This window comes from Mus musculus, chromosome 2 (genome assembly GCF_000001635.26).
Source record: "Mus musculus strain C57BL/6J chromosome 2, GRCm38.p6 C57BL/6J".
Taxonomy (NCBI): domain Eukaryota; kingdom Metazoa; phylum Chordata; class Mammalia; order Rodentia; family Muridae; genus Mus; species Mus musculus.
Window position 1 is genome coordinate 36,813,934 of NC_000068.7, and position 72,089 is coordinate 36,886,022.

The 72,089-nt window shown below is 38.4% G+C and overlaps 3 protein-coding genes and 1 pseudogene across 3 annotated transcripts; 3 read left to right on the forward strand and 1 right to left on the reverse strand.

Moving 5' to 3' along the window:
• On the forward strand, positions 30,525-31,193 carry Olfr349-ps1 (olfactory receptor 349, pseudogene 1; annotated as a pseudogene).
• On the forward strand, positions 36,115-37,053 carry Olfr350 (olfactory receptor 350). Its single transcript, NM_146627.1, has one exon. It carries the CDS (start codon positions 36,115-36,117, stop codon positions 37,051-37,053), a length of 939 nt encoding a protein of 312 aa, NP_666838.1.
• Positions 37,054-45,480: 8,427 nt separating this feature from the next.
• Olfr351 (olfactory receptor 351) lies at positions 45,481-46,413 on the reverse strand. Its single transcript, NM_146942.1, has one exon. It carries the CDS (start codon positions 46,411-46,413, stop codon positions 45,481-45,483), a length of 933 nt encoding a protein of 310 aa, NP_667153.1.
• A 9,221-nt stretch (positions 46,414-55,634) lies between these two features.
• Olfr352 (olfactory receptor 352) lies at positions 55,635-56,582 on the forward strand. The gene has a single exon (NM_146940.1). The coding sequence runs from the start codon at positions 55,635-55,637 to the stop codon at positions 56,580-56,582; it is 948 nt and encodes a 315-aa protein (NP_667151.1).
• The last annotated feature ends 15,507 nt before the right edge of the window (positions 56,583-72,089 follow it).

Below are 72,089 nucleotides of genomic sequence, written 5' to 3' on the forward strand. Positions count from 1 at the left end.
ATAAATATAAAAACCTATGCTTTTAAAGAAGAAAATGGTTTATGATAGTGTACAAAGGAACATTATTATACTACAGTTATAAGAAACAAACAAAGGTAAATGCAAAGGTAAACCAGAAAAGCAGTGGAGGGGAAGAGGAAGCCTAAGTCCATACAGGCTTATAATAAAGAATTTGCAATGGATATAAATGTTGTTATAGGTCAGTGTGGAAATAAAGAATGAACTCCTCTATAAGAGGTTCTGAAGCAGTTTTCTATCCACACAGCATATAGACAGTATTTTTTATATCATACCATACAAAAGTCCCCCATAGGTTAAAAGATTAACTAGAAAAGCAACATTTCAGAGATCTAGAGGCCCTTCCAATACTTTGTTAACTGGATTCAAAAGTAGCCTGGTTCCCTATGTTATGACCAAATGAAAAGAAGAGTATATTTATGAACCAACATAGTTCAGTCAATTTGTGTCAAAGAATAAGTCCCAATGATGGCAGTAATCAACTGGGTCTATATGCCATTTGGAAGCAGAGTCAGAGTATATATGAACACTACTACTTAGTCTCCCAGAAACATGTGAGTGCCATAGTCTGTCACTTTGTCCTAAAGGCTAAAGACTTTCTGCACAGATTCTCACATCTAGAGCCCAATCTTAACTAACTGTAGAAAACAATGCAGCACTCTTTCTGTTTCTTTCAGTTCTTCAGAGGAGTCTGTTTTCTGCCTGAAGGAAACATGCAAAACCATTCCCTGTGTAGTGTAATTTCCATTGCAGTCTTGAGACTTCCATTTCCCAGTCCCAAACACCACCTTCAGTAGGATGTTGTTATGCAAAATTCTTTTAGCAACATTAAAAAAAGATTTTAAAACTCCAAGTGAAGATTAAGTTTAAAGCAAATATTGCTTGGAGAGAAGCAGGCTTATAATCACATTGATTCTGAGATGGAATAGATGAGGATAGGAGTGGGTGACACGGATGGAAGAACAATGGAACTGCTTTCCTCAATGTAAGCAAAGTAAAGAGGGAGGCAGAGGTTACAGGCAGAAAGAAAGCAGAGGCTACAGACAGTAAGGACAGATTTACCATCGTAGTTTGGCTCAGATGATTGCCACAGAATTGAGCTGTAGAGGTGCTGCACTGGTGATAAAATACAACAAACACTTTACACTAATTTCTATTAAAGTCCTATTCACTTGTTTCAGAAAGAACACTGGGACTTTCTTCTTGCATGATATAACAGCAAGAGTAGTGAACCTATGATTCAATTCCAGGACTGTTTATATTCTTGCATCAAAAGCCTTCAGCAATCACATTCACAAGTAAGACCATAATTGCCACCTGATAACACTAAAGAATTGCAGGAAATGTTCAGAAAATTTAAGATTCAGCCACAAATCTGTGATTTCAAGAAGTATGCCTTGATGATGATATTAATAGTACTAATAAATTAGGTTAGCAACCATTCATTAATTATATAACCTGTTGCTTAGTATAGACCAGCTTCTATGACATAGTTTCCGTCATAGCTTAACATGACTACAAAAAATATGTGAGAACCAGAGAGATAGCTCAAAGGGTAAAAGCACTGGGGCTGCTCTTCCAGAGGACCTGGATTTGAATCCCAGCAGCCACATGAATGTTCACAACTGTCTGTAACCCTACTTTCATTGTATCCAACACCTCTTTAGGCACAAGGTAGGCAAATGGTACATAAATATGAATGCAGGCAAAGCATATATAAATAAAATTTAAATTTTAAAATACACATTTTTAGCTTAACCAATTGGAAAATAAGGCTAAGAGAGTATATGTAATTTAAATAAGACCATGTACCATGGAAAAGACTAAATGGCATTTAATCCAAAATTTGTTTAATTAAAAAATCCATGCTCCCAAACATTATGCTTGATCCCTTCTATAATAGCATACACTGATAGAATAGAGATTTCTTTTTAATAAGGCCATTTAATGCATTTTATAAATCTTTATTAAGACCATTGAGGTAATCAGAGAGTTTAAGATATCTACTACTTGACTGATAAATTTAGATGACTGATAGCTGAAATTTCCTGGTATCGAGACCAAAGGAGATAAAATTCTGGTCAATCAAAAAACATTTCTATTAATTTTTATTTGTATCTGTACATCTGTTTGTATGTATGTCACACAGTCACAGTGACTATGAGAATCAGAAGAGGGTGCTTGGTCCTCTGAAGCTGGAGTTACAGATAGCTGTGAGCCACCTCATGTGGGTACTGCAAGCCAAATTCAAGTCATCAGGAAAATTATCAAGAGCTCTTAACTCCTGAATCACCCCTACAACCTCATGGCAAGTTTTCTTAATGAGCTATCTAGTTTCTATTAATAAGTTTAAGACCAATATAAATTCACTGGAAGTAGTATGTAGTCACTAAAGTAAATATGTGAAAAGTTATGGTAAAATATGTCACAAATAACTATATATCAATATATTTTAACTATGCAAAAATGCAGATTATTAATTATTGATGTTCTTACAACTGGGATGCAGATCAAATATTTAATAACAAGTGGAAAAAGGTAAAATGTTATGACAGAAAAATATTAACTTCAAAGAATCATTATGATAACTGAGGTTGCTTGAGAGTAAGAACATTCTTCTTATTTGAATATATTAAACATATACAATATTTTATAACTGATCATTAACACAACCACATATAATTTAAATTTAGCTGGAATTACTGATGATTATGATCTAAAACACTGATCTATCTTTTTAACCCAAACTTCTTCCACAGGTCTTTTTGACCAGTAATAGATAACATACACACACACACACACACACACACACACACACACACACACACACACACTGCTGTAACGTCCTTGGGTAGAACCTTACAAATATTGCCCTTACCAAGCTCAGTGATAGATAATCAAATGTTGCCAGTTCCATGATTTTTTTTATTTGTTCTTCAAAAGACTTAGAGCCAGAGTGGACAGAGAAGTCATAATATCATGCCTAACATGAGAAAGAGGCACACACTCTTTTTACCAGCTCCAAGCCAGTAACAGTATTCCTCTTTTACAGTCAGTTTGTGAACCCAGGAGAGCACTGACTCAGTTTCTGGTAAGAGACAATTAGGGAGCAATCACTGTGTTATTTTTAATATTCCCTGTGGACACGAACATTTTCTAGATACAAAGAAAGCCAGCCTCTTTGGGAATATAGATGTGTATTTAATCATTTACAGATTAATTTACTTATTAATTTTTTATAACTATTTGCTTATTTACCCATACCCATCATAACAATTCTTGAGGTCAATATTTGTCCAGATTTTACTGAGCTTGAGAATGGTTCATAAAACTCTCAAGTGAGTTTTCAAATACAGACACATCAACTTCAGAGTGAAAGGGTAGATACTTTTATAACACAGTAACTTCCCTTTAACCTTGGGCTCTATAGCATGAGAGATCATCCTTCCTTCCTTCAATCTGGAACTGGGAGAAGAGCTGCTACTAGTTGGTAGTTGGTCACAAACACTTGCCAAATGACAGAATTTTTTTCTTACTAGAGAAACATTTGAATAAATGTAAATACATTTTTCTCTTTTTTGCTTTCAGTTGTTAACATGTTTTAAAGATGCATATATTTTATTCTTAGGAATGAATATATAAGTATGCATATTGAGAAGTACATGCTTAATTTTTCTCCATAATTTATATTTTATTCATAAATTATCCCAATCACAGCTCCCCTCCCTCTTCTCCTCCCAGCCCCACTCTTGCTAATCCCTCCCCCCCATTGTCCCATTCACTTCTCAGAGAAGTAGAAGCCCCTCTTGGGTGTCATTGAACCCTGGAATATCTACCTGCTGTCCCACTGAGGTCAAACCAAGCAGTTCAGGTAGGGGAAGGAGATCCAATGGCACACAACAGAGTCAGATACATCCCCAGCTCCAATTGTTAGGAGACCCACATGAAAATCAAGCTGCACATCTGCTACAAAGGTATGGGGCTTAGGTCCAGACTCTGAAGGCTCTTTGGTTGGTAGTGGTTCAGTCCCTATGAGCCCACATGGGGCCAGGTGAGTTGACTCCTTAGGTCTTCTTGTGGTTTCCTTGACAACTCCAGCTGGCTCTTCCACAAGACTCCTTCAACTCTGCCTGATATTTGTCTATGGGTCTCTGCATCTGTTTCTATCTGCTACTGGATGAACCCTGTAGGAAATACTTATGCTAGATTTCTGTCTGCAAGCATAGGACAGTGTTGGGGCTGGCCTGCGGCTCTCATGTCCGGGTTTGAGCCTGGAAGGCATCTTGGAGCTGAAAGAAAAGGAATCTAGGCGGAAGAGAGAAAGACATGGAACCAAGACAGGATTCTGATCAAGGCTCAATGTTTAATGTTTAATAAGGAGGGAAGTCCATCCCCAGTTATGCCAAGTTTCTTGTGAAGTGGTCAGAACAGTCTTTTAGCAGAAACTCACAAAATTCACAGTTTGGTGTTAACTCCAGAAAATCTTGGAGAACCAGTTCAGCCTCATGCAGGCTGCAGGCAGTGTTACATCAAAGGAGAGGGATGAGAAGCAGCACAGCAGGTGGCTCTGCCTCAGTGGTGGATGGTCTAAACCAGCTTGTCTAGGCTGAAGGAGGTTACAGGACAGTTTCATTAATAGTGTCAGGTTTTTACTCTCTCTCATAGGATGGGTCTTAAAGTTGGTCTAGACACTGGTTGAATGTTGCCTCAGACCCTGTTCCATCCTTACTAACGCACATCTTATAGGAAAGACAAATTTGGAGATTTTGTGTAAGTAAGGTTAATATTCCCCTCCTTCCATTTGAAGACCTACCTGGCTACAGGAGGTGGCCACTTCAGTCTCTTTATCCCATGCTGGTAGGAATATCAGCTAGGGTCACACATATAGATTCCACATGACCAGGTGGTTCATAAACATTTGTAATGGGATCTGATGCCCTCTTCTTTTCTGGCGTGTCTGAGTACAGCTACAGTGTATTCATATAAATAAATATTTTTTAAAGGGTTCTCTCTCTCTCTCTCTCTCTCTCTCTCTCTCTCTCTCTCTCTCTCCTCTCTCTCTCTCTCTCTCTCTCTCTCTCTCTCTCTCTCTCTCTCTCTCTCTCCCCTCTCTCTCTCTCCCTCCCTTTCTCTCAACTCCCATCCCCATGTCCTAAATAAACTCTATATGTAAAAACAGAAGTCCTGCCTGACTGCAGGAGGTGGCCACTTTAGTCTCTATATCTCATGCTGGTAGAAATCTCAGTTAGGGTCACCCACATGGGCATCATATAGCATCTCTCATCCCAGGTCTCCAGATGGTCTGAGAGATGCCCCCAAGCAACATCCATTTTCACTCTCAGGCCTCCCATGACCCCCTCCTGCCATGCCTAACACCCATCCTAACATCAGGAGGGCCTCATCCTTTCCCCCACCCAGTTCCCTCTCTTTAACCACATCTTAGGATATTCTTTTTCTCCTTCTGAGTGCAATTCACTCATCCTCCCTTGAGACCTCATTATTACTCAGTTTCTTTGGGCTTATGGGTTATATCATGGTTATCCTGAACTTTATGCCTAATGTCGAATTATAAGGGATACATCTTGGAACTGAAAGAAAAGAGGGAATCTATGAGGGTAAAGAGAGAAATGGAGTCAAGACTGTATTCTGATCAAGACTCAACTTTAATGTTGGCAAACATGCTTTATAAAGAAGAGGGGAGGCTCATTCCCAGTCATGCAAAGTTCCTTTGAAGTTGTCAGATCAGCCTTTTAGTAGGAACCCGCGAAAATCACAGTTCGAAGCTAACTCCGGAAGATCTTGGAGAACTGGGTTCGGCTTCAGGCTGGTAGCAGGTAGTGGCATATCGAAGGAGAGTGATAAGAAGCAGCACAGCAGGTGGCTTCGCCTAAGTGGCAGATGGTCACAGCCAGCCTTGCTAGACTGGAAGGAGGTAACATTTCCCCCCTTTAAATAATATTAAACAAAACTGGACTGAGGCATAAAATTTATCTATGCTCTAAAGTTCTGCCTTAGAGTTATGGTGGCTGGCGGCTCTGCCTGTCTTAGGATCCCAGATCCTCATGAACTTTCCAATTCTGTCATAGGAGGCTATGTGCAGCTAGTTTGTGTAATAATTCACACAAACATGGCTCTGTGGTGTATTATCAACAGCCACAGCCTTTTGGCATGTATCCCTCTCTTAGATTGTTATGATTCCGTGATGTGGTTGCGCGTCACTGACTGTCAGGCTCTCATAGCACACCATATTCCCAAATCAGACCAAAGCCACAATATGTACTAGAATGCTTCTTGATGGACAATAATAATAACTGCCACCTGTGTTGTTGGAAGTTAGATTTTACTCCTGTGGCAGTCAGGCTGAATGGCATTAACTGACCTGCTTGAAAAACAAAGGTGGGACAGTGAAAAGCAACAGTATAAAAGCTGCTTTGAAGAAGTCCATGTACTCCATTCAGCTGCAAATTAGCAATGACTAAGTTCAGGTTCTGAGCTCCCGGTGTGGGGGAGCTGGCTTTGAGAATTAGCAGAAAGGCCAGAGATTCTCTGGAAGTGGAGGCTGAGCTCCAAATTAACTTTGCTAAATAATTAAGAATTTTAGCTATCTACAATAGGAATCTCTAATATTGGAATTATTACTAGACCAGTCTAAGATTGAGTTAGAATAACTGGTCACATTGAAGAAAAGAGAAAAATCATTATGACTATATTATGTGACTAATCTTTCTACGTCAGAATATACAGTCTCTGATGTTCTTTTTGCCATAAAGTTAAAAAGCTTGAAGCAAGGCATTTTCACTTGTCGAAACTGGAAAAACGGCAAGCAAGGGTGGGTCTAAAACATGTACCCAATTTAGCTTCCTTGTCACGTCAGTCAGGGCACTGAGCCAACTCACCTCCCAGCTTGTCACACGAATTAGCCATCATGCTTCTTCAGCATTCTGTGGAGAGAACCTATGTTTTTCCCTTTCCTAATAAGGTAGCTGTTCAGGATCAAACCATATGCCAATAAGTAGATCCTTATAAGATACTATAAGGCATTTATTAAATTCTTTGATATCCAAATTTCAAAATTCTAAAATAAAAATATGATTTAATTAATGTGCATGGGAATGCACTAAATAATATGCACGGGGATATAATTTCTTCCTTCTTTGTCTTTAAGAATCTAGAGTTTTAAAGTTATACAATACCTTGTCCTTGAGAAATAATAATTTGTTGACAAAACATCTCAAATACTTGACTGTCATAGTCAGTATTCATGTAACATGGGCAGTGACTAACAGCACTTTCAATTGTTTCTCTTAAAGAGTGGTTGTAACTAGAAAGCTTGAAAAGTTATTAATAGTCACATGTGCCTAAATTATTTATTTATTAACTTAGAAATAAGTGTATTATTTGCAGCAATTTATTAAGTGTAAGTCCTCAAGTATTAACACTATTATGTGGAAACAAGTAGTAACTGAGGACGCTAATAGCAAAGAAATTGACATGCACAATTTCCAAGAATATTAAAATATTATCTTAATCATAACTGTTTTGAATATATAAAGAACGAGATCATATATCCAATCTATCTTATATGTAGGACCTATAGATTGCCTGAGATATAAATCTAGCATGGCATTGCTTTAAGATGTCCAGGCAATCCAGAACAATTTATTAAATGTCTAAAAACAGCCTTCTTAAGAGGACAGCATTTTTTTCTATGAGTTGTATATGCATAAGCAATTGCAAATTTGAGAATTAATAGCATCTGAAGGATGAACAATCTTAAGCAATTGTGAGCTCTGAGATATAATATTGACTATTAATATACGAATTAAGGTTTGATGGTTCAGCATTTTAAAACACCATCCACAGCACACAACTTAATTATCTGTGCTGAAGCAGAGGGAAGCTCAAAAGAATAAGCGTGTGATCTAATTCACATCTACTTATTTCCCATAGAAGGGTTGTTTTTAAACACAATAATTGGGATGCATGCATGAATTTATAGAAGATACAGAAGCATGCATAAAAACAATTTTTAACTTATCTTTGGGATATTGATTGTCAATTTTATTTAAAATGATGGTATGCAATAGATCAATTATTAATATTCTGTAATAACAAAATTAAATGCTGATTGGAACAAAGAACAGACACTTTGTCAGGTTCCTAAGACACAATTTTTGTTATAAGTTTTCCAAAATACACGAATATATCTTACAATCCTTTATTAGCACCACAGTAGTTTTAATAGGTTTTTGAAACTGCTTTGAGGTGAATGCTACCTCGGCCCTGCCCACTGCCTTGTCGCAGCTCTGCAGTCTCGGGCCTGAAAAGGACCCTGGATTTTAACCCTCTGTTGAGCCCTATATCTCTGAAGTGGAGGCCATGACTTCGGGCACTGCAGTTACCACCTCTCCCAAGGAAATGTGTTCGCACGCTAAGCAGGATCGGAGCCCTGTGCACCACCTCTATGTCAAGTGGCAGCTCCACGGCCCTGACACTGGTGGTGGAGCCCCAACACCCTCCCTCCCCCGCCGCAGCCACTTCTGCCACCACTGCTGCCACCTCCCTCAAGGAAAGGTGTTTGCACGCTAAGCAGGACTGGGGCCTGGCCCTGCGGTGGAACACCCCCGAGCCTTATCGGAAAAATACGGCTACCCTAGCAGAGACAGGCAGAGGCTCATGGGCCAATGGCAATCAAGGCCCTACCCTGAGTTCCAAACAAAGCCGCCCTGCTTTTTGGCTGCTTCTTGTGTCACCACGTTCAGGTAAAGCTGCTTGCTCAAGGACCCTGCCCCGCAGCTGCCAGTAATCTCTGGCCCAGGAGAATACAGATAATAAAAGGGGGTAGGAAGTCACAGCAGGCAAAATAGTTAGAAGTTACCTGATGTGAAACAAAGGAATGACTCCAAAAGGATTAACAGGAACCAGATAAATGTTTACAGTAAGGTTAAAGCTGCTTTGCTTAGGGTTAGCTTAATGACAGCTAAGGTTTTAAGTAAACCTCCCTTGAGAGGCATTAGCTAATAAAATACTTTCCACTTAGAAAGCAATATACACTGAAAGATTCAAGCTCTTGGCTTCTTGTATAGAAGCAGAAATGATAGAAATTTCTCACATAATGTAGATCAATATTTAGCCATACCTAGAGGCAAAATTTTCTAGTTATTACAAACTCACTAGAAGCAAAACTTTTACAATCATTAAGATGCAAAGGAAATAAAAAACAAACTTTTGGATCTATAATAACTATATAAAAAGTAGGCAAGTCAGATTGTAATGCCTTTATAAATTCTACAGTCTGATTGACCCTTTATAAACTATGAATTTGAACTTTATTAAAACAGCACCTGGCTAGATCCGCAAAGGTGCTCCTTTAGCTAAAAGAAAATTCCTCTGGAAGCAAAGAGGGGCAAGGCACACAAACCTCGCTGAGGCTGCTCCGAGCTTAGTTCCTCTTGCCCTGAGGACAGATTTTAGAACTTTTAAGTTTCTTTTGCAATATTAGACCATAACTATAACTTTGGGAAAGCAAAACCTAATTTCAAAACAATTTATCATCTTTAGAATCAATATTAGAAGCATTACTATCATATTACAAAGTTTGGCTGCCAATTTATACCTATGAATACATGACAGTGCAAGCTTTAATGCTTCATTACAGAGACATTGCTTTAAATCTTATCTTAATCCTACTTTCTAGGATAAGAATCACATTAAATATTATCTCAGCTAGAAGAATCTTAGGAGGCCCAGTTTTTTTGGCCTGCTTATGTCACGTGTTTGAAAAACTCCTGAGTTGCCAATTTAAGGCTAACCCTCTGTTACCAATGTAACAATTATTTAATCATAACTAATAACTCATGAGCTAATTGTGAAGACACGCAGAGCAAATTGCCAGTGAAAACCAAATGAAGCAGTTACACTTAGACCAATCAGAGAATATTAATTTTTCTAGCTATAATTATAAAATAAAAAGTACTTTGTAATTAGCTAAACGCAATAATCATGAATGCAGAGAATTTTCTTAGAAAAAAACATCTATCAGCTTTTTCGCCCCAATACCATGAGGCTGCAGACTCTCTTTTTTCTTTTAAAGAAAAGTTTTTCCAGCAGGGCCCTCCTGCTGTGTGCCTGATTTTTGCTAAAACCTGTAGCCACTCTTGGCTTTGCTATACCAGCAGAGAAAGTTTTAGTTATCTTTTATCTTCCAACATGAAAACACAGAACATTCATTCATTCAGACTAGACACAAACTTACATGACTTGAACACATGAACAGACTGGTGCACCAGGCATTAGACAAGACCTTAGACAAAAACACAAAAATGGCAGAGAACTTCTGCTGTAGAGCCCAGAGAGAACAAAGCAAGGCACCCCTAAAATTTCCCTCTGCTTCTGGGACATTTTCCTCCCGCCTGATGCAGTTTCTGACTGCGGCCAATCCGCCTAATTATAAAATCCCAAATCCTTTTATCTCTCTCAACTAAGAAACAGCTTCTGGAAGCTGCAGCTAACTGCCTGTTATGTTCCTAGATTCTGATAATCTCACTGCTGAACCTAAGTGAACCCAGTGCGAGGGTTTAGCACTGTTCCCGCTTAGATTGTACCACACCTGGCAACCATATGCCTGTTGCTTCTCGTGTTCCAGTACGAATTTTCTTTAATTATTTTCTTCTTCCATAGAGCTCCAAACCAGCAGTGCTTCTTCCAGTGTCCTCTGCCTTTCCCAGGCCCTGCATGGGATGCCAATATGTTGGGGCCTGCCTGCGGCTCTCATGTCTGGGTTCGAGCCTGGTCTGCATCTTGAAACTGAAAGAAAAGAGGGAATCTAGGCGGGTAAAGAGAGAAATGGAGTCAAGACTGTATTCTGATCAAGACTCAACTTTAATGTTGGCAAACATGCTTTATAAAGAAGAGGGGAGGCCCATTCCCAGTCATGCAAAGTTCCTTTGAAGTTGTCAGGTCAGCCTTTTAGTAGGAACCCATGAAAATCACAGTTCAAAGAACTGGGTTCGGCCTCAGGCAGGTAGCAGGTAGTGGCACATCAAAGGAGAGTGATAAGAAGCAGCACAGCAGGTGGCTTCGCCTAAGTGGCAGATGGTCACAGCCAGCCTTGCTAGGCTGGAAGGAGGTAACAAGTGTCCCTGAGATAGAGTGGGTATATTCCTAGGAGTGTTATAGCTGGATCCCAAGGTAGAAATATTCCCCATTATCTGAGAAACTGCCAGTCTGATTTCCAAAATGGTTGTACAAGTTTGCACTCTCACCACCCATGGAGCAGTGTTTACCTTGCTCCATATACTTGTCAGCATATGCTGTTACTTGAGTTTTTGAATTTAGCCATTCTGATGAGGGTAAGATGGAATCTCAGAGTGGTTTTGAATTGCATGTCCCTGATGTCTGAGTACATTGAACATTTCTTTAAGTGTTTCTTTTCCATTCCAGGATCTACTGTTGAGAATTCTCAGTTTAGGTCTATACCTCAATTTCTTATTTATTTACTTATTTACTTTATATCTTGATTGCTACCCCCTATCCTGTTCCCCTCTCATGCAGATCCTTCCTCCCCCTTCTCTTCTCCTCTGAGAAGAGAGGTGACCTGGGTTTCAACTCCACCCCCCTTTAGTAAATCAAGTCACTGGAGGATAGGCACATCCTCTCGCACTGAGGCCAAACAAGGCAGCCTAGTTAGGGGAACAGGATCCACAGGCAGACAACAGAGTCAATGATACCCCCCACTCCAGTTGTTAGAAACGTACATGAAGACCAAGCTGCACATCTGCTACATATTGTGCAGGGGTCCTAGGTCCAGCCCATGTATGCTCTTTAGTTGGTGATTCAGTGTATAGGAATCCCCAAGGGTCCAGGTTAGTTGACTTTGCTGGTCTTACTATGGTGTCTGTATCCTCTTTGGGTCTCCTCAATACTTCTCCCAACTTTACCCGAAGACACCCAGAGTTACATCTAATGTTTGAGTGTAGGAGTCTGCATCTGCATTGGCTGATGGGTAGAGCCTCTCGGAGGACAGTTATGCTAGGCTCCTGTCTGCAAGCAAACAGAGTATCATTAATAGTGTCATGGATTGGTTCTTGCACATGGGTTGGGTGTCAATTTGGATGGTCATTGGCTGGCCATTCCCTCTGTCTCTCCCTCTCTTAATCCTTGCATATCTTGTATGCAGGGCATATTTGGTCCAAAGATTTTGTGGGTAGGTGGTTGCCTTTATACTTCTACTGAGTGTCCTACTTCAGGATCCACATCCCACACTGCTAGGAGTCTTAGCTAGTGTTGGCACCCTGAGGCCTCCCGTTTCCATGAGTATGTGGGCTATCTGTTTGTTGTTGTTGTTGTTGTTGTTGTTTTATGTGAAAGTCCACCTTCAATCCATGGTAATCTGTTAAGATACAAGGAGTTATTTTAGTTTTTGTATCTGTTGAGCCTTGATTTGTGACCAACTGTGGGGTCATTTTGGGAGAAGGTTGCATGAGGTGCTGAGAATAATATATTTTCTTTTATGTTTGGTTGAAAAGTTTTGTGGATATTTGTTAGATCTATTTGGTTCATAATGTCTGTTACTTTAATTATTTCACTGTTTACTTTCTGTCTCAATGACCTGCCCATTAGTAAGAGAGGGGTGTTGAAGTCATTTTTCTGACTATTAATGTGTGGGGTTCAGTGTAAGGTTTAAGATTTAGCAATGTTTCTTTTATGAATGTGGGTGCATGTATGTTCAGAATTGAGATGCCAAATTGGTGAATTTTTTTCATTGATAAGTATAAGCATCCTTCCCCATCTGTTTTGATTAACTTTGGTTGAAAATCAATTTTATTATATATTAAAATGGCTACTCCAGTTGTTTTGGGGGTTTGTTTGCTTAAAAACCTTTTTCCAGCTCTTCTCTATGAGGTAATATTTACCTTTGTTCCTGAGGTGTGTGTTTGATTCCTTTGGTTTGTTTGTTTGTTTTTGTTTTTTATGCAGCACAATGATGAATCCTATTTTTGCATTTATTGTGTAAGCCTATGTCTTTTTACTGGTGAATTGAGTTCATTGATGTTCAGAGATATTAATGACCAATGATTATTAATTTCTGTTATTTTGATAGTGGCTGTGGTGGTTTAAATATTCTTTGCTCATGCAGTAGCACATTTGGAGGTACAGCCTTGGAGTAGGTGTGCCTTTGTTGGAGGAAGTGTGTGACTGTGGACATGGGCTTTAAAACCCTCATCCTAGCTGCATGGAAGCCAGTTTTCTCCTAGAGGCCTTCAGATGAAGATGTAGAACTCTCAGCTCCTCCAGTCCCATGTCTACTGGGGTTATTCCATGCTCCTGTCTTTGCTATAGACAGATATTGATATAGTGAATCTCTGAACCTGTAAGACAGCCTCAATTAAATGTTGTCCTCATAAGAGTAGCCTTGGTCACTGTGTCTGTTCACAGCAGCAAAACCCTAACTAAGACATTAGTGTTAGCTTGTGTGTGTTTGTGTCTGTGTGTGTGTGTGTGTGCACATGTATGGTCCCCTCATTTTATTTTCACTGATGTAGAATTCTTTATTCCCTGTGTTTTCTTGTGTATGGGTAACCTCCTTGGTTTGGCATTTTCCTTCAAGTGTTCTGTTATCCTGGATTTTTTTTTATAGATATTGTTAAGTTTTGTATTGTCTTAGAAGATCTTGTTTTCTCCATATATGGTGATTGAGAGTTTTGCTGAGTACAGTAGGCTTGGTTAACATCTGTGTTTTCTTAGAAGCTGTAAGACAGAATCTATCTAGGCTTTTCTGGGTTTTGCCATCTCTGTTGAGAGGTCAGGTATAATTCTGATAGGTCTGTCTTTGTGCCTTGCAGGATTTTTTGTTGTTGTTGTTTTTCGAGACAGGGTTTCTCTGTGTAGCCGTGGCTGTCCTGGAACTCACTTTGTAGACCAGGCTGGCCTCGAACTCAGAAATCCACCTGCCTCTGCCTCCTAAGTGCTGGGATTAAAGGCATGCGCCACCACGCCTGGCTCCTTGCAGGTTTTAATAACCTTTCTTTGTTCTGTAGATTTTGTGTTATGATTATGTTACGGGAGGATTTTATTTTCTGGTCCAACCTAATTGGTGTTCTGTAAGCTTCTTGTATATTATAGGCATCTCTTTCTTTAATTTAGTGAAATTTTCTTCTATGATTTTGTTGAAAATATTTTCTGGTCCTTTGAGCTGTGGCTCTTCACTTTCTCCTCTTCCTATTATTCTTAGCTTGGGTCTTTTCGTGGTATCCCAGATCTCCTAGATGTAATTATTTTATATTTAACATTTTCTTTAACTGATGGGTCTACCTTTGTTCCTTGCAGATTTTAATAATTTTTCTTTGTTCTGTAGATCTTGTGTTATGATTATGTCACAGGAGGATTTTCTTTTCTGATTCAACCTAATTGGTATTCTGTAAGCTTCTTGTATATTTATAGTCATCCCTTTCTTCACTTTAGTATGAGTTTCTTCTTTCATATCTCTTCTCCCAAGATTCTCTCCTTCATCTCTTGTATTCTGTGGGTGATGCTTGTATCTATTTCTGCTGTTTTCTTTCCTATGTTTTCTATCTTCAGGATTCCCTTGGATTGTATTTTCTTTATTGTTTCTATTTCCATTCTCAGGTCTCTAACAGTTTTACTCATTTTGTTCACCTTTTAAATTATATTTTCCTGTGTTTCTTTAAGGGATTTATTAGTTTCCTCTTTAAAGATCTCTATCTGTTTGATTATATTTTCCTGTATTTCTTTGAGGGATTTATTCATTTTTTTCTTTAAAGTCATTTATCATCTTTATAAAGTTGGATTTGAGTCATTTTCTTGTGCTTCCACTAGCTGTGTTAAGATATTCAAGGCTTGATGTAGTGGAATAGCTTTTCTCTGAAGATGCTATAATGCCCTAGCTCTTGTTTGTGTTCTTACTCAGGCCTTTAGCCATCTGGTTATTCCTGGATGTCCCTTGTGTAACAGGTATGGAGAAGGTAGGTTTAATCTGGATGTTCCTTGTGACTCAAGCCTCCTGTGGGCAGCCTTAGACTGGCTGTTTTTGGTGTATCAGGCCTAAATGGTCCTTGTTTTTCTTTGTTGGGTGGGCCTGGAAATTCCTTGTTAGGGAGGCCTGATGGAGACAAGTAGAACAGTCACCAGACAATCGAGTTCCAGGGAGAGCTCACAGCTGGCTCTGGAAAGCTGATTTGTCCCAGGTTCCAGTAGGGTAATTGAGGGCAAGGGGTCAAACTTGGTTTTTCCTTGCTTTTCGGGCCTGATGGAGGCTGAAATAGCAGTAGCCAAAGTATGGAGCTTCAAGAAAAGACCATAGCTGGATCAAGGCAGCTGGGCCTACATGCCCAATTTTTTAAAAATTAAATTTTTTTGAGAATTTTATATGAGTACTACATTTATATCATCTACACCCCTTTTACTTCCTTCCAATTCCTCTCATGGCTTCTACTGGATTAACTCAAATTCATGAGGTCTTAATATTTGATAATTGTTGCATACATTATATATTATTATATATATATATACATATACATATATATATGCACATATGACTGAGTTAGTATGTACATGTGATCAAAGATAACTACTTGGGATTAGATAAGCTATAGGAGGGCTTGTTCCTGGACAATATTAATTCTTCCTTCATCAGCTGCAATTAATTTTCTGTAGTTACACATCTAAGAGTGTGGCCTTGCAAAATCCCCTACCATGTTGCCATATGTGGTAGTTTAACTAAGAATGGGGACCATATACTTAAATTCTTTGTTATTAGAGAATGGTACTACTTGACAATGATTAGAGGGCAGGGCCTTGTTTGAATAGATGTGGCTTTGTTGAACAAAAATGTGTCAGGATGGGTAGGCTTTTGCCATAGCCTGGTCTAGTGTCTCTCTCTTCCTGCTGCCTGCTAATATGGATGTAGAATTCTTAACTACCCCTTCAAAACCATGAAGATAATAGACTAAACCTCTCTAATAAGTTTGGGAAGCAAACCCCAATTTTAACAGTGTAAACAATCTATTCTCTTTAAAATCAACACCAAAAGCATTACTTTCACGTTACAAAGTTAATGTCTCCCTACTTTTCAACTGCAGTTAGTGAGCCTGGGTCATTCTGAGATGACAGCTCAGAGCACACCAGAACTTTGGAAAGCAACACTCAACATCTAACAATCCATCTTCAAAAACCCAGATGCTACAAAGTTTGGCTGCCCATTCCTGCACACAAATATAAGTCATTGTAGCCTCCAACATCTCAAAGAGTCACTGCCCTAAGTCCTATCTTTTGTAAGTCTGGTTTCTAGGATAAGAATTACATAGAATGTTACCCAATTTAGATGTATCTTTAGAAACCTGTTTCCTTGGGTTGGCTCAGGCCACATGTTGTAGTTCTGAATTACTCTAACCCAGATTTACCAGTTTTAAGCCAACTTTCTGTAACCGATGTTACAAAATTTTTATTATACCCAGTAAATTATAAGCCAATAATCTATAACCAAGATGTGCAGAGCATATTTATACTTTTAAAACCAATCAGAAACAAAAATGAAGTGGCTGCATACATTTACTTATTGAAACCAGACAAAATTCTTAATTTTTCTGAATATAATTTCAAGAGAGGGGCATCTTGTCACCTGCTAAATCCAATAATCACAAACACAGAGATTTTTGTAGGAAAAACAGCCACCAGCTTCCTTACCATAGAAACCAAAAGTTGCTGGCCCCTTCAAGAGCGGCTTTTACAGTTAGTCCCTTGCAAGGCTTCTCTAGCAGGGCTAGACACTTAACGACAGGTGTGGGGCTCCAAAGGCCAAATGAGACTGCTTTTTATTTATTTCTTTTCTTCTTTTTTTGAAATAAGTTAAAACTAAATCAAGGGCTGAACAACCAGCAGATAAAGTTTTAACCACTTTTTCTTTTGAACATGAAGAACAGAACAACAAAAAATCCACTAAACCATGAAACGAAAAGAGAGTTAACATGAAACAGTCAGTTTTGACGGACATGGACAGATTGGTGCACCAAGAATAGACAATAGACATACAGGAGAAAGAATTACATGTCCCAAAGGGACCCAGATATCCTACCTAAGAGACCCAGAACCAAGCATTCCTCCAGTAGGAGCCAGAGAGGAGGCAGGACGTCCCCCAACCTCCTGTACCTAGGAAAGCTCTGAAAAAACTTAACATTCATTTTCCTTCTCTTTTTCCAAAGCATCCCCAGATAGTCAGACAGGACTGCTTGTTTCAAACTCATTCTCTAATGTCTCAGGCACAAACTATCTCTACTCAGGGTCCAAAGACTAAAAGCACCTATGAGAATTACCTTCACTCCTCTAGATTTTAATATAGCTCTAAACACATACACAAAACACATTTTACCATTATCTTGTCCTTACAAGGTTTATTCACTGCTGGCCCAACTCTCTGCAATAATCTTGGAAAGTGCTACCCACATGCTCCCATCTTTTAAGATCAATTGTGCATTCAAGGGGAAACCATGGGTAAATGTCTTTTACAACATCAAAAAATGCAACTAAGTCATGTGTTTTAACCTTTATCCTTCTCGCCTTTAAAGCCTTTTTCAAACCTTCCATAAATAATTCACAGCTACTCAATGCCTGTCCTATGATCACCACAAACTTAACAGGATCCCTAGTCGAGGCAGCAGGTTTCTGCTCAAGACGTCTTCCACACAAAATTCGTCAGTTGACCAAAAACACTGTGGTGATCTTCACTGGCCCCTTTCTACTGGAGACTCACTGTTGGGTGTCAGCTGCCCAGACTTGCAGGACTTAAACAACAGGGTTCTCGATGGAAGGGAGCAACAATGACAAATTTGGGATCAGGAGATGGCGAAGGAAGGAGACAAGACAAAACTTCTGTTCAAGACTCATTTACTCTTGGGAAATTGAGGGTTTATAAAGCTGAAAACTTCCACTTCACAAATTGATCAGTGGAATTTAATTGAAGACCTAGATATAAACCAAACACCCATGGACCCTTGATTTTTTTTTTATAAAGAAGCCTGGAATATAAAATGGAAAAAAGAAAGCAAGTATCTTCAACAAATGTACTGGTCTAACTGTATGTTGGCATGTATAATAATGAAAATAGATCCATATCTATCGCCCTACATATAACTCAAGTCCATGTGGATCAAAGGCCAATATAAAACCAGATACACTAAACTTGATAGAAGAGACAGTTGGGAAAGCCTTGAATACATTGATATAGCAGACAACTTCCTGAACATTTCACCAATTGTGCAAGCACTAAGATCAACAATTAATAAGTGGAATGTTATGAAATTGAAGAGTTTTTGTAAGGCAAAGGACACGATCTATAGGACAAAATAGCAGCCTATAGAATGGGAAGAGATCTTCACCAACAACATAGCTGACAGAAGGTCAATTTTAAAATACATAACTCAAAAAATAGACATTAACAAACCAAATAACCAAATTGAAAAATATAGTCTAAATGTAAACTGATAATTCTCAACAGAGTAATCCAAAGTGGCCAAGAAACACCTAAGAAAATTTTCAACATCTTAGCCAACTGGGAAATGTAATAAAAAAAAACTCTGGGATTTTATTTTATACATGTCAGAATGGCTGATTAATTACACAATGACAATTCAGTCAGAATTGCTGATTAATAACACAGTGACAGTTCATGTTGGTGAGCATGTGGAGCAAGGGGAACAGTCCTCCATTGCTGTTGGTAGTGAAAATTTGTGCAGCCAATTTGGAAAGTCATATGGCTGTTTCTCAAAAAAAAATGGGAATTGATTTACCTGAAGACCCAGCTATACCATTCCTGGGCATATACCCAAAAAACAATCCAACCTAACACAAGGACACTTGTTCAACTATGTTAATATCAGCTTTATTCATAATATCTAGAAACTTGAAACAACCTAGATGTCTCTCAACTGAAGAATGTATAAATAAAATGTGGTCAATTTGCATAATGCTGTAAAATGGAATGCTAACATGAAATTTGCAAACAAATGGATGGAACTAGAAAATATCACACTGAGTAAGATAACCCAGACCCAGATGTGCAAACATGGTATGTACTCACTTATAAGTGGATATTAGCTATACAGTGAAACATAACCATGCTACAGTCCAAGGTCCCAAAGAAGATAAATAACAAGGAGGGATCAAGGTTGAACACATGACTCTCATTATGAAGGGTAAATACAATGTACTTTGTAAGTGGATGGAAAAATGGTCTAGAGGGAGTTGAGATATTAACAGGAGGGATCAAATCGATTATGTCGAGGGGAAGATGAAGGGAGAGAGTATTGGGAGAGATACCTGGAATTGGGGGGGGGGCATCTTTGGGATGAGCTAGAAACCTAAGACAATTGTAACTCCCAGGAAGCTATGAGGGTGACCCTAGCTAAGACTTTTAGCAATGAAGGATATGAAGCCTGAACTGTCAGTTCCTGTATCCAGGCAAGACCTCCAGTGGTGGGACTGGGTCACCAACCTAGTCACAAAAACCTTCAACTTTGTCCTGTGTTGGGGTAAATGTGGCACAGAACTTGTGGGAGTGGACAACCAATCATGGGATCAACTTGAGACCTATTCTGTGAGAGGAAGTCCTCCACTGACACTGCCTGAAGTGCCAGGACCCAGAGGCTAGATAGTCCAGAGACCCAGGATTTAAAATGATTCTTAGTGATATTCTCCTATACTCATAGACCGGTGTCTAGCCTAATTGCCATTAGACAGGCTTCACCCAACAACTGATGGAAGTATTTGCAGAGACCCCCTAGTCAAACATTAGATGGAAATGGAGGAAGAAGAATTGTATGAGCCAAAACTTCCACAGAATCAACTGACCTGGGCTCACAGATGCTCACAGAGACTGAATTGGCAACCAGGGGGTCTCCATAGTACTGACCTAGGCCCTCTGCCCACATGTTACAGTTATATACCTTAGTCTTCTTATGGGACTCTGAACAATGGGAATAGATGCTGTCTGTTATTCTGTTGCCTGATTTTGAGACAATTTCCTTCTACTGGTTTGCCTCCTCTAGCCTTAATAGGAGAGAAGGTGCATAGTCTTACTATAACTTGATATGCCATGGCTGGTTGATATTAATTGGAGGCCTCCACTTTTCTGAAGAGAAACAGAGCAAGAGTAGATGTGGGGAAGGAAGGGCTTGCAGGAGAAGATTATATACATACATATTATGAAAAAAGAAGAAAGGAGAAGAAAGGGAGTTAAGAAAGACAGTACTCTCAGGGCGTGGTGGCACACACCTTTAATCCCAGCACTTGGGAGGTAGAGGCAGGTGGATTTCTGAGTTCAAGGTGAGCCTGGTATACAAAGTGAGCTCCAGGACAGCCAGAGCTACACAGAGAAACTCTGTCTCAAAAAACAAACAAACAAAATAAATAAATAAATAAATGAAAAATAAAAAAATTTAAAAAAGAAAGAAAAAAGAAAAAGAAAAACAGTACTGAATTCCATACTCAACACCAACAAACTGTTCCTTACATTTTATTTATTTATTTATTTATTTATTTATTTATTTATTTATTTATTTTATTGGGTATTTGTTTCATTTACATTTCCAATGCTATCCCAAAAGTCCCACACACACTCCTCCACCCACTCCCCCACCCACCCACTCTAACTTCTTGGCCCTGTCGTTCCCCTGTACTGAGGCATATAAAGTTTGCAAGACCAATGGGCCTCTTTCCAATGAGGGCCGACTAGGCCATCTTCTGATTCATATGCACCTAGAAACACAAGCTCCGGGGGGTACTGGTTAGTTCATATTGTTGTTCCACCTATAAGGATTGCAGATCCCTTTAGCTCCTGGGGTACTTTCTCTAGCTCCTCCATTGGGGGCCCTGTGATCCATCCAATAGCTGACTCTGAGCATCCACTTCTGTGTTTGCTAGGCCTCGGTATAGTCTCACAAGAGACAGCTGTATCTGGGTCCTTTCAGCAAATTCTTCCTAGTGTATGCAATAATGTCAGCATTTGGAAGCTGATTATGGGATGGATCCCTGGATATGGCAGTCTCTAGATGGTCCATCCTTTCGCCACAGCTCCAAAAAATTGTCTCTGTAATGCCTTCCATGGGTGTTTTGTTCCAAATTCTAAGAAGGGGCAAAGTGTCCACACATTGGTCTTCATTCATCTTGAGTTTCATACGTTCAGCAAATTGTATCCTATATCTTCGGTATCATAAGTTTCTGGGCTAATATCCACTTATCAGTGAGTATATATTGTGTGAGTTCCTTTTTGATTGGGTTACCTCACTCAGGATGATGCCCTCCAGGTCCATCCATTTGCCTAGGAATTTCATAAATTCATTCTTTTTAATAGCGGAGTAGTACTCCATTTTGTAAATGTACCACACTTTCTGTATCCATTACTCTGTTGAGGGGCATCTGGGTTCTTTCCAGCTTCTGGCTATTATAAATAAGGCTGCTATGAACGTAGTGGAGCATGTGTCGTTCTTACCATTTGGAACATCTTCTGGATATATGCCCAGGAGAGGTATTGCAGGATCCTCCGGTAGTACTGTGTCCAATTTTTTGAGGAACCACCAGACTGACTTCCAGAGTGGTTGTACAAGCTTACAATCCCACCAAAAATGGAGGAGTGCTCCTCTTTCTCTACATCCTTGCCAGCATCTGCTGTGACCTGAATTTTTGATCTTAGACATTCTGACTGGTGTGAGGGGGAATCTGAGGGTTGTTTTGATTTCTTTTCCATGATGATTAAGGATGTTGAACAGTTTTTCAGGTGCTTCTCAGCCATTCAGTATTCCTCAGGTAAGAATTCTTTGTTTAGCTCTGAGCCCCATTTTTTAATGGGGTTATTTGATTTTCTGGAGTCCACCATCTTGAGTTCTTTATATATATTGGATATTAGTCCCCTATCTGATTTAGGATAGGTAAAGATCCTTTCCAAATCTGTTGGTGGTCTTTTTGTCTTATTGATGGTGTCTTTTGCCTTGCAGAAGCTTTGCAACTTTATGAGGTACCATTTGTCAATTCTCGATCATACAGCACAAGCCATTACTGTTCTATTCAGTAATTTTTCCCCTGTACCCATATCTTCGAAGCTTTTCCTTACTTTGTCCTCTATAAGTTCCAGTGTCTCTGGTTTTATGTGGATTTCCTTAATCCACTTAGATTTGACCTTAGTACAAGGAGATAGTAATGGATCAATTCTCATTCTTCTACATGATAATCACCATTTGTGCCAGCACCATTTGTTGAAAATGCTGTCTTTTTTTCCACTGGATGGTTTTATCTCCCTTGTCAAAGATCAAGTGACCATAGGTGTGTGGGTTCATTTCTGGGTCTTCAATTCTATTCCATTCGTCTACTTGACTGTCACTATCCCAGTAGCATGCAGTTTTTATCGCAATTGCTCAGTAGTACAGCTTTAGGTCAGACATGGTGATTCCACCAGAGGTTCTTTTATCCTTGAGAAGACTTTTTGCTATCATAGGTTTTTTGTTCTTCCAGATGAATCTGCCGATTGCCCTTTTTAATTCGTTGAACAATTGAGTTGGAATTTTGATGGGGATTGCATTGAATCTGTAGATTGCTTTTCACAAGATAGCCATTTTTACTATATTGATCCTGCCAATTCATGAGCATGAGAGATCTTTCCATCTTCTGAGATCTTCTTTAATTTCTTTCTTCAGAGGCTTGAAGTTGTTATCATACAGATCTTTCACTTCCTTAGAGTCACACCAAGGTATTTTATATTATTTGTGAGTTTTGAGAAGGGTGTTTCCCTAATTTCTTTCTCAGCCAGTTTATCCTTTGTATAGATAAAGACTATTGACTTGTTTGAGTTAATTTTATATCCAGCTACTTCGTTGAAGCTGTTTATCAGACTTAGGAGTTCTCTGGTGGAATTTTTAAGGTCACTTATATATACTATCATATCATCTGCAAAAAGTGATATTTTGACTTCTTCCTTTCCAATTTGTATCCCCTTGATCTCCTTTTGTTGTCTAATTGCTCTGGCTAGGACTTGAAGTACAATGTTGAATAGGTAGGGAGAGAGTTGACAGCCTTGTCTAGTCCCTGATATTAGTGGGATTGTTTCCAGCTTCTCACCATTTACTTTGATGTTGGCTACTGGTTTGCTGTAGATTTTTTTTATCATGTTTAGGTATGAGCCTTGAATTTCTGATCTTTCCAAGCCTTTTATCATGATTGGGTATTGGATTTTGTTAAATGCTTTCTCAACATCTAACGAGATGATCATGTGGTTTTTTGTATGAGCCTTGATTTCCTGATCTTTCCAAGCCTTTTATCATGATTGGGTATTGGATTTTGTTAAATGTTTTCTCAACATCTAATGAGATGATCATGTGGTTTTTGTCTTTGAGTTTGTTTATATACTAGATTACATTGATGGATTTCCGTATGTTGAACCATACCTGCATACCTGGGATTAAACCTACTTGGTCAGGATTGATGATTGTTTTGATGTATGCTTGGATTCAGTTATTGAGAACTTTATTGAGTATTTTCATCGACATTCATAAGAGAAAATTTTCTGAAGTTCTCTATCTTTTTTGGGCCATTTTGTGGTTTAGGTATCAGAGTAATTGTGGATTCATGGAATGAGTTGGGTAGAGTAACTTCTGTTTCTATTTTGTGGAATAGTTTGTGAAGAACTGGGATTAGATCTTCTTTGAAGGTCTGGTAGAACTCTGCACTAAACCCATCTGGCCCTGCACTTTTTTTGGTTGGGAGATTATTAATGACTGCTTTGTTTCTTTAGGGGATATAGGACTGTTTAGATCATTAACCTGATCTTGATTTAACTTTGGTACCTGGTATCTGTCTAGAAACTTGTCCATTTCACGCAGGTTCTCCAGTTTTGTTTAGTATAGCCTTTTGTAGAAGGATCTGATGGTGTTTTGGATTTCTTCAGGATCTGTTGTCATGTCTCTCTTTTCATTTCTGATTTTGTTAATTAGGATGCTTTCCCTTTGCCCTCTAGTGAGTCTGGCTAAGGGTTTATCTATCTTGTTGATTTTCTAAAACAACCAGCTCCTCCTTTGGTTGATTCTTTGAATTGTTCTTCTTGTTTCCACTTGGTTGATTTCGCCCCTGAGTTTGGTTATTTCCTGCCATCTACTCCTCTTGGGTGAATTTGCTTTCTTTTGTTCTAGAGCTTTTAGGTGTGTTGTCAAGCTGCTAATGTGTGTTCTCTCTAGTTTCTTTTTGGAGGCACTCAGAGCTATGAGTTTTCCTCTTAGAAATGCTTTTATTGTGTCCTATAAGTTTGGGTATGTTGTAGCTTCATTTTCATTAAACTCCAAAAAGTCCCTAATATCTTTTTTTTATTCCTTCCTTGATGAAGGTATCACTGAGAATATTGTTGTTCAGTTTCCACATGAATGTTGGCTTTCTATTATTTATTTTGTTATTGGAGATCAGCCTTAGTCCATGGTGATCTGATAAGATGCATGGGACAATTTCAATATTTTTGTATATGTTGAGGCCTGTTTTGTGATCAATTATATGGTTAGTTTTGGAGAAGGTACCATGAGGTGTTGAGAAGAGGTAGATCCTTTTGTTTTAGGATAAAATGTTCTGTAGATATCTGTCAGATACATTTGTTTAATAACTTCTGTTAGTTTCACTGTGTCCCTGTTTAGTTTCTGTTTCCATGATCTGTCCATTGGTGAAAGTGGTGTGTTGAAGTCTCCCACTATTATTGTGTGAGGTGCAATGGGTGCTTTGAGCTTTGCCAAAGTGTCTTTAATGAATGTGGCTGCCCTTGTTTTGGAGCATAGATATTCAGAATTGATAGTTCCTCTTGGAGGATTTTACCTTTGATGAGTATGAGGTGCCCTTCCTTGTCTTTTTTTGATAACTTTGGGTTGGAAGTCAATTTTATTGGATATTAGAATGACTACTTCAGTTTGTTTCTTCAGACCATTTGCTTGGAAAATTGTTTTCCAGCCTTTCATTCTGAGGTAGTGTCTATCTTTTTCTCTAAGATGAGTTTCCCGTAAGCAGCAAAATGTTGGATATTGTTTGTGTAGCCAGTCTGTTAGTCTATGTTTTTTGAAAGGTTGTGAATCCACTGATATTAAGAGATATTAAGGAAAAGTAATTGTTGCTTCCTATTATTTTGTTGTTAAAGTTGGCATTCTGTTCTTGTGGCTGTCTTCTTTTAGGTTTGTTGAGGGATTACCTTCTTACTTTTTCTAGGATGTGGTTTCCGTCCTTGTATTGTTTTGTTCTGTTTTGTTTTGTTTTTCTGTTATTATCCTTTGAAGGGCTGGATTTGTGGAAAGATAATGTGTGAATTTTGTTTTGCCGTGGAATACTTTGGTTTCTCCATCTATGGTAATTGAGAGTTTGGCTGGGTATAGTAGCCTGGGCTGACATTTGTGTTCTCTTAGTGTCTGTGTAACATTTGTCCAGGCTCTCCTGGCTTTCATAGTCTCTGGTGAAAAATCTGGTGTAATTCTGATAGGCTTGCCTTTATATGTTACTTGACCTTTTTTCCTTACTGCTTTTAATATTCTATCTTTATTTAGTGCATTTTTTGTTCTGATTATTATTATTATTCTTTGCTGGTCCAGTCTATTTGGAGTTCTGTAGGCTTCTTGTATGTTCATGGGTATCTCTTTCTTTAGGTTTGGGAAGTTTTCTTCTATAATTTTGTTGAAGATATTTGCTGGTCCTTTGAGTTGAAAATCTTCATTCCTATCTACTCCTATTATCCATAGAATTGGTCTTCTCATTGTGTCCTGGATTTCCTGGATGTTTTGAGTTAGGATGTTTTTGCATTTTCCATTTTCTTTGATTGTTGTGTCAATGTTCTCTATGGAATCTTCTGTGCCTGAGTTTCTCTCTTCCATCTCTTATATTCTGTTGCTGATGCTCGCATCTATGGTTCCAGATTTCTTTCCTAGGGTTTCTATCTCCAGCCTTGCCTCACTTTGGATTTTCTTAATTGTGTCTACTTCTGTTTTTAGGTTTTGGATGCTTTTATTCAATTCCATCACCTGTTTGTTTGTGTTTTCCTGCAATTCTTTAAGGGATTTTTGTGCATCCTCTTTAATGTCTTCTACCTGTCTAGCAGTGTTCTCCTGTATTTCTTTAAGTGAGTTATTAAAGTCCTTCTTGATGTCCTCTACCATCATCATGAGATATGCTTTTAAATCCAGGTCTAGCTTTTCGGAAGTGTTGGGGTGCCCTGGACTGAGCGAAGTGGGAGTGCTGGGTTCTGACGATAGTGAGTGGTCTTGGTTCCTGTTAGTAAGATTCTTACGTTTACCTTTTGCCATCTGGTAATCTCTGGAGTTAGTTGTTATAGTTTTCTCTGTTTAGAGATTGTTCCTCTGGTAATTCTTTTAGCCTCCATCAGTAGACCTGGGAGACTAGATCTCTCCTCTGAGTTTCAGTTGTCAGAGCACTCTTTGCAGGTAGGCTCTCCTCTTACAGGAATGGTGCACAGATATCTGGAGTTCGGACCTCCCTCCTGGCTGAAGATGAAGGCCCAAAACAGGACCTTTCCCAGAAGCTGTGTTGCTTTGGCCTGTCACAGAAGCTGTTAGCTTCTGTAGTGCACACTCTCACCTGTGCAGACTACTTTCGGTGGAGTCACAGAACCAAGATGGCTCCCGCTGATGCTGAGGCAAAGCCCTCCCGCGCCTGCTGGACACCTGTCCTCTGGCTGGGAAGGTGGCTGGATGTCTGGAGTCCAAAACGGGGGCTGCCTCAGAAGCTCTGTGGCTCCTGCCTGTCCCAGAAGCTGTTTGCTACTGTAGTGCACACTCTCACCTGTGTTCCTTACATTTTTAAATATCTATATCAGATTCTGACATAAAACACTTGGACAAGGATTAACAGATTGTGTATGATCAAATTGTGTGATTCTACTTAATAGTTCTATTATCAACTGAATGTTTAAATGATAGATTAAATGCTACAATGCTAAGTTGAAAGGCATCTCCAATGGAGGTATTGGACCTCTCAAGGGAAAGGTATTCTGACAGTCAAGTGCCAAGGAATTCTGCAGAGTTACACCATACAACAAGCCTCACATAAGAGGGTGGGTGCCACCCTTAGGGTGAGAAACAGCTGGGAACTGAGAAGGAGACAGGCTTATATAGGCTTTCTTAGGAATAGAGTTTTCCAGAGTAGAGATTTCCAGTAATGAGATTGGTGAGATTTCAAGCCAAGCCCAGAAATTGGTGGGATTTTTGTGCCTAATTTAGAGCAATTTCACAATCCTTTTAGGACAGGCTGTTGGTTAAAGGGAATGGTCTTTTGAATGATAGATGTCCATATGTAAAAGATATAATGAATATGTGTAGATACAAAGAAGTAGAGGGAGAAGAGACCAAGTTTAGGTATAAAAGATTTTCAGATCATTTGTTTGTGCAGTGGCAGAAAGTTGCCACCATTGAAAATTGAGAATGTCAGTCTTGTAACTGTAAAGAGGCCAAGCTGTTTATAATAATGGAGTAAGGCTTTAATAAGATCCTAGTTCATAGAAGAAGATAGGAAGAGTCACAGAAATTAATGCAGCTCCTAAGAAGAGAAGGCAAGCAAAGAGGAAGGGCTTCAACAGAGAAAGAGTAGCAAGTGTCTTAACTTCAGAGTTGCCTACATGGTGGAGCCCTGGAAGGCTTAACAGGATGGAGAAACCTTACCAAGTAGGTGAAGAGAGACAAATAGTGCAGCTGGAGGGAAGAAGTAACTGAAGAAATAGACTCTAGAATTTGGAACCAAATATGGATGGTGGCAGAAGTCAGCAGAAACAAACATTCATACACTTCTTGATAGAGTCAAGGCCCTTTCAGCTGGCCATACCAACTTCCCAGACTCCCAAAGCCTGAGAACCTCCAGGTCTCTGCTTCAAATGTGGTCAGGTGGGTCATTCGGCCCAGGTATGTCCAAGGCCTTGCAAACCATTCTGATCATGACCAAGGTGCCATCAAGAGGGACATTAAAACATTCATTGCTCCCATATACCTTGTACCATGGAGAATCAGACTCAGACTCCCCTCTAGCCAACACTCAAAGACCTAGGTAGCCATTACATTATTAAGGGAATCTAACTCCTTTCTTCTAGATACTAGCACCACTTTTCAATCCCAATGGATTTTGGGGGACCAACCTCTCCTTCCTGTTATTCTATGGTCTGAGAATAGGCACAGGCTTACCTGACTTACCAAATGCTACCTCTTATCTGTGTATTTAATGGTATATCCCTTAACTACTCCTTCCTCATAGTATAAACATGCATGTCCTGTTCCCTTACTGAGATGGGACCTCTTAGATAAAATGGGATCCTCTATTTCTTTTTCTTTCCCTATCTACTTGCCCCCAAGTTTACCACTCATCCTCTTTTTCTTCTCCTCCACACCACACAATCTGATACACCTTTTCCCTTATTAATATCCCAGGAGAACCTACGGATATGGGACATCCAAAAACCCTTTATAGTAAAACATCATTCCCTTCTCGTTATTTAATTACAAAACCCCACCAAACATATCACTCAGACTCAATTAACACCCTCTCTCCAAAGCCTCAAGAGATTTTAGCCTCTTACCTCCAACCTTTATGGAAAAAAAATCTACACTTCACATCTTCCATCTCTAACACTTCCATACTCGCAGTTGAATAACCCAATGGAACCGATCACTTGGTTCAGGATATTCAACTTATCAGAACAGCAGTGGCTCCCCATCACCCAGTCGTACCCAACCTCTATATGCTTCTCTCCACAATGGCCTCCCATTCTTCTGTTCTAGACCTCAAGGATGCCTTCTTTTCTGTTCCTCTAGACTCCCAATGACAAAATATCTTTGCCTTTACTTGTACTGACCTAGACATGCTTTTTTTTTTTTTTTTTTTTTTTTTTTTTTTACCCAACTCACTTAGACCATCCTACCCCAGGGTTTCAGAACAGCCCAAATCTATGTAGCCAGGGCTCTGACTTCTCTTTCCTTCTTCTGAAATCGAAGCTTATACAATAGATAGCTGAGCTTCTCCTTTGTAGCCCATTTCTTCAAATTACCCAGGCTGACACCTCTTCCTTATTAAACTTTCAGTCCAGAATGGGATATAAGACTTTACCTTCTAAGAGTCCAACTGTTCAATCCTCAGGAAACTTATCTGAGTCTGAATATTAGTACATCTCCCAGACTTAAATCATCACTTCTCTGTGTTACAGAAAAGGATATAACCTCTGGGGTCTGGGTCAGCAACTGCGACCTTCATTTGTGCCCATTGCAAACTTGTTGAAAAAAATTAGACTGTACTATTCAAAGATGAGCAGCTTCTCTGCATGCTCTGTCTTACAGCTGAACTTCCCAGCTATAAGTCAAAGAAATTAACCTTTGGGTCACTTATTATTGTCTTCTCTCCATGGGCTTATATGTGCTTTATTAGGGAAGGAGTTTTCCAGGGTGGAGATTGGTAGGATTTCAAGCCAAACAGGGAATGATGGAATTTCAAGTTCAGGGATTGGGGAGATTTTGTGTTCTGGGATTAGTGTGTTTTCAGGCTCAGAATCAGTAGACTTGGTAGGTTTCCAAACCTGGACATGAGCTCGAACATTTTACCCTACAGGCAGTTTGAACCATTGTGTAAGGCATCATAGAAACATGACAAATGTTTGTTTTACCAGTGGGGCAGAGAGAAATGTTGTAGAATAAGTGAACTTTCCTCATTCAGTGTCTGCTTTTTATGACTGACTTGGTGATTCTATCAATTATCAATTAAATTTATGTAACACTTCATGGCATTCTTGTTCACCTTGGTCATTTTTTTTTTTTTAAATCTGTATACATTTTACTTTGACTGTCTTACGAAGCCTATTTTGTTATGGAACTGGAAATCTAAAAGTATTTTATCATTATTTCAAAGCAAATGTGAAGGAAGTATGTGAATCATGCCATTATCATAGCAGTGGGCATATATTGCCAGACTGGCCATTATTGTAGCTGGCAGGTGTGACAACTGGGTAAAACTGAAGAATACTTTTCTGCCTATTGATGCAGTACTTGAAAACTAATCAGAACGGATAAAGCTTTCAGATCACAGGGCCCCCAATGGAGGAGCTAGAGAAAGTATCCAAGGAGCTAAAGAGATCTGCAACCCTGTAGGTGCAACATTATGAACTAACCAGTACCCCAGAGCTCTTGACTCTAGCTGCATATGTATCAAAAGATGGCCAAGTTGGCCATCACTGGAAAGAGATGCCCATTGGACAGGCAAACTTTATATGCCCCAGTACAGGGGAACAACAGGGCCAAAAAATGGGAATAGGTGGGTAGGGGAGTAGGGGGCTGTAGGGGACTTTTGGGATAGCATTGGAAATGTAATTGAGGAAAATAAGTAATAAAAATAAATAAATAAATGAATAAACAAACAAACAAACAAACACAAAAAAGCTTTCAGATCATCACCAGCTTAATTTCTCAGAACATGACTCCTTTTAATATGACTAACAATGCTTATTTTTCAAGTTCTATTATTAGTCTTAGTCATTTTTCATTACCCACAGAAAAAACAATACTGACCTGAGCAGCTTTCCAATTACATCAATGATGTATGTCCACTATATCTCCACTACATTAGTATCATGAGAAAAGAGCTTGGTGCATTATTAGAAGCTGTTTTTTGGATCTTGTACAATGCCAGCTCCTTCACTTGCGTCTTCTAACATTGTTGCTCTTCTGTGCTGATGGCATGCTTCTGTTAAGACCTAACTGCCATGATCAAATTATCCTGCTTAGATACCTTCCTAAAAGAATTGGTCATGTTCACAGTCAGGGTGGCAGTCATTATTTGGCATTTATATGTACATTGGTATCTTATGGATACACTGGGGCCACAGTCCTGAGGGGCCCTTCGACCATGGGGATTTATAAAGCATTGTATACACATGGCTTCTACCTCTTGGTGGTGTCTTTATATTATGGGGGTATTTTGGATAGTACCTTTTCCCAGAATTAAGCAATAGGATGGACAAGGACACCATTATAGCTGTCATGTAAACAGCTGTCACACCCATGTTAAATCTCTTCATTTGTAATCTAAGAAATAGGGATACAAAAGAAGCACTAGGGATACTCTTGTCAAGTAAGAGGTTTTACATGATAACATCTGAATACTTTCACTGAAACCCTATTTTTATTTATATCATGTATTTGACTTCAAGTTTGAATCTTTTTAAAAAAATCTTTTTTTGTCCTCAAGCTCTTAGATAGTAATAAGTTGGATGTAAATAACTGATGAGAATTCAGTTAGCAGTGTTACACTGTATAAATAATTTTCAATAGTTTCATTTTTATTTTTATTAATAAATGGTAACTGTACTTATATGTGGAGTACACTGATATTTCAATACATGAATGGAATGTGTACTATCAAATCAGAGTAATTTTTAGCTCCTTATCATTTCTCTTTGTTTGTGAGTTTTCATAGACTATATATAAAGGTTATTGTGTTGTGAAACTTACTATTGACATATGACTGTGCCTTGGCATGAATTATCCTTTCATATTCTTCCCATATTTCAAGCATTTACTGGATTATGAGTTTATATAAAAATCTTTTTATCAGCGAATCTAAACTAAATTTATTTTATTTAAACTCTGGAGATCAAATTTTTACCAACTCTACTCCAGAAAGGATTTAATATTTAGAATACATGAAGATTTGCAAAAATGAAACAACACAAACCAGAACTATCACTCAGGAAAACACACAGTTCTCAAAAGAACACACATAAATGGTCAATAAATATTCTTAAAAGTGTAATGATATATAGAGACATGGAAATAAATTATTATAGAAAACAAGTGCTATAAAATCAATTCCACTTATATAAACATATTTATTAACAAAAAATCATTTAGCTGGATTAGAAAATCAATGATACATTGTTCTCATGTCTATATTATCTAAATTTGTGGTACAAAAGGGAAATTACCTTTCTAGGCAACAAACAAACACACAAAAAGTGCCTTTCTATTTGAAAAAAACTTTCTAACTATGACCTAGAGAGGGAAATCTTTGACTGAGAAGGTCTCCCCACCTCTTCTTGAGCTCACATTCACAAACAAGCTGGCAATTTCCTTAGGTCAGTATTTTCTCAAAGTCTGCCCTTAGAATCGCATGTCTAAGAATGACCTGACCTCAACTCTCATGAATAAAGTTTTCTGGAATTGCACTCCTTAACAAGCTCCCTGGATAATTCTCTTGAATATCAAACTTTAGGGACCACTGCCCTAGGGCATCTGTCCTGGAGGGAGTCAGAAGGAAACTTGGAAATCAATACATCTTTAACAGCTTTCTCTAGGTGAAAGCTTGCTTTCCTAGACCATTGTGTTTTCTCTGGAAAACAGAGTGGAGTCTTCACACCTGTGTTTCTGAAGCTAGTGAATTAGAAGGTTAAAATATGGATTCAAGATGTTCCTCTTTGCTCTCAGAGAGGGGCATGGACCATGAGGGTGTACTGGATATCCTAGAGGTGAGTTTAGAAGTTCCTGAGAGCTGGATAATCTGAGCATAAAATTCAGAGCAGGGATGTAGCCGGTGTGTGTGTGTGTGTGTGTGTGTGTGTGTGTGTGTGTGTGTGTGTGTGTGTGTGTGTTCAGGTGCTCAGCAATTCACTGCACTTTTAATGAAGTAATTTCTTACTTCTAGATTCTAGAGACAGGAATGTAGCAATCATCACTGGACAATAACTCCATTATATTTCACTTCAAAGGCTTAAGAATTGAAGAAGAAAGACTGAGATCGTTGACTACGTAGACTTTTTGTAAGCCTGATATCATTGTTTATGTTTTTAAGTATCATGATGTGTGTTTATTTAGAGTAGGTGGTGAATGACCAATCTAGTATAATCTTTCTCTTCAACATCTTCATTTTAGATGTCACTGAAATTGTATTTGGAGAATATATCTCATTAGAAAGCTCAATGTACTACATATAGTCCTTATTTTCCAGTTTCTTGATAGAATCCATTGATTTCTTGCCTCCATTCCCTAGCACAGTCTGATACTTATTGATCCATAAGCATGCTCTAGAATTTTTTTTTAGAATGGAGAAATTATTTTTAGGTAATAAAAATAAAAATCATTTACAGAGAAAATGGGAAAATGCTTTTTGGTATTTATTTATTATTAGAGTATTCCATACAATACATTTTAATTATATTCTGGAAAATGATATTTTTAAGGATAGAAGAATATAGTAACTGTATGCAATCAACTACTAAGATATCATTAACATCAACACCTTGGTATATTTCATATCAAACATTGCTTTTAACTGATGTTTTAATTTCATATTATATTTAGTTTCTATTTATAAGCCAGCTATTATATGTTCATCAAAACATATTATTTTCCTTTTAAAATGTTTAATGAAATATTTATTAATTTTTAAACATGGGAATAGAGAGTTTGGTCAGGAACAAGGAGCAAGAGATGGGGGATGTGTGAGAGAAGCCAATCAAAATGGAGTATTCATGAAAATATCATAAGGGAATCTGCTTTTATACGTGAATTTTAAAAAATAATAAAAATTTTAAAAATGACTCCTCCACAAATTTAACATTTACCTATAGGTCATGCTATAATGATAAACTATAGCCAAGCCTAGTACACATTCTTCTTTTTTCTCTCTCTCTCTCTTTCCCCTTTTGCCTTGCTGGTCTGGGTGTACCATGCTAGAGAGCAGTGAGAATCTGGGAACCAGGCCAGGCATGCTTGCCTTCTGGACCACTTGAGTCTCATTACTATTACTTGGCTACTCTTTAGTAAGGGCCAAAGGGACATGGCACACTGATGCAGGATCAGAGGATGATCAAACTAGAAAGAAGTGTAAAAGAAAACAAAAATTTTGGCACTTAATTCAGGTCTTATAGCATTTGTTGTGCTTGAGACCTACAAAGAGATTCTGACACCTCACCTCATTCTCTCTTTCCCAGTATGTAGCAGGCTTTGGGCATTGATTTGGTCTTAAAATGAGCTTCCTTCCTTCCTTCCTTCCTTCCTTCCTTCCTTCCTTCCTTCCTTCCTTCCTTCCTCCCTCCCTCCCTCCCTTCTTTCTTTCTTTTTCTTTCTTTCCTTCTCTCTCTTTCCTTCCTTCCTTCTTTTTTCTTTCTTTCCTTCCTTTCTTCCTTTCTTTCTTTCTTTCTTTCTTTCTTTCTTTCTTTCTTTCTTTCTTTCCATCTCAAATGCTGCCACCTCCTAGTACCTTTCCCATGTAGAACTCCTCCCACATCCCATATCCTCTCCTCCTCTGAGAGGTGCCCTCCCTAGGTATCCTGCCACCCTGGCACATCAAGTCTCTGCAGGATTAGGTGCATCCTCTCCCACTGTGGCAAGACAAAACAGCCCTGTTGGGAATGGATACCACAGTCAGGCTACAGCTGTAGGGAGAGCCTCTTCTACAGTTGTGAGGGGCCTACATGGAGACTAAGCTGCATGCCTGTTAGATATATGCCAGGGTCCACATTCTACCACATATGTGTTCTTTGGTTGGTAGCTCAGTCTCTGAGAACTCCCAGAAGTCCAGGTTAGTTGACTCTGTTGGTCCTCCTGTGGGGTTCCCAAGCCCTTGGGACCTTCAATCATCCCCTAACTCTTCAATAAGAGTCCTCAACCTCTGTCCAATGTTTGGCTGTGGGTATCTGTATCTGTTTCAGTCAGCTAGTGGTAGAGCCTCTCAGAGGACAGTTATGCTAGGCTCCTGTTTGTACGCATAGCAGAATATCATTAATAATGTTAGAGATTAGTTCATGACCATGGAATGGGTTTCAAGTTGGGCCAGTTATTAGTTGGCCATTCCTTCAGCCTCTGCTCTCTCTTTGTCCTGCATTTTATTTAAACAGGATGAATTTTGGGTCAAAAGTTTTGTGAGTGAGTTGGTGTCCTTATCCCTCCACTGGAGTTCTTGCCTGGCTACAGTACGTAACCTCTTCAGGTTTCATGTCCCCACTTTTAGGCATCCTGGCTAAGGTCAACACATTGACTTCTTGGAGGCTCCCTAGAAGAGGGGAGTGGAAGGGGAATGTAGGGGCAGAATCAGGTGTGGGGAGAGACAGTAGAGAGCACCAGTAGAATGAATGAAAATCTGCAACTGTGAGGTGTTTGGAGGGATCTTTAATATGAGCTTTAAAAAAAACAGAACATAGGTCATCAACTCTATTTCTCATATCTCTACAGCATTTGTAAATCATGCTTTAGGGCATTTCCAAGGGAAAACAATAGCCTTAGGAGAAGGGCACACACACACACACACACACACACACACACACACACACACACACACACATTCCTGATGAGAGGGTTGCTCAGTAAATGGATATGTCCAGGTCCAAATCAGATGCTGGAGCCCAAAGAACAAAGGGGAACAGCAGTGGTTCTGAAGTTTTTTGTTTGTTTGTTTTTTGAATCTCATCATTAGAAACAAAACAAACAAAAACAGTTTTTCTATATTGAATTATGTATTTTCCTAGGGTCAAGAGAGGTTATTGAATCAGGAGGAAGTTAAAAAATTATCTTAAAAAGTACCAGTAAGTGTAATATTTCCACTGGATATCATAGGCATTGAACTCAGGGCCTCATGCATGCAGAATGAGTGATCTACTAGTGTACATCCACAGAAGTTTATTTTTGAGCCAGTCTTATTGAATCTTTGTTATTGAATACTTTGAAATATCCACATTAGAGTTTAAATATTAATGCAAATTAGGTCACATTTCAAAAGTTCACAGTACAATTTGAAGGTTCAAAGCCCTCTTCTAAAACAGTATAGGTACTTCCTGATTGTGCAGCTGCAAGTTATCATGTAGTCCCATTTGCCTTGTCCCCAGATGCTGTTGAATGTTAATGATGCTACTTATTAAAACTGTCTTATTTTTGGCAAATTCTCTCATTTCAGGTGCAACCCACTTTAAATGGCTGAATAATACCAGCATATAATATCCATAAACATTTGAATGATACATTTATTCCCCTACTGCAAATCAATATCTGTTTGTTTCTACATTCTTTGATATCCTCTGTTGAAAGCAAAGAGAAGAATAACATGAAAAGGGATAACCAGAGTATGGTGTCTGAATTCATCCTCCTGGGGCTCCCCATCCGGCCAGAGGAGCAAGGCATGTACTATGCCCTGTTCTTGACCATGTACCTGACAACTGTGCTGGGGAACCTGCTCATCATCCTACTCATCAGGCTGGACTCTCACCTCCACACCCCCATGTACTTCTTCCTCAGCCACTTGGCCTTCACAGACATCTCTTTCTCATCTGTCACTGTACCCAAGATGCTGAGGAATATGCATATTCATGATCCATCCATTCCTTATGCAGAGTGTATAGCACAGATGTATTTTTTCATATTATTCACTGATCTGGACAACTTTCTCCTCACTTCAATGGCATATGATCGGTATGTGGCCATCTGTCATCCCCTGCACTACACCACCATCATGAGAGAGGAGCTCTGTATCTTACTCGTAGCTATATCCTGGATCCTATCCTGTGTCAGTGCCCTGTCTCACACCCTCCTCCTGGCCCGGCTATCCTTCTGTGCTGACAACACCATTTCTCATTTCTTCTGTGACCTTGCTGCCTTGCTGAAGCTCTCATGCTCAGACATCTCCCTCAATGAACTGGTCATTTTTACAGTAGGTACAACAGTCATTACTCTGCCATTAATATGTATCTTGATCTCTTATGGTCACATTGTGGCCACCATTCTGAAAGTTTCATCTAACAAAGGGATCTGCAAAGCATTGTCCACATGTGGCTCCCACCTCTCTGTGGTGTCTCTGTATTATGGTACAATTATTGGAGTTTATTTTATACCTTCATCCTTTACTTCTACTGACAAGGGCATAGTTGCTTCTGTGATGTACACAGTGGTCACTCCATTGCTGAACCCCTTCATTTATAGCATACGGAACAGAGACATGAAGGAGGCTTTGAAAAAGCTCTTCAACAGAGCATCAATCTCAACTTAATGACATATTTTTACCCTCACAATTAACCTATGTATTCATGTATCTCCAAATATTACACTTCCATTTGTGGTCTCATTATGGAGCATGTACTCAGTAAATATTTCATTCTTAAACTGCATTCTGGTACACTTATTTTCTGTTTTCCTTACATCCCACTAATATAAAAAGTGAACTCTTGTGTTAACATTCTCAGTTTATTTTGCCTCTAGATTTGGAAAATTCAGTGTTGGAATTTTGAAGGGTAGGCAAGATTGATAAGCAACAAGACAAATGACAGTCTACACATGTGGATAGAATAATAAATGAAATGTAAAAGGTTTTGTGTTGCTAAAGCAACAAGAGGGCATCATATTTGATTCTTGGTAGGCAAATAAATGTTAGAGTAATGTAAATCCCTCCTTTTATTTCCTAGAAATGTGTTTGTTTATAGGAATTGTTAAAAGATCCCAAATTTGGTGTAGAAAGTTCACAGAACTGGAAATTTAAAACAAGTATCATATATTTCCTTTCCCTCCAATTCAATACTTTTCTCATTTACAAAAATAGCTATAATAAAGGTGAACTGGGAGAAGAAAATGTTTTGTACCTTCTCTAACACCTTCTCTAACAACTTACTGTTGTGAGTTCAGCACTCAAGGCTTCTTGATTTGAGAACAGTGACAGAGAAAACCTCTACATAATTTCCCTGATTAAGCTACAGGCATCATGTTTTCAACAAACACAGTTTCAGCAGTTTCATATGCATGCATGCATATATCTATCTATATCTATCTCTATCATCTCTATCTCTATCTAATCTATCTATCTCTATATAAATATATATATAGATATATATAGCTGTAAATGAAATGAGATTATCACATATACATTAGTGTATCTATTATTAAGTCTAAAGAGTTAGGGTGTTATTTCACTCATTTTTTAGAAAGCAACCATTTAGCACATTACCTATTTTATAGCAGGCAGTGTATCTATGTCTACCCACATAGAACAAGAAAAAGAGAAACCTCTGAGGGAGTACATAAAACACCATACTATTAAAATAAAATTATCATACTTTTTTGCAAGCTGCTGTGTTACAGACATTGTGTTAACTGATTCTCAAAACTGTGCTTAACAACTCTATAAAAAACAGACCATGCTGGACGTGGTGGTGCATGCCTTTGACCCCAGCACTTGGGAGGCAGAGGCAGGCAGATTTCTGAGTTCGAGGCCAGCCTGATCTACAAAGTGAGTTCCAGGACAGCCAGGGCTATACAGAGAAACCCTGTCTCGAAAAACAATATAAAAACAAAACAAACAAACAAACAAAACCCAGTCCATTACATGTATTTTATAGTTAAGGTTTAGTTCAATGGTATAATTACAAGAAGTATCACAAGAGAAGACTTAGAAAATGCTGCTTAGATTATGAAAAAATATAATGATGAAGGAAGTTTTCAACTGTTTTGAAGGGTTGCAGGATTGATATGCATGGAACAAATGGCAGTCTAGACAGAGTGATAGAACAAACTAGGGTGCTACAAAAACATAACTAGTTCAAGGAAATTTTAAAAAGGCTTTGTGTAGCTAAAGCACACATGTGTAAGAGTCAAGAGGACATCACATATTAATATAGGTAGGTAGATGAGTATTTTATTATACAGGAGGCAAGACGTCATATTAAAGAATTTAGGTACTTGGATAATCAATGTATATATTTGGCAATTGACCAAATTGGTCATTGTACAATGGGTAACACACAATAAGTGCCTGAGTGAATGTCATGACATGAGGAAGGAAAGAACATAATTTAGAGCCGTACCACACATGTCATAATAATGAAGGGAAACAGTGACAGAACATCTGAGAATGTTCTTTATTTTTGGCTTTGTGAACAGATATTTAAGAATGTGAACCTAGGTGGCTGGGCTAATTTTGAATATGTTGAATAACATTAAGAAATTTGGGGAGACAAGGGAGCCATCTGGTGTCCCAAGTTCCTTGGAGACAAGTCTGCACAGGTTAGGTCATGGACTGCAGAGGGTAAAAGAGCAGTCTGTAGAAGGTGCACAGCTTCAGGGACAGACTCCATTTTGGGCTCCAGACATCTGGGCACGTTCCCTGCAAAAGGAGAGGTGTCCGCCCAGGAGAGTTCTGACTGCCGGATCAGGTAAGGGAGCCATCTTGTACCCCGGGTCCCTCAGAGACCACTCTGCAGGTGAGAGTGCAGGCTGCAGAAACAACACATCTTCTAGGACAGGACCTGTTTCGGTCATTAATCTTCAGCCAGGAGGCAGGTCTGAACACCAGACCTCTGTACACCTTCCCTGTAAGAGGAGACCTTTCCAACAGAGAGTACTCTGACCACTGAGACTCAGGAGAGAGCTGGACTCCCAGGACTGCTGACAGAGGCTAACAGAATCACAGGAGGAACAAGCTCCAACCAGAGACAACTATAACAACTAACACCAGAGATTACCAAATGTAAGAATCTTCTTAACAGAAACCAAGACCACTCACCATCATCAGAACCCAGCACTCCCACCTCAGCTAGTCCTAGATACCCCAACACATCTGAAAAACAAGACTCAGATTTAAAATCATATCTCATGATATTGATAGAGGACTTTAAGAAGGACATTAATAACTCACTTAAAGAAATACAGGAGAACACTGCTAAAGAGGTAGAAGTCCTTAAAGAATTACAGGAAAACACAACCAAACAGGTGATGGAATTGAACAAAATCATCCAAGACCTAAAAAGGGAAGTAGACACAACAAAGAAAACCCAAAGTGAGAAAACTCTGGAGATAGAAACCTTAGGAAAGAAATCAGGAACCATAGATGTGAGCATCAGCAACAGAATATAAGAGATGGAAGAGAGAATCTCAGGTGCAGAAGATTCCATAGAGAACATAGGCACAACAATCAAAGAAAATGCAAAATGCAAAAAGATCCTAACTCAAAACATCCAGATCCAGGACACAATGGGAAGACCAAACCTACGCATAATAGGAGTAGATGAGAAAGAAGATTTTCAACTTAAAGGGCCAGCAAATATCTTCAACAAAATAATAGAAGAAAACTTCCCAAACCTAAAGAAAGAGATGCCCAAGAACATACAAGAAGCCTACAGAACTCCACATAGACTGGACCAGAAAAGAAATTCCTCCTGACACATAATAATCATAAAAACAAATGCACTAAATAAAGGTAGAATATTAAAATCAGTAAGGGAAAAAGGTCAAGTAACATATGAAGGCAGGCCTATTAGAACTACACCAGACTTTTCACCAGAGACTATGAAAGGCAGAAGATCCTGGACAGATGTTATGCAGACCCTAAGAGAACACAAATGCCTGCCCAGGCTACTATACCCAACAAAATTCAAAATTACCATAGATGGAGAAATCAATGTATTCCATGAAAAAAAATTCACACAATATCTTTCCACAAATTCAGCCCTTCGAAGGATAATAAGGGGAAAACACCAACACAAGGATGGAAACTACACCCTAGAAAAACAAGAAAGCAAGCCTTGAACAAACCTAAAAGGAGACAGCCACAGGAACAGAATCCCAACTTTAACAACAAAAATAACAAGAACCAACAATAACTTTTCTTTAATTTCTCTTAACATCAATGTACTCAATTCCCCATAAAAAGACATAGACTAATAGACTGACTACACAAAAAGTACCCAACATTTTGCTGCTTACAGGAAACCCACCTCAGGGGAAAAGACAGACACTAGTGAGAGTGAAAGGCTGGAAAACAATTTTCAAAGCAAATGGTCTGAAGAAACAAGTTGGAGCAGTCAATCTAATATCGAATAAAATTGACTTCCAACACATAGTTATCAAAAAAGACAAGGAGGGGCATTTGATATGCATCAAAGGTAAAATCTACCAAGATGAACTGTCAATTCTGAATATCTATGCTTCAAATAAAAGGGCAGCCACATTCATTAAAGAAACTTCAGTAAAGTTCACAGTATACATTGCACCTCACACAATAATAGTGGGAGACTTCAATACCCCACTCTCACCAATGGACAGATCTTGGAAACAGACACTAAACAGAGACACATAGACACTAACAGAAGTTATGAAACAAATGGATTTAATAGATATCTACAGAACATTTAAATCTAAAACAGAAGGATATACCTTCTTCTCAGCACCACATGGTACCTCCTCCAAAATTGACCATATAATTGGTCACAAAACAGGCCTCAACAGATACAAAACTATTGAAATTATCCCATGCATCCTATCTGATCAAAATGAACTAAAGCTGATCTTCAATAACAGCATAAACATTAGAAAGACAACATTCACGTGGAAACAAATCAACATTTTACTCAATGATTCCTTGGTCAAGAATGAAATAAAGAAATAGATTAAAGACTTTTTAGAGTTTAATGAAAATGAAGCCACAGCATACCCAAATTTATGAGTAACAATGAAGGCAGTCCTAAGAGAAAAGCTCATAGTCCTGAGTGCTTCCAAAAAGAAACTAGCAGAGCATACACTAGCATCTTGACAACACACCTAAAAGCTCTAGAACTAAAGGAAGCAAATTCACCCAAGAGGAGTAGACTGCAGGAAATAATCAAACTTAGGGCTGAAATCTACCAAGTGGAAACAAAAAGAACTATTCAAAGAATCAACCACACCTGGAGCTAGTTCTTTGAGAAAATCAACAAGATAGATAAACCCTTAGCCAGACTAAATAGAGTACACAAGGACAGTATCCTAATTAACAAAATCAGAAATGAAAAAGTAGATATAACAACAGAACCTGAGGAAACCTGAAACATCATCAGATCCTACTACAAAAGTCTATACTCTACAAAACTAGAAAATCTGGATATAATGGACATCTTCCTAGACAGATACCACATACCAAAATTAAATCAAGATCAGATTAACAGTAGAAACAGTGCCATTTCCCCTAAAGAAATAGAAGCAGTCGTCAATAGTTTCCCAACCAAACAAAAGCTCAGGACCAGAAGGGTTTAGTGCACAGTTGTATCAGACTTTCAAAGAAGACCTAATTTCAACTCTCCTCAAACTATTCCACAAAATAGAAAGAGAAGGTACTCTACCCAATTCATTCCATGAAGCCACAATTACTCAGATACCTAAACCACACAAAGATCCAACAAAGAAGGAGAACTTCAGACCAATTTCCCTTATAAATATCGATGTAAAAATACTCAATAAAATCCTTGCAAATGGAATCCAAGAACACATCAAAATGATCATCCATCATGATCAAGTAGGCTTCATCTCAGGAATGCAGGGATGGTTTAATATATGGGAATACATCAACGTAATCCACTATATAAACAAACTCAAAAACAAAATCCACATGATCATCTAGTCAGATGCTGAGAAAGCATTTGACAAATCCAACACCCATTCATGATAAAAGTCTTGGAAAGATCAGGAATTCAAGGCCCATATGTAACATAATAAAAGCAATATACAGCAAACCAGTAGCCAACATCAAACTGAATGGAGAAAAACTTGAAGCAATTCCACTAAAATCAGGGACTAGACAAGGCTGCCCACTTTTTCTCTACCTATTCAACATAGTCCTAGCCAGAGCAATTAGACAACAAAAGGAGATCAAGGGGATAGAAATTGTAAAGGAAGAAGTCAAAATATCACTATTTGCAGATGATATGGTAGTATATATAAATGACCCTTTGGGCACAGGGGAAAAATACCTGAACAGAACAGCAATGGCTTGTGCTCTAAGATCAAGAATCAACAAACGGGACCTCATGAATTTGCAGAGCTTCTGTAAGGCAAAAGATGCTTTCAATAAGACAAAAAGGCCACCAACAGACTTGGAAAGGATTTTTACCAATCCTAAATCTGATAGGGGACTAATATCTAATGTATACAAAAAACTCAAGAACCTGGACTCCAGAAAATCAAATAACCACATTTGAAAAAGGACAACAGAGCTAAACAAAGAATTCTCAACTGAGGAATACTAAATGACTGAGAAGCACCTGAAAAAAATGTTCAACATTCTTAATCATCAGGGAAATGCAAATCAAAAAAAAAAAAAAACCCAAAACACTGAGCTTCCACCTCACACCAGTCAGAATGTCTAAGATCAAAAATTCAGGTGACAGCAGATGCTGGTGAGGATGGGAAGAAAGATGAACACTCCTCCATTGCTGGTGGGATTGCAAGCTTGTACAGCCACTCGGGAAATCAGTCTGGTGATTCCTCAGAAAATTGGACCTAGTACTACCAGAGGGTCCAGCAATACCTCTCCTGGACATATTTCCAGAATATGGTCCAACTGGTAATAAGGACACATGCTCCATTAAATTCATAGAGGCCTTATTTATAATAGCCAGAAGCTGGAAAGAACCCAGTTGTCTCTCAACAAAAGAATGGATACAGAAAATGTGGTACATTTACACATTGGAGTACTACTCAGCTATTAAAAACAAGAATCTATGAAATACTTAGGCAAAATGGATGCATATGGATGATATCTTCCTGAGTGAGGTAACCCAATCACAAAAGAACTCGCACGATATGCACTCACTGATAAGCAGATATAAGCCCAGAATCTTAGAATACCCAACATACAATTTGCAAAACGCATGAAACTCAAGAAGAAGAAGACCAAAGTGAGCATACTTCCTTTCTCCTTAGAATGGGGAACAAAATCCCCATGGAAGGAGTTACAGAGACAAAGTTTGGAGCTGAGAGGAAAGGATGGACCATCCAGAGACTACCCCACCTGGGGATCCATCCCATAATCAGCCACCAAACCCAGACACTATTGCATATGCCAGCAAGATTTTGCTGAAAAGACCCTGATGTAGCTGTCTCTTGTGAGGCTAGGTCAGTGCCTGGCAAATACAGAAGTGGATGCTCACAGTCATCTATTGGATGGAACACAGGGCCCCCAATGGAGGAGCTAGAGAAAGTATCCAAGGAGCTGAAGGGGTCTGCAACCCTATAGGTGGAACAACAATATGAACTAACCAGTACCCCCAGAGCTTGTGTCTCTAGCTGCATATGTAGCTGAAGATGGCCTATTTGGCCATCATTGGGAAGAGAGGCGCCTTGGTCTTGCAAACTTTATATGCTCCAGTACAGGGGAATTCCAGGGCGAAGAAGCAGGAGTGGATGGGTTGGGGAGCAGGGCGTGGGGAGGCTATAGGAGACTGTCTTGATAGCATTTGAAATGTAAATGAAAAAAATATCTAATAAGATGTTAAAAAACAAAACAAAGCAAAGGAAAACAAAAGAGGTTTCAATATTCTCATTTGGTGGTCTCTAGAAGGCTCCTGGTTTTAAAAATTTTTAGAAGTGTTTTTCTTTTGCTGTTTTAAAATATCTCATATATATATATATATATATATATATATTTACTCATATGCTTGTGTGTCTATGTATGAACATGTGCATGCACATGCCCATGAAGGCCATAAGAGGGTGTTGTGTCTCCTGGAGCTGGTGTTACAGGTAGTAGTTGTGAGCTGCCTGGCCTGGGTGCTGAGAATTGAACCTGGGTCTCATGAAAGAGCAAGAGATCATATTTACTGAGCCATCTCTCCAGCCTCAGCATTAAACATATATGGACAGCAATTGGTAGAAGCACTGTGAAGAAATCTAACAATGTTCCTGGGAAACTGCAGAAAGTCATTTAGCCAGCACAGAAATATAAATGTTAAATTAAGTGAAGGGAAATTCTTTAGTTGTTTTGGATTTCTTGGAATGTAACATATATCCTTTATTTTCTCTTAACTTCCATTTATTCTTATGTACAAGCAAATATGTCCAGTAAATAATATAGATTGAAATGTCATGAAAGTAGAGACTTTTACTTAGCTCTAGGCACATTGTAAATATTCTGTAATACTTGTTGAACAAATGGATTTTAGAAAAATGTTTGTTACTTCTGGGTTGTTGTAGATATGAAGAATAACATTCATAGCAACAATAGCTATCACTTTGGGCATCTACTAGATTGCATTACTAAATGCATCTATGATGCATTTTCCAGCTTATCATATTCAATCTTCCAACTCATCTTATTAAAAAGAAACTACTGAACTGTGTTTTGATGTTCAGTCTGTGAATCTAACACTGAAAAGATTGAGACAGAGAATTCTGAGTTAAAAGCTAACTCAGGCTACAGTGAGTATACAGTTAACCTTGGTTGTATACATCAAGGACCTATCTTAAATAAAAAAGACAGAATAGAGAAAAGAATAAATAAACAAACAAGACAATAAATTAAGAAATATTATTTTCTACAATCTTTATGCAAGAGAAGGCTAAAGTTCAATAAAGGTAAGTAACTCGACATCAATCTTGTACCTAATATGTATGCAACCTAAAATGAGAAGAAACTTGTTTGACATAGACTATGTTTCTTCATTGAACGTTACTCTTGTATTTAAGATAAAAATTTCCTATGACATAGAAGCCTCTTTAGGGCCCCTTTCATATCCTTGTTTCTAAGGCTGTAGATGAAGGGGTTCAACATAGGAGTCACCACTGTATACATCGCAGCAGCTGCAACATCCTTTTCTGTAGAGACTACAGAGGGAGGGCATAAGTAGGCACTGAAGAGTGTTCCATAGAAAACACAGACCACACAGAGGTGGGAACTACACGTAGAAAAGGCCTTTGTACCGCCACCAGGGGTTCGAACCTTTAGGATGGCAAATACAATGTGAATATACGAGATAACAATGCATACAAAAGGGACCATGAGTACTGTACCCCCTAAGGCAAATACCATAAGTTCATTGACATGAGTGTCAGAGCATGAGAGCTTCAGGACAGGAGTAATGTCACAGAAAAAGTGAGCTATTTCCCCAACAACACAGAAGGACAGTCGAGCCATGAGGAGAGTGTGAGTCAGGGCAACTATGTTGGTGAGAACCCAACACAAGGCAAGCATCAGGGCACAGACTCGGGCACTCATTATTGTGGAATAGTGGAGAGGGTGACAGATGGCCACATAGCGGTCATAGGCCATCACAGCCAGGAGGAAGCTGTCCAGATCACCAAACATCAGAAAGAAATACATCTGTGTGAGACAACCAGTATAGGAAATGGTATGGCACCTTGTCTGAACATTAAACAACATCTTGGTCACTGTAGATGATATTAAACCCATGTCAGCAAAGGACAAGTTGGCCAAAAAGAAGTACATAGGAGTGTGAAGGTGTGGGTCAGAGCCAATGGCCAGGATAATGAGCACATTCCCAGTCAAGGTGACAAGATACATACACAGAAAAAGTCCATAGAGTAGCTGCTGTTGCTCTGAGAACCCTGATATTCCTTGTAGAAAAAATTCAGAGACACTGGACTCATTCTCCATGAGTATAGAGCATCTGTAGGTCAGAAAAGATAGTCAGAATATAGGGTTGAGTCTCAAGATGGAGAAACTGGCCTCTGAGCCTTCAACATACACATTTGTATTTAAATTCACTACTCCTAGTCCTAATGTTTCCTACCATTGGGTTTTAATGTTTTTAATTCTTTCCTGAAGAATTCCCTACTTTCTACTGTCCCCTCTCTTCCCCAGTGCAGTCTGTGAAACAAAGAGCATTCTTCCAGTGAGGGTCATCTTACAGAGGCATGGTCATCTCTGATACTATCCAGCCTTAGTCTAGCTTTATCAGTTCCTATCAGTTTTTCTATCACACTAGGATATCCTTATGGATATGCTAAAGTGAGCCGAATTATATATTCTTCCTGGTGATCATCTGAAAATGTAAAAAGTCACCTTTAATAAACCTTCATGATAACCCATTTTATAATAAATGACAGTTGAATGATTCATTCTCTCAATCTTTGATCACTCCTTCAGATCAAAAATACCAAGGCCTTAGGGCTTCTCTTCAACAACATCACCATCTTCCTTAAATGTTTTTGATCAGTCAGAGTTCACATCTAAACACAAATCTATCTGCAAACCAAAGGATTCCCTAAAGTAGTGTTTCGATTTCTAAGTCAAAATTTCAAACTTTTCCAGGAGGAGAATCTGAGAATGACTACAGGTCTGTGAACCTCTGAAACTTACACAAACTGAATTGACTAATACATCTCAAAATTCACAACATTCATCAGAGATAAGAATGAGTCACCACCAATTTTGTTTCTAGCTTAATTAATCAATCATAATTAATCATGACAGAAATGTGACACCTCACAAAGATTAGACTCTCATGACTGAGCATATTCAAATAACCCCATTCTCAGAGGAAAAGACTCTCCTAAGACCCAATGCATTGTAAATTTCTTCAAGATAAAGAAGGATGCAGGTTGTCTGATAATTCTGTGAACCCTTGACTTCCAGATCCTCTCTTTATTTCCACAGAATATTTTTCTTCTCTTTATTTCAAAGGGCTTTCCTGTTATTTTTAGAGAAGAACATAAAATGCATCCATCATTTTATCACTACATCAAAGAGTGTGAGACTCTAGGAAGGGGGTGGAACAGCATTTGAAATGTAAATAGATAAAATAATCTATTTTAAAAGGGACATTTAAAATATTTATCTATTTACTTAAGAAAGATTCTCTCTCTCTCTCTCTCTCTCTCTCTCTCTCTCTCTCTCTCTCTCTCTCTCTGTGTGTGTGTGTGTGTGTGTGTGTGTGTGTGTGTGTGTGTGTGTGTGTGTGTGAATGTGCATATGTCCACATGCACACATGCCTAATTCTGCCTGCACCTGTGTATAGATCAGAGGACAACTTACAGCATTCTGTTCTCTCCTTCTACCATGTGGATTCTAAGGATCCAACTCAGATTAACAAGTTTGGCAGCAGGTGTTCTTACCTACAAGCCATCTATACCACTCACTATAAGGTCATGTCTTTTACATTCTGTCTTTTTGTTATTCTGATCAATACTTTGGATTAGCACCACTTGCTCTATTTCCTGGTTCAACTTTTCCTTGAAAAGCTTTGTCATACTTTTTGTAATCTTCATCTCAGAAATTTCAGCATGTCTTTGAGACATCAGTGTGGTGTTTCCATGAATTGGTTTAATTCCTGCCATCCAAGTTAAGCAGTCCCTTTACTTACCACCACTGCCTCTTCACCTACTGTGACAGTCAACAAGTGTGAGACAGGTTACCGTTATGGTAAGAGTACTCCAGGACATGGACCTGGTGTCCTTTAACAGTTAAAGTCAAGTTTCCATGCTCACAGAAGAAGAAAGTCACACAAAAGTATTTTTAGAGGAAGAAAAACTCAAAATCTTCCTGACAAGAATCTTAAATGGGAGTGACTGAAAGCAGGATTCTAAAGAAAGAATATTAAATACAAACAGCAAATAGACAGAGACCAAAGTCAAATCATTCAATGGAGATGAAATACTATGTAGAAGGGTTAGAAGCTTGAAGAAAATAATGTCAGCGTTCTAGATGAAGAGGGATCCACAATGTGAAGAAAAGATCACAAAGACAAGTTAAGGTCATAGCTGAATGTGAAGCTGCAAAAGGCATAGTTTCATTCATCTGCTTGATGAAGAAAATCCAGAAAATGAGTTTCTTTGCTGAAAATTCTTAATGATCTGAGACAGAACTTCTGAGTCCACTTGGACAAGGTTTTAAGAAATTTTGAAGTATTTCATGTTTTCAGTTTTAAGACTGACCTGACGACAGACACAGAGCTGCTGTTTCATCAGGCTAATAATCTCTAGAAAAGAATTGAACAAACTCTACTTTCAATGCCTATAGATACAAGAAGTCAGGGAACAGAGTTCCCCAGAGCCTTGTTAGTGAACAGTTATGATACCTGATTCCCATGTCTCTATTAGAACAGACAAAATTAGTGCAACACTGAGTGCCATTAAAGTTGAAATGTTTTACTGTTTTCTTTATACATAATATTAAATGCTTTTGCCACTCTATTGCTTGATAACAATCTATAGTAGCAGTTCTCTAACTGTTGCATATAATATATTTATATTATAATTCATAACTAGCAAAATTAGTTATGAAGTAACAATAAAATAATTTTATGACTGGAGTCACTACAACATGAGGAATTGTCTTAAAGGACCATAGCATTAGGAAGGCTGAGAACCACTGATCTATAGTAAAATGAGCTTTCTAGGAAGACACATCTGAATTTTTGCAACAAGGTCCCTTGATTATAAGCTCCTTCGGAAATGAAATTTAAAACCTATCACTTTTCTTGAAAGTTTCTCACACTTTTGAGTAAAGATTAAAAAGTACCCACTTGATTTATCTCACCCAATTATGTTTTATGAGAGATTTTAAGGAACAAAACTAACAAAGAGAAGAGTAATAAGAATTATAAAACATTTGAAGTTCAAAGTCAGATGAACCTGTGAACCAGGATATTTCCATCATTGATACTAAATGTTAGATGCTTTCCCAAACTATAGACTTTTGAACTCCTCTCTGCTTACTTTAGAATACTTGAAAAACCTTAAACATCAGAAATGTAATTTGAACAGGGGAGATGGCTTAGTGGTTAGGAACATTTGGTGCTCTTAAAGGGAACCCAGCTTCAGTTTTCAATACCCATGTGATGTCTCAAAACCTCCTCTAACTCTGACTCTAGGGCATTCAATACCCTCTTCTGAACTCTACTTACATACACATGGTATACATATGTACATATATATATATATATATATATATATATATATATATATATGTACATATGTATATGTATATATATACATACACACACACACACACACACACATAAGTACATATACAAAAGTTAGTTTGTTTGCTGTCATCCATAGTCTCTAGTTCTTTATGAACACAATAGGGCAATTACATATAAATTGACAGTGGTTGAAATATAATGCACAGGACTTATGTAAACTTAAGCTATACAAAATCCAAGACTTGGGGATGGGGATGGACATGAAGTCTCATTTGGAACTGTTGGGTAATGATACATTCTAAAAGAGGAGGAGTTTTTTTTTTTTTCTTCTTCAAGGGTATATTCAATGCATGCCAGTGAATGGTAAGAATCTAAGTGTATAGAAGCAGCACCAAAACTTGATGAGCTTTTAAAACGCAGACACTGAAATTGTCTTTCATTATTGAGTCTTTGTATGGTTTAGGTATCAGAGTGACTGTGGCCTCGAAGAATAACTTTGTCAATGTTCCTTCTGTTTTTATTTTGTAAAATAGTTTGAAGAATATTGGTATTAACTCTTCTTTGAAAATATGGTAGAATTCTGCACTAAAACCATCTTGTCCTAAGCTTGCTTATTTCTTTCTTTCTTTCTTTCTTCCTTTCTTTCTTTCTTTCTTTCTTTCTTTCTTTCTTTCTTTCTTTCTTTCTTTCTTTCCTTCCTTCCTTCCTTCCTTCCTTCCTTCCTTCCTTCCTTCCTTCTTTCTTTCTTTCTTTCTTTCTTTCTTTCTTTCTTTCTTTCTTTTTGGATTGGGAGACTTTTAATGACTGCTTCTAATTCTTGGGGGTTATGTGTCTATTTAAATTGTTTAACTGAGCTTCACCAACTCTACATACATCAGAGAGCTGATATCTAAAATATATAAAGAGCTCAAGACATTAAATATCAATAAACCAAAAACCCAGTTAATAAGTGGGGTACAAATCTAAACAGTAAATTCTTGACAGAGGACTCTCTAAAGTCTGGGAAGCACTTAAAGAAATGTTTAATTTCCTTAGTCATCAGGAAAATGCAAATCAAAATGACCCTGAGATACCATCTTGCACCCATATCAGAATGAGTAAGATTAAAATCTCATGCAACAGTTCATGATGGTGAAAATGTGAAGCAAGGGAAACACTCCTCCTTTGATGGTAAGAGTGCAAACTTGTATAGTGACTTTGGAAAACAATTTGATGGTTTCTTGTTGGAGGGCCCCACTGCAGAAGGTTGCAGTTCACCATGCCTGGACAGCACACTGAGTTCTGCATAAAATGTAGGACTCCTTTCTTCCAGTGGGGCTTGCTACTCTCTGCCTGACCTTATTTGGTAGATGTCTCTAGGCATTTTTGCAGGGTTTATCTTAAGTATGACCTTCAGGGTAGTTCCTGGAAAGAGCATTCCCCATACTGCCCATATGATAATGGAGTACTGAGCTCCCACATAGATGATAGGAAGGTGCTGCCTAATGCAAATGAGGCATACTGTGAATACCCATCAGGTACCTATCAGCATCTAACAGCACCTAGCTGCTGCCCTCTGCCTATATGTTCCCCTCACCCTGGAAGAAATTTAAGCTGCCTTGTTGAAGCTGATTCCTGTAATTTGTCATTCAATTGTACTCACAGGTTGTCAGAACCTGCTTCTTTGGCTCTGCTCCCATTGGCCAACAACCCCCAAGAAAAGGGAGAACCACACTTTCTCAGGAAATTGAGAATAGTTCTACCCCAAGACCCAGGTATTCTACTCCTGGGCATATACCCAAATGATGTTGAACAATACCACAAGGACACTTGCTCAACTATGTTCATAGCAGCTTTAATTGTAAATGCTAGAAAGTAGAAATAATATAGATGTCTCTCAGAAGACATAATAAAGAATGGATAAAGAAAATGTACACAACAGAATATTACTCAGCTATTAAAAATAAAGACATCATGAAACTTTCAGCAAATGGAATGAACTATTAAAGATAAATCCTGAATGAGGTAATCCAGACACAGAAAGACAACATGACATGTACTCATTTATAAATAGATAGTAGCCATAAAACACAGGATAACCACACACCCAAAGAAGCTAAGTAATAAGGAGGGACCAAAGGAGAATGTTTGAGTCTAACTGAGAAAGGAAAATAAAATAGACATTAGAGGTGGAGGGAGAGAGAAAATTGGTTGTGGGGAGGGATTCAGAGGGTAACAGGATGGACCAAGTGTTGAGGGAACTGAGGGAGAGAGAACTTGAATCAGTTTGAGGGCATCTCTGGGATGATCTTGAAACCTAAGACAATGGAAACTTCCAGGAATTTTTGAGGGTGAGCCCACTCAAGACTCCTAAAAATAGAGAATATGAAACCTGAAATGGCCACCTCCTATAACCAGGCAAGACTTCCAATGGAAGGATGGGGAACACAACCCAATCATAAAATCGTCAACCAAAATTTGTCCTGCCTACAAGAAGTGCAGGGACAAAGATGGAACACTCCAATGGCTGACACAACTTGAGACCACCTCCATAGACAATAATCAATTCCTGATGCTATAAATAACACTCTGTTATGTTTGCAGTCAGAAACTAGCATACTTGTTATTTTAAGTCCTGCACCCAGCAACTAACAAAGACAGATGCAGAGACTCATAGCCAAACATTAGACAGAGTTTGGGAGTCTTGTGAAAGAGTTAGGGGAAGTATTGAGTGATATAGGGACTATACAAGAAGAGCAACAGAGTCAACTAACCTGGACCCTTGGAGGCTCCCAGAGACTCAATTATCAACTAAATGGGCTGAACTAAGCCGCTGCCAGCCCCATGACACACATACACATGTAGCAGATATTCAGCTTGGTCTTCATGTGGGTCCAAAAACAACTGGACCAGGGCTGTCCTTGACTCTGTTGCCTGCCTGTGAATCCTGTTCCCCTAACTAGGCTTCCTTGTCTGTCCTCAGTGGGAGATGATGTACCTAGTGCTCCAGTGACATGATGTGCCAGGATGGGTTGATACCAAAGGGGGCCTCCCTCTTGTCAAAGGAGATAGGAGGAGGGTTAGGAGAAGGCTATGTGAGATGGGACTGGAAAGAGATGGGTGGCTGGAATTGAGAAATAAATAAATAAATAAATAAATAAATAAACAAACAAACAAACAAATAGAAAAAACCATATGCATGGATAACCATGGAACAGAAATTGAGGGAATGGCCAACCAATGACCGGTCCACCTTGAGATCCATGCCATAAGTTAGAGGCCACCCCAGATACCATTGGTAATACTCTGCTATACTTGAAGATAGGAGCATAGCATAACTATCATCTGAGAGGCATCAGTTGATGGAAAAAGATGCAAAGATCCACAGCCAAACATTAGGCAGATCTTGGGAAATCTTCTAGAAGAAGGGGAGAGAGGATTGAAGGAGCCAGAAACGTCAAGGACACCACAAGAAAACATTTAAAAAAAATCAAGTTACCTGGACCCATAGGGGCTCACTGAGACTGAGCCACCAACCAAAGAGCATGCATGGGACAGACCTAGACCCTCTACACAAATTGAACAGATCTGCAGCTTGGTCTTCATGTTGGACAACTAACAGCAGGAGCATGGGCTGTCTCTGTGTTTTCTGTCTTTGGATACCTTTCCCCTATCTGGGATGCCTTGTCTAACCTCAAAAGAAGATATACCTAGTCCTACTATAGAGTGATATGCCAAGGGCAGTTGATATGTATGGGAGGCCTCCCCTAATCCGAATAGAAAGGGATAGGAAGATGAGGGAAACAGATGTAAGAGAGAATGAAAGGAAGGAGAAGAGGGAAGGGAACCTGGGATTGGGATGCAAACTAAATAAATTAATGAATGAGTATAAAAATTTGAGGACACAAGTTGTATGAGTATATACTGGGAAGCGTGGACCTGGAATAAAGTGGAGAGATAACTGAAGTTACTGTATATGAAAGTCTCAAAGAATTAATACCTTTCAAAAAAACTATTGAGCATGGTATGGTTTGCCTATAATCTCAGTATGGTAAAGGTGGAGAGAGTATCTTTTGGACTAGCAGACAAACCAGTCTACACAATCAGCGATCTCCAATTTAAATCAGAGACCCTGTAAGTGGGATGTGTTCTTCTAGCTAGACTTCCTTGTCTGGCCTCAGTGGGAGAGGAGGAGCCTAGCCTAACAGAGACTTGAAGCACCAGGGTAGGGGTATACTCAAGGAACCCACAGGCTCAAAGTGGAAAGGGTTGGGGGATGGGGAAAGGATTGTGGGAGGTAATGAACTGGAAGGAGTCGGTGAGCAGGACATAAAGTGAATAATTAAAAAAGAATTTTTTAAAAGGTGGGAAAATAGCCAAACACTCTCATAAACATATGTGTATATCATGTTCACCTATTCAAGCACATATGTAAGCCCACACACACGTGCACGCGCACACACACACACACACATGCACACATGCACACATATACTCCCCCCAAAATGTCATAGAGTTCAGAAGCAAGGGATCTTGCTTATCACTCTTAACATTCAGTTTAGTTAATTATAGATTCTGAATCACATTTTCCTCAAGGGGACCAGAAAATTAAAAATCTTTGTGAGTCACCAAGTTCCTACTTATTTTGTCATTAACAGCATGCATTCTCCAAGGGTTTATCCTTATATCTGCTGCAACAAGTAGCTCCACTCCCAGAAGGGCCCCAAGGAATAAAGCAATTATGTTTCACTCTCTCTAATTTGAACTGGGTATGGACATGTTGCCCCTTGGGTCCTCTTGGAAGTTTGAAAAGTTATAACTCATGCCAATTTTTCAGCAGTTCTGACTAAAAGTATATTGATATATCTATCTTGCTTTAGTATTAGTTTATAATTCTTTTGCCTGCTGAAGAGTGATATGTACGTCTTTAGAGATTCCATCTAACAACCTATATGTCATCTTGAAATAAATGTAAGAATTTTACTACTATTTTATTTTTAGCTGAAGGTATCTATTCTCATCACCTACGAGATCATATAGACGCAGGTATAGAGATGTATTTTGAGTAACACTTGAAGAATCTGTGTTATGAAGTATATCCACAGAATGCTATTAGCTGTGATTTCTATGTTTAATATAGTATGCCAGTAACCTCAGTTGAAAATTTATCTTGAACTATCTAAATTTTGTGATGATACCTTAAAAAGAAATGTACATATAACAATTTTACTAAAAATGACTCATACTTTCTTCCTGAGAAAAAAGTGGAAGATAGTGCATTTTGTTTATCTTTATTTTTCAGTAGATGTTGGTGGGATTCTTTTTCCAAATTTACCGGACATCCCTTTAATTTTATTTGTTTCCATTCTTTTGCTGGCACAACCCTACCATAAGCAGGTCAGTTATGTGTAAATTATTGAAGCAACTATGGTTTCTTATGGACAACACTGCTCTACAATCTGCTTTCCACAGCAGCAGACAGCAAGTTATTTAGAAATGTGGTTGTTTCTTTTGTTAAACATTTTCTTGGGTGCACCAATACTTTCTACTTCTCTGAGACTAGAACTAGAAATGTTCTAAACTGGAAAGGGCTTTCATAATCTAGCGTCTCAGTAATCCTTCCACCTTGTACCTTCCAGGTTGAACATGGGCTCGAATTGCCTGTTCTTCATGTGCTCTAAGCCCACTGTCACCATACACCAGAGATTCTCTTGACCTTACATCCTAATTACCTAATCTCAAGTTTCCATCATGAACTCCCAAAACAGTACTTCCAAACAGTTCTCCAAAAGTTATAGGGTTGGTGCACCTTGACCAGAAGATCACTACCTTGTTAGTATTGCCAAACACTGCTGAGCCAGGGCAAAATGAACAAACAGACTGATTTTAAAATGAGGGGTGTGTCTTACATAACAGCCACAGGCACTTCTTTTTCACGTTTCTATTTCATTCATTTCCAGAAAAGGAGAAAATGAGCTGTATCATAAGGAATAATCATAGTATCACATCTGAGTTCATCCTCCTGGGGCTCCCTATCAATCCAGAACTGAATGGCATGTACTCTGCCCTGTTCCTGGCCATGTACCTGACAACTGTGCTGGGGAACCTGCTCATCATCCTGCTCATCAGGCTGGACCCTCACCTCCACACTCCCATGTACTTCTTCCTCAGCCACTTGGCCTTCACGGACATCTCTTTCTCATCTGTCACAGCTCCAAAGATGCTCGTGAATATGCTGACACACAGTCAGTCCATCTCATATACGGGATGCATTTCCCAGGTGTACTTTTTCCTATTTTTTGCAGATCTTGACAGCTTTCTTCTGACCTCCATGGCCTACGACAGATATGTGGCCATCTGCCACCCTCTGCACTATACCACCATCATGAGTCAGAGTCTCTGTGTACTACTGTTAATTGTGTCCTGGGTCTTGTCCTTTGCCAGTGCCATTTTACATACCCTTCTGCTTGCCCATCTCTCTTTCAGTGGGGGCAATACTCTGCCCCACTTCTTCTGTGATCTCTCTGCTCTGCTTAAGCTGTCTAGCTCAGACACCACCATTAACGAACTGGTTATCTTCACTGTAGGAGTGGTGATCATAACTGTGCCATTGATATGTATTTTGGTTTCTTATGGCTACATTGGAGCCACCATCCTAAGAACTCCCTCCATCAAGGGAATCTACAAAGCCTTGTCCACGTGTGGCTCTCACCTCTCCGTGGTTTCTCTGTACTATGGAGCCATTATTGGGTTATACTCTTTTCCTTCACCTAATAACAGTAATAACAAGGATGTAATTGTGGCTGTGATGTACACTATGGTCACACCCATGCTGAATCCCTTTATCTATAGTCTAAGGAATCGAGATATAAAAGGAGCACTGAGAAATATTCTAGGCAGGAAAGCAAGTTCACAGTGATGGGTGTGGACTTTCTTATTGACTGACATAAGGCCTCTCACACCCATTTAGGGCTTTTGATATGGTTTTCTTTTTGGAGTCTGTTTTCTAGAATAGTTTTCTACCTATATAATTGTTGTCAGTTTTTAAAGTCTTGGAGGAAATTTTTCTAAACATACAAGTACATCACTTTTTCTTTTGCCTAGTACTCTGTTTTACAGACATTTAAAATCCTCATATGATACCGGCTTTTGCTCATTTTTCTTGAATAGTTTGTAACCTCTTAAAACAAAGATTTTTCTTTATCAAGATAACAAGCAGTGTATTCTGAGAGGTTTATAGTTTTCTTTCTTATTTACTTTTATAGTAAACTTGGAAACAAAAGATTAGTTTTATTTTTTATTGTTTTTCTAGATTCATTTATTTTATTTTATGTTTATGAATGCTTTGTCTGCCTGTATGTATGTATGTATGTATGTATGTATGTATGTATGTATGTATGTGATATGTATATGTATGTACATGGGTAGTCAGAAGCAATATTGGATTCCCTAAAATTGGTGTTCCAAATGGTTGCGACTTACCATCTGGTTGCTGAAAATTGAACTTGGGTTCTCTGGAAGAACAGCCATTGCTGTTAACTGCTGAGCCATCTCTAGCCCCATTTTTTGCTTTTTAATTCCTCTGTTATTTTCAAATTTTATTTTTCATTTCTATTAACACATAAAACAACAGTATCCGTTTTCAGGGTTCCATGATGTTTTCATAAGTACACACACTTTTGGATGCTCAAACCAGGAAAAGTGTAGTTCCTCAAATACTTATCATTACATTGAGGTGAAAACATCCAAAGTCTTTCCTGTTCTCTTAAAATATATAGTATGTTATCATTCTCTTCATCACACTATTAAACAGTGTAACATAGGAAACTTTTCCCTTCATGACTGGTATCCATTGATCAACATTTTCCTATTCCTATCCTTATATTCTCCCAAGTTATTCAAATTGTTCTTGCTCATTACAAGAAAACATTATTCCATGAATATTTGTAATGTCTACACTAAATCCTTTCACTATAGTCTAAGGATTATGGAAAGGCACAATTTTCTCTTCCTCAAATTTAATTATCCTGATCTCAAAGGAATTGGTAAAAAGGCCAGGTAAGGTTCCAAATGAGAAAATGGAATAAGACTGGGCAGGACGCAGGGACCTAGACAACCTGAAAATAATTTAAGCAGGACTTAGGTGCTGTTTAGTCTAACTATATTCTATGATGCAGTAAATGTACTTCTATGCTTAGCCACCATAATGTAGTTGCTTATTTCCATCAAAAATAGTAAAAAAAAAAAAAAAAAAAAAAAAAAAACTGGTGAGATGGCTCAGCGGTTAAAAGCACTGACTGCTCTTCTGAAGGTTCTGAGTTCAAATCCTAGCAACTACATGGTGGCTCACAACCATTCGTAATGAGATCTGATGCCCTCTTTTGGAGTGTCTGAAGATAAATACAGTGTACTTACATATAATAATAAATAAATCTTAAAAAAATTGTCACAAGCTTTTTAGAAAATACTCTACAGAAGAAAAGTTTCTTAAAATCACTGCTGTTAGAAAGTTCAGTGACAGACTTCCCCATATCTATTATTTTATCTAGTTCTAGAAGCTTCTGTAGTATAAGATAGTAAAACTGAGAGGTTTCTAACTAGCCCCATCCTACTATGCTAGCAATATGTGGTAAGAGTTGAATTCAAACCACTGTGTGTCTGAAGTTAAATATCAGTTTATGAATATTTTCAAAATTTCCCTAATTATTCATTTTAACAAAACTTTTAGTTTAATCTTTATAAGAAATAATCTAGAAAGAAAATAATAAACATAGCACATGCAGCAAAGTATATGCATTTATGAATGGTATTAGATTGTCTCACTATTTGTACATTTATATTTGTAACTGGTGACCAGCCTTTAAATACCATGACTGAGTAGTATATTCATGTAACAACCCCCAGACTTGAGTGATCAAAAGCTAACAAAACTTACAATGCTGGTCGTGGGTGTATGGCTGAAAGGCATGTATGCACACTTTCTGCTCAATATTTTCAATTAGTCTAAAACTGTTCTAAAAACACAGTTTATGACTTTTGATGAGATATTCACATTCTAATTTAAGCTTCTCAATATATGTTCATGTGTATTATTCTCTCTGTTACATAAAACTTGATAAAGAACTTATGGATTTGCAAGTGAAAGGAACCACAAATTGTATCTCATTGTGATTTTACTTTAAATTTCCCTGCTGATTAATAAAGGAAAACATTTAGCCCATGTTATTTCTTCCTATTTCATAGCTAGTGAGTAAAGCTCTCGAAATTCCAATTCTCTCACTGTTAGAGATGACTGGCTCTCACCCAACATGGCATGAAGTCAGATGGCCTCGGGATGCACCTGCAATATCTTCTAACAATAGAACATTATCTAAGTGATCTGGTAATGGCCACCAGAGGATGTTATTTCCTAAGAAATATTTTGTTTATTTTATATTTTTAGAGTTAGGCCATGCTGTTAACCATGAAAAACCTGCTTCTTATTATGTAGTTAAGGCTAGCTTTGAACTTGAGACAATCCTCCTGACTCATGATTGCAGGATTGTGTAACCATGCCTGGCTATTATTAGAACTTCAAAGAAACATTGATCTCTTCTATGGATAGGATCAAATTATATGCTTCTTTGGAGAAAGTTATTCCAGACTCCTAAATTACCATGTAATGAAAGCCATAGTGAGAATATAACTGTCCCTGAGTAGCCCCCATTACAACACTTCTTGCTACAGAATCTATTTCTATGACATACATGGCCATGGCCTTTTGTAATGCTGTTGTCTTTTTTCTCAGTTCTCTCACAATATATAGTCTATGTCTACAAACATAGAAGAATATAATTAATAGTTTAGTTAGATCAGTGGTTAGCTCTGTCCCATGGGGTAGATCTCAAGTTGGGCCAGTCATTGGTTGGGCATTTCTTCAAAGTTTGCTCCACCTTTATCTATACATATCTTGTAAGCAGGACAAATTTCGGGTTGCAGGTTTTTGGCCAGGTTGATGTTCCCCTCCCTCAACAGAAGTCCTGCTTGGTGGCAGGAGGTGGCTTTTCAGGCTCCATATCCTCAGCTACTAGAGGTGTCAGTGAGGGTCTTGCCCCATATTCTCCAAGGAACCTCCTCCACCCCAAGTCCCCATCTTGTCTCAGAGATGCACTCCCACTGATTTCCCTGCTCTCTCCCAGCCTTCTCATCCCACCTCCATTCCTCTTTCCCTCCCTTTCTCCTCTTCCCCTCCCTTTCTCCTCTCCCAAATAGTTCCCTCCATCCATCCACTTCCAATGTCTATTTTATTTCCTCTTCTGAGTGAGATTCATGCACTTTCTCTTAGGCATTCCTCATTACTTAGTATCTTGGTATCTGTGGATGGTAGCATGGTTATCCTGTACTTATGGTTAATATATACTGATAAGTGAGTTTATACCATTCATGTCTTTCTGAATTAGGGTTACTTCACTCAGTATGATATTTTCTAGTTCTATCTATTTGCCTGCAAATTTTAAGATGTGCTTGTTTTTTTTTTTTTTTTTTTGATGTGCTTGTTTTTAATAGCTAAGTAGTATTCCATTGTGTAAATGTGCCACATTTTCTTGTCTATTCGTCAGTTGAGGAACATCTAGGTTGTTTCCATCTTCTGACTATTATGAAAAAATCTACTATGAACATAATGGAGCAATAGCTATTGTAGTGGAATGGGAAATTTCTGGTTATATGCCCAGGAGTGTAATAGCTGGATACTATGATAGAACTATTTCCAATTTTCTGAGAAACTGCCAAATACATTTCCAAAGAGATTGTACACATATGCACACACAGCAGCAGAGGAGTGTTCTCCTTCCTCTACATCTTTTATAGCATGTGCTTTCATTTGAGTTCTTAATATTAGATATTCTGAGTGGTTTAAGATGGAATCTCATTGTCATTTTGATTTGCATTTCTCTGATGACTAAGGACATTGAAGATTTTTCAAATTACTTCTCAGCCATTAGTAATTCCTCTGATGAGAATTCTGTTTAGCTCTATGTCTAATTTTTAAATTGGAATTCCATTTTCATAAGAAAATCACCCATTTTATTTAGATTTTCCAATTTTGTTGATTACAGGCTTTTGAAGGAAGACCTAGTGATTCTTTGGATTTCCTCAGTGTCTGTTGTTATGTCCCCTTTTTCATTTATGATTTCATTAATTTAAACACTGTTACTAGTATTTCTAGTTAGTTTAGCTAATTCTATCTTGTTGATTTCCTCAAAGAACCAGCTCTTAGCTTCATTTATTCTTTGTATTGTTCTCTTTCTTTGTTTCTCATTTATTGATTTCAGCCCTGAGTTTGAATATTTCTTGAGATCTGCTCCTCTTGAGTGTGATTTCCTCTTTTTATTCTAGAGCTTTTAGGTGTGCTTTTAAAATTCCTAGTATGAGATCTCTCCAATTTCTTTATAAAGGCAAGTTATACTATGAACTTTCCTCTTAGAACTTCTTTCACTGTGTCCCATAAGTTTGTGTATATTGTTCCATTTTCACTGAATCCTAGGAAGACGTTAATTTCGTTATTTCTTTCTTGACTTAGTTGTCATTAAGGAGTTGTTCAGTTTCCCCAAGTTTGTAAGCTTTCTGTTGGTTTTTGTTGTTGTTGAACTGTCTTTCCCCATCTCTTTTGAATAATTTTGGTTGGAAGTCTAGTAGTAGATATTAGAATAGCTACTTCAGCTTGCTTATTGGGTTGAGTTGCTTAGAAAATGCTTCTCTAGTCCTTCTCTGAAGTAATGTCCATCATTGTCTCTGGGGAGTGTTTCTTGTATGCAGCTGATGGATCTTATTTTCACATACATTCTGTTAGCCTGTCTTTTTATTGGAGAATTGAGTGCAGTAATATTAAGAGATATTAATGATCAGTGATTGTTAATTCTTGTCATTTTAATAGTGGTGTTGGAAGAAAGAGGGGAGAGAGAGGAAGTTTCTTCTTGTTCTGATGATTTTTAATTATTTATTTTTTGTGTTTGGTTGAGTGTAGTCAACCTCATTGGGTTGGAGTTTTCTTTCTAGTATCTTGTATAGGACTGAATTTGTGGATAGATAATGTTTAAATTCAGGTTTTTCTTGCAATATATTTTTTTCTCCTTCTATGGTGATTGAAAGTTTTGCAGGGTATAGTCTTCTTGGATGACATCTGGTCTATTAAGATCTCCAAACTATCTGCCAAGCCTCTGCTGGCTATTAGGGTCTCCATTGAAAAACCGGGTGTAATTGTGATGAGTCTACCTTCTTATGTTTTTTTTAATTGATATTTTCTTTATTTTCATTTCAAATTTTATCCTTTATCTGAATTTCCCCTCTGAAAACTCCCCATTCCATACCCCTCCCCCTGCTCACTAACCCACTCACTCCCACTTCTCTGTCCTGGCATTTCCCTATACCAAGACATCAAGCCTTCACAAGGCGAAGGCCCTCTCCTCTCATTGATGTCCCACAAGTCCATCCTCTGCTACATATGGGACTGGAGCCTTGAGTCCCTCTGTGTGTACTCTTTGGTTAGTGGTTTAGTCCCTAGGAGCTTTGGTGTTACTGGTTGGTTCGTAATGTTGTTCATACTATGGGGCTGCAAACCCCTTTAGCTCCTTAGGTCCTTTCTCTAGCTCCTCCACTGGGGACCCTCTGCTCAGTCCAATAGATGGCTGTGAGCATCCACTTCTGTATTTGTCAGGCACTAGCAGAGCCTGTCAGCAAGCACTTGTTGGCATCCACAATAGTGTCTAGGTTTGGTAACTGTATATGGGATGGATCCCCAGGTGGGACAGTCACTGGATGGCCTTGCTTTCAGATTCTGCTCAAAACTTTGTCTCTGTATCTCCTCCCATGGGTATTTTGATCCCCCTTCTAAGAAGGACCAGTGTATCCATACTGGGTTATTCCTTCCTCTTTAATTTCATGTGGTCTGTGAATCGTATCTTGGGTATTTCGAGCTTCTGAGCTAATATCCACGTATCAATGAGTGCATACCATGCGTGGTTTTTGTGATTGGGTTACCTCACTCAGAATGATAATTCTAGTACCATTCATTTGCCTAAAAACTGCATGAATTCATTGTTTTTAATAGCTGAGTAGTACTCTATTGTGTAATTGTACCACATTTTCTGGACCCATTCCTCTGTTGAAGGACATCTGGGTTCTTTCTAGCTTCTGACTATTATAAAGAAGGCTGCTATGAACATAGTAGAGTATGTGTACTTATTACATGTTGGAGCATATTTTGGATAGGAGTATTATAGGTGGATCCTCAGGTGGTACTATGTTCAGTTATCTGAGGAACAGCCAAACTGATTTCCAGAGTGGTTGTACTAGCTTGCAATCCCACCTTCAATGGAGGAGTGTTCCTCTTTTCTACACATCCTCATCAGCTTCTGCTGTCACCTGAGGTTTTGATCTTAGTCATTCTGACTGGTATGAGGTGGAATCTCAGGGTTGTTTTGGTTTTCATTTCCCTGATGACTAATGATGTTGAATATTTCCTGGGCTTCTTTGCCATTCAATATTATTCCTCATTTGAGAATTTTTTGTATAGCTCTGTACCCCATTTTTAATTGGGTTACTTGGTTCTCTGGAGTCTAACTTCTGAGTTCTTTGTATATATTGGGTATTAGCCCTCTATCAGATGTAGGGTTGGTAAAGATCTTTTCTCAATCTGTTGATTGCCGTTTTGTCCTATTGACAGTATCATTAGCCTTACAGAAGCTTTTCAATTTTCTGAGGTCCCATTTGATAAATCTTGATCTTGGAGTATAAGCTAGTGTTGTTCTTTTCAGGAAATTTTGCCCTATGTCCATGTCCTCAAGGCTCTTCCCCACTTTCTTTTGTACTAGTTTCAGTATATCTGGTTTTATGTGGAGGTCCTTGATCCACTTGGACTTGAGCTTCGTACACAAGATAAGAATGGATCAATTTACATTCCTCTACATGTTAACAGCCAGTTGAACCAGCACCATTTGTTGAAAATGTTGTCTTTTTTCCCACTGAATTGTTTTAGCTCTTTTGTCAAAGATTAAGTGTAACTATAGGTGTGATCGTTCATTTCTGGGTCTTCAATTCTATTTCATTGATCTACCTACCTGTCACTGTATAATATCATGCAGTTTTTATCACAATTGCTCTACAGTATAACTTGAGGTCAAGGATGGTGATTCCCCCAGAAGTTCTTTTATTGTTGAGAATAGTTTCCATTGTCCTGGGTTTTTTGTTATTCCAGATGAATTTGCAAGTTGCTCTTTTTAACTCCATGAAGAATTGAGTTGGAATTTTGATGGCAATTGCATTGAATCTGTAGATTTCTTTCGGCAAAATGATCATTTTTACTATATTAATCCAACTTGCCTATGAGCATGGGAAATCTTTTCAATCTGTTGAGATCTTCTTGGATTTCTTTCTTCAGAGACTTGAAGTTCTTATCATACAGATCAGCTACATCCACTCCAGTAGTGACAAGCTCGAGACAGGCCCGAAAACCTGGGCGCTGTCCAGAGGTGAAAAGTTCACAGAAACTTAGTCTCCTGGAATCGCAGCATCCTGTATAATGAATGCTCCAATGTCCTTGCTTTAGTTGGTAAACGGATCTGTGTGCTTTCTCTTAATATTGCTTTATTATAAGTGCTCCTAAGGATTGATTTTTTGACATAGTTAGATTCTAGGCAGTCTTTGATCCAATCCAAAAGCTAAGTCACTGCCCTACACAGGAATTTACCATTATCTAGGAAGAAGGAAGTTTGTGATCTAAGAGAAACCAGAGTAGGTACTTAGAACTATAGATAGCTGAGTTACACCCATATATTTACACCCAAGTAATTACAATGGCCTAGGGGGAAGGTGGACTATACAATAGACTAGAATAGGAACTATGGCAAGGGCACAAAGCCCTTGCCTCTGGCTTCTAAGATTAAGTTGACCTTAGGTGGAGCTATTTTTGATCCCAGTTGTTAACATTGAATTTTATCCCAGTTGGTTCCTGCCAGGCCTTCCCTGTTTGTATTCCTCTGTTTTGTGTAAGAATCCAGTAACCTCATTGTACCTTGCCAGTGTGCCACCTTACTTCCCTATTTTCTTCTGTGTAAAAAGTTTGATGCTCTATTTGACAAATTACATTCAGATCCACACTCGCTTGTGTCGAGTCTGTTTGTCAACCCACTTTCTCCAACTCTTTGCCCACCTGTAACCAAACCCGAGTTTTGCCCGTGAATGGAGGACACAAGTGAGGTTCGGCTGTGGCACAGATCTTTACTTCCTTAGTTAGAGTCACACAAAGATATTTTATATTATTTGTGACTGTTGTGAAAGGTATTGTTTCCTGAATTTCTTTCTCAGCCTGTTTATCATTTGAGTAGAGAAAGGCCACTGATTTTTTTTTTAGTTAATTTTAAATCCACCCACTTTGCTGAAGTTGTATATCAGCTATAGGAATTCTCTGGTGAAATTTTTGAGATCACTTAAGTATACTATCAGATAATCTGCAAATAGTGATATTTTGACTTCTTTCTTTACAATTTGTATCCCTTTGATCTCCTTTTGTTGTCTAATTGCTCTGGCTAGGATTTTGAATACTATATTGAAAAGGTAGGGAGAGAGTAGACAACCTTGTCTAGTCCCTGAATTCAGAATGATTGCTTCAAGTTTCTCACCATTTAGTTTGATGCTGGCTAATGGTTTTCTGTAGATTGCTTTTACTATGTTTAGGTATGAGCCTTGAATTCCTGATCTTTCCAAGACTTTTATCATAAAGGGATGTTGAATTTTTCAAATGTTTCTCAGGATCTAATGAAATGATCATGTGGGTTTTTTTCTTTAAGTTTGTTTATATAGTGGATTATGTTGATAGATTTCCATATATTGAACCATCCCTGCATCCCTGGGATGAAGCCTACTTGCCCATGATGGATGATCATTTTGATGTGTTCTTGGATTCAGTTTACAAGAATTTTATTGAGTATTTTTGCATCACTATTCATAAGGGAAATTGATCTGAAGTTCTATTTCTTGGGTCTATGTGTGGTTTAGGTATTAGAGTAATTATGGCTTCATAGAATGAATTGGAGAGAGTACAGTCTGTTTCTATTTTATAGAATAATTTAAAAAGTATTGGTATTAGGTTTTCTTTGAGGGTCTGATAGAACTCTGCACTAAACCCATCTGGTCCTGGGTTTTTGTTTTTTTTTGTTGGTAGGATATTAATAACTGTTTCTTTTTCTTTAGGGGATATGGGAGTGTTTATCAATCTGATCCCGATTTAACTTTGGTAATGGTATCTGTCTAGAAAATTGTCCATTTCATCCAGGTTTTCCAGTTTTGTTGAGTATAGGCTTTTGTAGTAGGAACTGATGATTTTTTGAGATTTCCTCAGTTTCCGTTATTATGTCTCCCTTTTCATTTCTGATAGTGTTGGCATGGATACTGGATCTGTGCCCTCTGGATAGTTTGGCTAGTGGTTTATCTATCTTGTTGATTTTATCAAAGAACCAATTCCTGCTTTGGTTGATTCTCTTTATAGTTTTTTTTTTTTTGTTTGTTTCTACTTGGTTGATTTCTGCTCTGAGTTTGATTATTTACTGCCTTGTACTCCTCTTAGATGAATTTGCTTCATTTTGTTCTAGAGCTTTCAGGTGTGCTGTCAAGTTGCTAGTGTATGCTCTCTCCAGTTTCTTTTTGGAGGCACTCAGAGCTATGAGTTTTCCTCTTAGGACTGCTTTCATTGTTTCCCATAAGTTTGGGTATGTTGTAGCTTCATTTTCATTAAACTCTAAAAAATCTTTAATTTCTTTCTTTATTTCTTCCTTGACCAAGTTATCACTGAGCAGAGTGTTCTTCAGCTTCCAAGTATATGTGTGCTATTACTTTTGTTGTTATTGAAGAACAGCCTTAGTCAGTGATGATCTGATATGGTACATGGGATTATTTCAATCTTTTTCTGTCTGCTGAGACCTGTTTTGTGATCAATTTAATGGTCAGTTTTGGAGAAGGTACCATGAGGTGCTGAGAAGAAGGTATATTCCTTTGTTTTAGTTTAAAGTGTCCTGTAGATACCTTAAATCAATTTGGTTCATAGCTTTTGTTAGTTTCAGTTGTCTCTGTTTAGTTTCTATTTCCATGATCTGTCCATTGATGAGAGTGAGGTGTTATAGTATCCCACTATTACTGTGTGAGGTGCAATGTCTATTTTGAGCTTTAGCATGTTTCTTTTAGGAATGTGGATGCCCTTGCATTTGGGGCATAGATGGTCATAATTGAGAGTTCATCTTGGTAGATTTTAATCTTTAATGAGTATGAAGTGTCCCTCCTTATCTTTTTTGATAACTTCATGTTGAAAGTCGATTTTATTCAACATTAGAATTGCTACTCCAGCTTGTTTCTTGGGACCATTTGCTTGGAAAATTGTTTTCTAGCCTTTTACTCTGAGGTAGTGTCTGTCTTTGTCACTGATGTGGGTTTGCTGCTGTATGTAGCAAAATGTTGGGTCCTGTTTACAAATCCAATCTGTTGCTCTATGTCTTTTTTATTGGGAAATTGAGTCCATTAATATTAAGAGATATTAAGGAAAAGTGATTATTGCTTCCTGTTATTTTTGTTGTTAGAAGTGGAATTATGTTTATGTGGCTGTCTTCTTTTTGGTTTGTTAAAAGATTATTTTCTTGCTATTTCTAGGGTGTAATTTCCTTCCTTGTGTTGGACTTTTCCATTTATTATCCTTTGAACAGCTAGCTTTGTGGAAATATATTGAGTAAATTTGTTTTTGTCATGGAATACCTTGGTTTCTCCATCTATGGTAATTGAGAGTTTTGCTGGGTATAGTAGCCTGGGCTGGCAATTGTGTTCTCTTAGGGTCTGTATGACATCTGCCTAGGATCTTCAGGCTTTAATAGTCTCTGTCTAATAATCTGGTGTAATTCTGCCAGGTCTGCCTTTGTATGTTACTTGACCTTTTTCCCTTACTGCTTTTTAATATTCTTTCTTTGTTTTATGCATTTGGTGTTTTGATTATTATGTGACCAGAGAAATTTCTTTTCTGGTCCAATCTATTTGGAGTTCTGTTCATTTCTTGTATATTCGTGGACTTCACTTTCTTTAGGTTAGGGAAGTTTTCTTCTCTAATTTTATTGAAGATGTTAACTGGCCCTTTAAGTTAGGAAACTTCATTTTCTTCTATACCTATTATCCTTAGGTTTGATCTTCTCATTTTGTCCTGGATAGTTTGGGTTAGGAGCTTTTTGCATTTTGCATTTTGCATTTTGCATTTTCTTTGATTGTTGTGTCCATGTTTTCTATAGTATCTTCTGCAACTGAGATTCTCTCTTGTATTCTGATGGTGATGATCAGACCTATAACTCTTGACTTTTTTCCTAGGTTTTCTATCTTCAGAGTAGTCTCCGTTTGTGACTTCTTTATTATTTCTACTTCCATTTTTAGATTCTGGGTGGTTTTGTTCAATTCCTTCACAACTTTGGTTAGGTTTTCCTGTAATTATTTAAGGGATTTTTGTGTTTCCTCTTAAGGGCTTCTAACTGTTTACCTGTATTCTCCAGTATTTCTTTAAAGGAGTTATTTATGTCCTTATTAAAGTCCTCTATCAGCATCACAAGATGTGATTTTAAATCCAAATCTTGCTTTTCTATTGTGTTAAGTCATCCAGGACTTGCTGTCATGGGAGAACTGGATTCTGATGATTTCATGGAGCCTTGGTTTCTGTTGGTAAGGGTTGGTAAGGTTCTTGTGCTTGCCTTTCACCATCTGGTTATCTCTGGTGTTAATCTCGCTATCTCTGGATTGAGCTTGTCCCTCCTATAGGCCTGTAACCCTGTGTCAGCACTCCTGGGAGACAAGCTCTCCCCTGGAAGGACCCGTGCACAGAGAGCTTTAAAACAGCCCTAGATCCTGGGTGCAGATAGAAGTTGGAAGGACCCTGTAACAGCTGCTCCACCACTCCTGCAGCCTATGTGCTCCTGGCTGGTCCTGCCTTAGACTTAGAGAAAATAATAATCCCACCTCTGAATCTGGGAGTCAGAGCACTCCCTGAAGACCAGCTCTCTCCTGGCAGGACCCATGCATAGAAGGCTGTGGTACAGACCCAGCTCCTGGGTGCAGGTGGAGACAGAAAGCACCCTCTCCCAGCTGCTCCACTGCTTCTGTGTCCTGTGCACTCCTGCTGGTCCAGCCTTAGACTCTACCTTCTTAGGTTACTTGTCCTTTCCCAGTACAGCTTTTAATATCGTTTTCTTTGTTGTGAACATATAGTGTATGTGGCAGAAGAATTTTCTTTTATGTTTCAATGTATTTTGTGTTCTGAAAGTTTCTTTGTACATTTATAGGCATTTTTTTTTTTTTGGTTCTGGATTGTGGAAATTTTCTTCTATGAGTTTGTTGGAAATATTTTCTGGGCCATATAGCTGTGGGGCCTTCCTATTATATACCTATTAGTCATAGGTTTGGTCTTTTCATGGATATTTTGTATCAGAAAAATTTTTAGATTTAACATTTTTCTTTGGCTTATGGATTGATTTCTGCAATCATATCTTCCATGCCTGAGATTAATTCTTCCATCTCTTATAATCTATTGTTGATGCTTGAGTCTGTAGTTCTTATTCTCTTCCCTAGGTTTTGCATCTCCGGGAATCACTTAGTTTGTCTTTTCTTTCCTACTTCTGTTGCCGTTCTCAGATCTTGAACTGTTTTATTCATTTCCTTCATCTGTTTGATTATATTTTTCTTTATTTCTTTAAGGAATTCATTCATTTCCTCTTTAAGGGTCTTTACCACCCTCATAAGATTGAATTTAAGGTCAACTCCTTGTGGTCCAACTGTGTCAGCATATCAAGGGCTTTCTATAGTAGGAAAGCCGGGCTATATTGGTACTATATTGCCCTAGATCTTCTTGATTGTGTTCTGATCCTGGCCTTTAGCCATCTGGTTGTTTCTGGTGTTGGCTGGATATTCTGCATACCAACACAACCTCTTGGGAATGCAGGCAGAGAAGGAACCTAACAATAAATTTCATGAAACAACCCATGGATCACTTTTACTGTCTGTTTCCCAGATGGAACTGGATGTTGCTGGGGTCCTGAAGACCTCCTAGGGAAGGAAGCTATGAGCCTGGTGATGGAGACTTGGAGACAGAGTGCAGTCCAACTCTGTGGCTGTGGCCCAGGTGAACCTAACTGGCAGGCAATAGTTGGGGAATGGTCAAAAATGGGTGTTCCTGGGACCCCACAGTCCTGGGTTTTCCTGGGGCTCAGCAAGCCTCTTTGGGAGAGGTCTTGGAGCTTGGGGAAATGGCAGCATGCAGCTCACTTCTGATGGCAGTGCCCCAGGCCTGACAGGCAGGCTATTTGTGGATGGAACTAGAAAATATCATCCTGAGTAAGGTAACCCAATCACAAAAGAACACATATGGTATACACTCACTGATAAGTGGATATTAGCCCAGAGGGTCAGAATTTCCAAGATACAATTCACAGACCAAATGAATGTCTTTTCATCAGAGATGTTAACATATAAATTACACACACAACTTGTGACTAAGAACTTCAGTGTACAAGAAATTGTTCATAATGAGAAAAAAAAGATTACTTCTTTGAAAATTAAAACTCACTTGACTCTCTAATATAAAATAAATGTCCATTTACTTAATTAATACCAAAGGATACAAAACTATGCCAAATGGCATCAGGAGTTAGAATAATAGGATACTACTAGAATAATAGCAGTCAATAAAACCCAGTTTATATAGTACTTTAAACATTTATTCTCCTTGAAAGAATATTATACAGGTAATGATTTTAAAAATCTTATGGTCTGCACTATGACTTTTGCAATATGATTTCAAGCATGGTTTCTTTAATTCTGGGACATCACAAAACTGATAGGGTGATGGAAATTTGGGTGGCAGTAAGACATCTCTGGATGTGCAATAACCAAAAATTAATTTAAAACTAAATGGGCAATAGTTCTCAGGAGTTCTGTCAGTGTCTTACTCACATAGCATTGCATAGCTACATTGAAGCGTTGGTGTTGAACACACCATATGTGCATTCTTTGTGGAGTGCATGCTACCATGCCACACATCCAAGCAAACATTGTCTGAAACAATTTAACTCATATTCAAGATTACTATATGTTATGAGTTGTATCATAAATTGCTATATATAGTTTTCTATTTTCATAGAACTGTAATGGTCATCAGGGAAATGCAAATCAAAACAACCCTGAGATTCCACCTCATACCAGTCAGAATGGCTAGGATCAAAAATTCAGGTGACAACAGATGCTGATGAGGATGTGGAGAAAGAGGAACACTCCTCCATTGCTGGTGGGATTGCAAGCTTGTACAACCACTCTGGAAATCAGTCTGGCGGCTCTTCAGAAAACTAGACATAGTACTACCAGTAGATCCAGCATTACCTCTCCTTGGCATATACCAAGAAGATATTCCAACTGGTAATAAGGACACATGCTTCACTATGTTCATAGCCCTATTTATAATAGCCAGAAGCTGGAAAGAACCCAGATGTCCTCCAACAGAGGAATGGATACAGAAAATGTAGTACATTTACACGATAGAGTACTACTCAGCTATTAAAAACAACGAATTTATGAAATTCTTGGGCAAATGGATGTATCTGGGGGATATCATCCCGAGTGAGGTAACCCAATCACAAAAGAAGTCACTTGATATACACTCACTAATAAGTGGATATTAGCCCAGAAACCTAGAATACCCAAGATATAACTTCCAAAACACAAGAAAATAAAAAAGGAAGACCAAATCATGGATACTTCATTCCTCCCTAGAATAATGAATAAAATATCCATGGAAGGAGTTGCAGAGACAAAGTTTAGAGCTAAGATGAAAGGATGGACCATCCAGAGACTGCCCCACCTGGTGATCCATCCCATAATCAGCCACCAAACACAGACACTATTGCATACACCAGCAAGATATTGCTGAAAGGACCCTAATATAGCTGTCTCCTGTGAGGCTTTGCCAGTGCCTGGAAAATACAGAAGTGGATGCTCACAGTCATCTATAGGATGGAACACAGGGCCCCAATATAGGAGCTAGAGAAAGTACCCAAGAGCTGAAGGGGTCTGAAACCCTATAGGTGGGACAACAATATGTATCAAATTAGTTTTTATGTATTGTTTTGTGTTATACCAACAAGCATATATATCTCATTAGCATGTATAATATGAACTAATCAGTACCCCCAGAACTCGTGTCTCTAGCTGCCTATGTAGCAGAAGATGGCCTAGTTGGCCATCATTGAAAGAGAGGCCCCTTGATCTAGCAAACTTTATATGCCCCAGTACAGGGGAAAGCCAAGGCCAAGAAGTAGGAGTGAGTGGGTAGGAGAGCAGGGCAGGGGGAGGGTATAGGGGACTTTTGGGATAGCATTTAAAATGT

Bases quoted from the DNA above. Each gene is read 5' to 3' on its own strand.
- Olfr350 (NM_146627.1), top strand. From the start codon at position 36,115: ATGAAAAGGGATAACCAGAGTATGGTGTCTGAATTCATCCTCCTGGGG.
- Olfr352 (NM_146940.1), top strand. From the start codon at position 55,635: ATGAGCTGTATCATAAGGAATAATCATAGTATCACATCTGAGTTCATC.
- Olfr351 (NM_146942.1), bottom strand. From the start codon at position 46,413: ATGGAGAATGAGTCCAGTGTCTCTGAATTTTTTCTACAAGGAATATCA.